The following is a 70,782-nucleotide window of genomic DNA, read 5'->3' as shown; positions in this document are numbered from 1 at the left end:
GATGGGACACCCACAACTTCTCTGGGCAACCTGTTCCAGTGTTCCAGCACTCCCACAGTAAAAAAGGCCTTCCTTTCATCTAATATGTGTAGGAAATCATAAATCTAGGCATAGAAGCTTGGAGTGCAAATTTGAAATTCTTTGGATTTGAAGCACATTTTATATGAATACTGACTTACAGATGACTAAAAGATGTTGATGGGCATTTGAGCTGACAAGTTTTGAAAAAGTGCACGGAAATTAAAATTGAAACCACTAAAATTAAAAACTCCTTGCCATTTTCTTTTTCCTCTCCTATTCAAAATTGCATATGTCAGATATCAGTGCTTCATGCAAACCTCTCAGATGCTCTCAGAGAAAAAGCTTTTCTTTCAGACTAAGTTGCGGTTGACGTAGAACACTAGCAGGAGTGAAAGATTTTCTGGGCATCGGGGCAGCCCGTTCTCCTTGGATTTGTGTGCAGAATGCATTTTATCCAAACTGGAAAATAGATCCCAGCTCTGTTCTATTCATCATCCTTACTTCATCAGGCCAGAAGATTCTGTGAAAAGTAGCCTGTGGACCTTGAAGAAAGCGCATGTGAACCAGATGAGAGGTGATAGAGAAGTTGAGGGAGAGAAGAAAGAGCATGAGGCTGAAACCAGAAAGTATTTCTCCACGTGATCATGGAAGATTGCAGGAGCCACTTGGTACTATCAAACCAGCCCAACTTGGCACTTGTGCCACCTTGGGTCTGGGAGCCATGTTGCATATCGTGCATTTTAAGGAGCCAGCTGGCCACACCCAGCCATATGCCCCCAAACACAAACCAAGGCCCTTTTCTCTGGCAAACAAAACTCAACTGCCCCTCTTCTGGATGGCAGATTGCAGGAACCACTTGGTACTATCAAACCAGCCCAACTTGGCACTGGTGCCACCATGGGTCTGGTCACCATCCTGCCTATTGTAGCTCTTCAGGAGCCAGCCGGTCACTCTCAGCCATAGGCCCCCAAACACAAACCTCGGCCCGTTTCCCTGGCAAACAAAAGTAAGCTGCCCCGCTTCTGCATGGCAGATTGCAGGAGCTACTTAGTACTATCAAATCAGCCCGACTTGGCACAGGTGCCACCTTGGATCTGGGAACCATCCTGTGTATCGTGGATTTTCAGGGGCCAGCCGGCCACTCTCAGCCATATGCCCCCAAAAACAAACCACGGACCTTTTCTCTGGCAAACAAAAATCAGCTGCCCCACTTCTGGATGGCAGATTGCAGGAGCCACTTGGGACTATCACACCAGCACAACATGGCACTGCTGCCACCTTGGATCTGGGAACAATCCTGCGTATCGTACATATTCAGGAACCAGCCGAACACTCCCAGCCACAGGCCCCCAAACACAAACAACGGCCCTTTTCTCTGGCAAACAAAACTCAACTGCCCCTCTTCTGGATGGCAAATTGCAGGACGCACTTGGTACTACAAAAAGAGCCCGACTTGGCAGTGGTGCCACCTTGGCTCTGGGAACCATCCTGCGTATCGAGCATTTTAAGGAGCCAGCCGGCAATTCCCAGCCGTATGCCCCAAAAAGAAACCATGGACCTTTTCTCTGGCAAAAAAAACTCAGCTGTCCCGCTTCTGGATGGCAGATTGCAGGAGTTACTTTGAACCATACAACCAGCCTTACTTGGCACTGGTGCCACCTTGGATCTGGGAACCATCCTGCCTATCGTTGATTTTCAGGGGCCAGCCGGCCACTCTCAGCCATAGGCCCCCAAACACAAACCACAGCCCTTTTCTCTAGCAAAAAAAATTCAACTGCCCCACTTCTGGATGGCAAATTGCAGGAGCCACTGGGTACTACAAAAACAGCCTGACTTGGCACTGGTGCCACCTTGCGTCTGGTTACCATGCGGCGTATCGTGCATTTTAAGGAGCCAGGTGGCCACTCCCAGCCATATGCCCCCAAACACAACCCACGGCCCTTTTCTCTGGCAAACAAAACTCAGCTGCCCCGCTTCTGGATGGCAGATTGCAGGAGACACTTGGTACTATCAAACCAGCCCGACTTGGCACTGGTGCCACCTTGGGTCTGGGAACCATCCTGCGTATTGTGGATTGTCAGGAGACAGCCAACCACTCTCGGCCACAGAGCCCAATCAAAAACAAAGGTCCGTTTCCCTGGCAAAAAAAACTCAGCTGCCCCGCTTCTGGATGGGAGATTGCAGGAGGCACTTGACACTGTCAAACGAGCCCCACTTGGCACTGGTGCCACCTTGGGTCTGGGAACCATGCTGCGTATCGTGGATTTTCAGGAGCCAGCCGGCCACTGCCAGCCACAGGCCCCCAAACACAAACCACAGCCTTTTTCTCTGGCAAACAAAACTCAGCTGCCCCGCTTCTGGATGGCAGATTGCAGGAGCCACTTGGTACTATCAAACCAGCCCGACTTGGCACTGGTGCCACCTTGGGTCTGGGAACCATCCTGCCTATCGTGGATTTTAAGGAGCCAGCCGGCTACTCCCAGCCACAGGCCCCCAACAAAAACCACGGCCCTTTTTTCTCGCAAACAAAACTTAGCTGCCTCACTTCTGGATGGCAGATTGCAGGAGCCACTTGGTGTAATCAAACCAGCCCGACTTGGCACTGGTGCCACCTTGGGTCTGGGAACCATCCTGCGTATCGTGGATTCTAAGGAGCCACCCGGCCACTCCCAGCCACAGGCCCCCAAACAAAATCAACGGCGCTGTTCCCTGGAAAACAAAACACGCCTGCCAACTTTTTGATGGAGTTTGCAGGAGCCACTTGGTACTATCAAACCAGCCCGACTTGGCACTGGTGCCACCTTGGGTCTGGGAACCATCCTGCGTATCGTGGATTCTAAGGAGCCAGCCGGCCACTCCTAGCCACAGGCCCCCAAACAAAAACCTAGGCCTATTTCTCTGGCAAACAAAAGTAAGCTGCCCTGCTTCTGGATGGCAGATTGCAGGAGACACTTGGTACTATCAAACCAGCCCAACTTGGCACTGGTGCCACCTTGGATCTGGGAACCATGCTCTGTATCGTGGATATTCAGGGGCCAGCCGGCCACTCTCAGCCATATGCCCCCAAAAACAAACCACGGACCTTTTCTCTGGCAAACAAAAATCAGCTGCCCCACTTCTGGATGGCAGATTGCAGGAGCCACTTGGTACTATCACACCAGCACAACATGGCACTGCTGCCACCTTGGATCTGGGAACAATCCTGCGTATCGTACATATTCAGGAACCAGCCGAACACTCCCAGCCACAGGCCCCCAAACACAAACAACGGCCCTTTTCTCTGGCAAACAAAACTCAACTGCCCCTCTTCTGGATGGCAAATTGCAGGACGCACTTGGTACTACAAAAAGAGCCCGACTTGGCAGTGGTGCCACCTTGGCTCTGGGAACCATCCTGCGTATCGAGCATTTTAAGGAGCCAGCCGGCAATTCCCAGCCGTATGCCCCAAAAAGAAACCATGGACCTTTTCTCTGGCAAAAAAAACTCAGCTGTCCCGCTTCTGGATGGCAGATTGCAGGAGTTACTTTGAACCATACAACCAGCCTTACTTGGCACTGGTGCCACCTTGGATCTGGGCACCATCCTGCCTATCGTTGATTTTCAGGGGCCAGCCGGCCACTCTCAGCCATAGGCCCCCAAACACAAACCACAGCCCTTTTCTCTAGCAAACAAAATTCAACTTCCCCGCTTCTGGATGGCAAATTGCAGGAGCCACTGGGCACTACAAAAACAGCCTGACTTGGCACTGGTGCCACCTTGCGTCTGGTTACCATGCGGCGTATCGTGCATTTTAAGGAGCCAGGTGGCCACTCCCAGCCATATGCCCCCAAACACAACCCACGGCCCTTTTCTCTGGCAAACAAAACTCAGCTGCCCCGCTTCTGGATGGCAGATTGCAGGAGACACTTGGTACTATCAAACCAGCCCGACTTGGCACTGGTGCCACCTTGGGTCTGGGAACCATCCTGCGTATTGTGGATTGTCAGGAGACAGCCAACCACTCTCGGCCACAGAGCCCAATCAAAAACAAAGGTCCGTTTCCCTGGCAAAAAAAACTCAGCTGCCCCGCTTCTGGATGGGAGATTGCAGGAGGCACTTGACACTGTCAAACGAGCCCCACTTGGCACTGGTGCCACCTTGGGTCTGGGAACCATGCTGCGTATCGTGGATTTTCAGGAGCCAGCCGGCCACTGCCAGCCACAGGCCCCCAAACACAAACCACAGCCTTTTTCTCTGGCAAACAAAACTCAGCTGCCCCGCTTCTGGATGGCAGATTGCAGGAGCCACTTGGTACTATCAAACCAGCCCGACTTGGCACTGGTGCCACCTTGGGTCTGGGAACCATCCTGCCTATCGTGGATTTTAAGGAGCCAGCCGGCTACTCCCAGCCACAGGCCCCCAACAAAAACCACGGCCCTTTTTTCTCGCAAACAAAACTTAGCTGCCTCACTTCTGGATGGCAGATTGCAGGAGCCACTTGGTGTAATCAAACCAGCCCGACTTGGCACTGGTGCCACCTTGGGTCTGGGAATCATCCTGCGTATCGTGGATTCTAAGGAGCCAGCCGGCCACTCCCAGCCACAGGCCCCCAAACAAAATCAACGGCGCTGTTCCCTGGAAAACAAAACACGCCTGCCAACTTTTTGATGGAGTTTGCAGGAGCCACTTGGTACTATCAAACCAGCCCAACTTGGCACTGGTGCCACCTTGGGTCTGGGAACCATCCTGCGTATCGTGGATTCTAAGGAGCCAGCCGGCCACTCCTAGCCACAGGCCCCCAAACAAAAACCTAGGCCTATTTCTCTGGCAAACAAAAGTAAGCTGCCCTGCTTCTGGATGGCAGATTGCAGGAGACACTTGGTACTATCAAACCAGCCCAACTTGGCACTGGTGCCACCTTGGATCTGGGAACCATGCTCTGTATCGTGGATATTCAGGGGCCAGCCGGCCACTCTCAGCCATATGTCCCCAAACAGAAACCTCGGCCCGTTTCTCTGGCAAACAAAACTCAACTGCCCCTCTTCTGGATGGCAAATTGCAGGATGAACTTGATACTAAAACCGCAGGCCGACTTGGTAGTGGTGACACCTTGGGCCTGGGAACCATCATGCGTATCGAGCATTTTAAGGAGCCAGCCGGCCACTCCCAGCAATATGCCCCCAAAAACAATCCACGGAATTTTCCTCTGGCAAACAAAAATCAGCTGCCTCGCTTCTGGATGGCAGATTGCAGGAGCCACTTTGCACCATCAAACCAGCCCGACTTGGCACTGGTGCCACATTGCATCTGGGAACCATGCTGCCTAGCGTGGATTTTCAGGAGCCAGCCGGCCACTCTCAGCTATATGCCCCCAAACAAAACCCACGGCCCGTTTCCCTGGCAAACAAAATTAAGCTGCCCCGCTTCTGGATGGCAGATTGCAGGACGCACTTGGTACTATCAAACCAGCAAAACTTGGCACTGGTGCCACCTTGGGTCTGGGAACCATCCTGCGTATCGTGGGTTCAAAGGAGCCAGCCGGTCACTCCCAGCCACAGGCCCCCAAATACAAACAATGTCGCTTTTCCCTGGAAAACAAAACTCGCCTGCCAACTTTTTGATGGCAGATTGCAGGAGCCACTTGGTACTATCAAACCAGCCCAACTTGGCACTGCTGACACCATGGGTCTGGTAACCATCCTGCCTATTGTAGCTTTCCAGGAGCCAGCCGGTCACTCCCAGCCATAGGTCCCCAGTCACAAACCTCGGCCCGTTTCCCTGGCAAACAAAAGTAAGCTACCCCGCTTCTGGATGGCAGATTGCAGGAGCCACTTGGTACTATCAAACCAGCCCAACTTGGCACTGGTGCCACCTTGGGTCTGGGAACCATGCTGCGTAACACAGATTCTAAGGCGCCAGTCGGCCACTACGAGCCACAAGCCCCCAAACACAAACAACGGCGCTATTCTCTGGCAAACAAAACTCAACTGCCCCTCTTCTGGATGGCAAATTGCAGGACGCACTTGGTACTATAAAAACAGCCCGACTTGGCACTGGTGCCCTCTTGGGTCTGGGAACCATCCTGCGTATCGATCTTTTTAATGAGACAGCCGGCCACTCCCAGCCATATGCCCCCAAACACAACCCACGGCCCTTTTCTCTGGCAAACAAAACTCAACTGCACCGCTTCTGGATGGCAGATTGCAGGAGCCACTTGGTACTATCAAACCAGCCCAACTTGGCACTGATGCCACCTTGGGTCTGGGAACCATGCTGCGTATCATGGATTTTCAGGAGCCAGCCGGCCACTGCCAGCCACAGGCCCCGAAACACAAAAAACAGCCTTTTTCTCTGGCAAACAAAATTCAGCTGCCCCGCTTCTGGATGGCAGATTGCAGGAACCACTTGGTACTAACAAACCAGCCCGACTTGGCACTGATGCCACCTTGGGTCTGGGAACCATCCTGCGTATCGTGGATTCTAAGGAGCCAGCTGGCCACTCCCAGCCACAGGCCCCAAAACACACACAACGGTGCTTTTCCCTGGAAAACAAAACTCGCCTGCCAAACTTTTGATGGCAGATTGCAGGAGACACTTGGTATTATCAAACCAGCCCAACTTGGCACTGGTGCCACCATGGGTCTGGTCACCATCCTGCCTATCGTAGCTTTTCAGGAGCCAGCCAGCCACCCCCAGCCAGAGGCCCCCAGACAAATATTTCGGCCCGTTTCCCTGGCAAACAAAAGTAAGCTGCCCCGCTTCTGGATGGCAGATTGCAGGAGCCACTTGGTACCATCAAACCAGCCCAACTTGGCACTGGTGCCAACTCAGGTCTGGGAACCATCCTGCGTATCGTGGGTTCTAAGGAGCCAGCTGGCCACTCCCAGCCACAGGCACCCAAACACAAACAACGGCGCTTTTCCCTGGAAAACAAAACTCGCCTGCCAACTTTTTGATGGCAGATTGCAGGAGCCACTCGGTACTATCAAACCAGCCCAACTTGGAGCTGGTGCCACCATGGGTCTGGTCACCATCCTGCCTATCGTAGCTTTTCAGGAGCCAGCCGGTCACTCCCAGCCATAGGCCCCCAGACACAAACCTCGGCCCGTTTCCCTGGCAAACAAAAGTAAGCTGCCCCGCTTCTGCATGGCAGATTGCAGGAGCTACTTAGTACTATCAAACCAGCCCGACTTGGCACTGGTGACACCTCTGGTCTGGGAACCATCCTGCCTATCGTGGATTTTCAGGGGCCAGCCGGCCACTCTCAGCCATATGCCCCAAAAACAAACCACGGCCCTTTTCTCTGGCAAACAAAACTCAACTGCCCCTCTTCTGGATGGCAAATTTTAGGACGCACTTTGTACTACGAAAACCGCCCGACGTGGCACTGGCGCCACCTTGTGTCAGGGAACCATCCTGCATATCGAGCTTTTTAAGGAGCCAGCCGGCCACGCCCAGCCATATACCCCCAAAAACAAACCACGGACCATTTCTCTTGGAAACAAAAATCCGCTGCCCCGCGTCTGGATGGCAGATTGCAGGAGCCACTTTGCACCATCAAACCAGCCCGACTTGGCACTGGTGCCACCTTGGGTCTGGGAACAATCCTGCATATCGTGGATTCTAAGGAGCCAGCCGGCCACTCCCTGCCACAGGCCCCCAAACACAAACAACGGCGCTTTTCCCTGGAAAACAAAACTCGCCTGCCAACTTTTTGATGGCAGATTGCAGGAGCCACTTGGTACTATCAAACCAGCCCGACTTGGCACTGGTGCCACCTCTGGTCTGGGAACCATCCTGCCTATCGTAGCTTTTCAGGAGCCAGCCGGTCACTCCCAGCCATAGACACCCAGACACAAACCTCGGCCCGTTTCCCTGGAAAACAAAAGTAAGTTACCCCGATTCTGGATGGCAGATTGCAGGAGCCACTTGGTACTATCAAATCAGCCCAACTTGGCACTGGTGCCACCATGGGTCTGGTAAACATCCTGCCTATCGTAGCTTTTCAGGAGCCAGCCGGTCACTCCCTGCCATAGGCCTCCGGACACAAACCTCGGCCCGTTTCCCTGGCAAACAAAAGTAAGCTGCCCCGCTTTTGGATGGCAGATTGCAGGATGCACTTGGTACTTACAAACCAGCCCGACTTGGCCCTGGTGCCACCTTGGCTCTGGGAACCATGCTGCGTAACGTAGATTCTACGAGGACAGGCGGCCACTCCCAGCCACAGGCCTCTAAACAAAAACAACGGCGCTTTTCCCTGGAAAACAAAACTCGCCTGCCAACTTCTTGATGGCAGATTGCAGGAGCCACTTGGTACTATCAAACCAGCCCAACTTGGCACTGGTGCCACCATGGGTCTGGTCACCATCCTGCCTATCGTAGCTTTTCAGGAGCCAGCCGCTCACTCCCAGCCATAGGCCCCCAGACAAATACCTCGGCACGTTTCCCTGGCAAACAAAAGTAGGCTGCCCCGCTTCTGGATGGCAAATTGCAGGACGCACTTGGTACTACGAAAACAGCCCGACTTGGCACTGATGCCACCTTGGGTCAGGGAACAATCCTGTGTATAGAGCTTTTTAAGGAGCCAGCCGGCCACGTCCAGTCATATACCCCCAAAAAAAAAACCACGGAACTTTTCTCCAGCAAACAAAAATCCGCTGCCCCGCGTCTGGATGGCAGATTGCAGGAGCTATTTAGTATTATCAAACCAGCCCGACTTGGCACTGGTGGCACCATGAGTCTGGTAACCATCCTGCCTAACGTAGCTTTTCAGTAGTCAGCCGGTCACTCCCAGCCATAGGCCCCCAGACAAATACCTCGGCCCGTTTCCCTGGGAAACAAAAGTAAGCTGTCCCGCTTCTGGATGGCAGATTGCAGGAGCCACTTGGTACTATCAAACCAGCCCAACTTGTTCCCAGACCCAAGGTGGCACCAGTGCCAAGTGGGGCTGGTTTGAAGGTGCAACGTGGCTCCTGCAATCTGCCATCCAAAAGCGGGGCAGCTTACTTTTGTTTGCCAGGGAAACGGGCCGAGGTTTGTGTCTGGGGGTCTATGGCTGGGAGTGACCGGCTGGCTCCTGAAAAGCTACGATAGGCAGCATGGTTCCCAGACAAGAGGTGGCACCAGTGCCAAGTTGGGCTGGTTTGATAGTACCAAGTGGCTCCTGCAATCTGCCATCAAAAAGTTGGCAGGCGAGTTTTGTTTTCCAGGGAAAAGCGCCGTAGTTTTTGTTTGGGGGCCTGTGGCTCAGAGTGGCCGGGTGGCTGCTTAGAATCCACGATACGCAGGATGGTTCCCAGACCCAAGGTGGCACCAGTGCCAAGTCGGGCTGGTTTGACACAACCAAGTGGCTCCTGCAATCTGCCATCCAGAATCGGGGCAGCTTAATTTTGTTTGCCAGGGAAACGGTCCGAGGTTTGTGTCTGGGGGCCTATGGCTGGGAGTGACCGGCTGGCTCCTGAAATGCTACAATAGGCAGGATGGTTCCCAGACCCAGAGTGGCACCAGTGCCAAGTTGGGATGATTTGATAGTACCAAGTGGCTCCTGCAATCTGCCATCAAAATTTGGCAGGCGAATTTTGTTTTCCAGGGAAAAGCGCCGTTGTTTGTGTTTGGGGGCCTGTGGCTGGGAGTGGCCGGCTGGCTCCTTAGAATCCACGATATGCAGGATTGTTCCCAGACCCAAGGTGGCACCAGTGCCAAGTCGGGCTGGTTTGATGGTGCAAAGTGGCTCGTGCAATATGCCATACAGACGCGGGGCAGCGGATTTTTGTTTCCAAGAGAAATGGTCCGTGGTTTGTTTTTGGGGGTTTATGGCTGGGCGTGGCCGGCTGGCTCCTTAAAAAGCTCGATATGCAGGATGGTTCCCTGACACAAGGTGGCACCAGTGCCACGTCGGGCGGTTTTCGTAGTACAAAGTGCGTCCTAAAATTTGCCATCCAGAAGAGGGGCAGTTGAGTTTTGTTTGCCAGAGAAAAGGGCCGTGGTTTGTTTTTGGGGGCATATGGCTGAGAGTGGCCGGCTGGCTCCTGAAAAGCTACGATAGGCAGGATGTTTACCAGACCCATGGTGGCACCAGTGCCAAGTTGGGCTGATTTGATAGTACCAAGTGGCTCCTGCAATCTGCCATCCAGAATCGGGGTAGCTTACTTTTGTTTTCCAGGGAAACGGGCCGAGGTTTGTGTCTGGGGGTCTATGGTTGGGAGTGGCCGGCTGGCTCCTTAGAAACCACGATACGCAGCATGGTTCCCAGACAAGAGGTGCCACCAGTGCCAAGTTGGGCTGGTTTGATACTACCAAGTGGTTCCTGCAATCTGCCATCCAGAAGCGGGGCAGCTTACTTTTGTTTGCCAGGGAAACGGATCGTTGTTTGTGTTTGGGGGCCTATGGCTGGGACTGACCGGCTGGCTCCATAAAATCCACGATACGCAGGATGGTTCCCAGACCAGAGGTGGCACCAGTGCCAAGTCAGGCTGGTTTGATAGTACCAAGTGGCTCCTGCAATCTGCCATCCAGAAGCGGGGCAGCTTACTTTTGTTTGCCAGGGAAACGGGCCGAGGTTTGTGTCTCGGGGCCTATGGCAGGCAGTGACCGGCTGGCTCCTGAAAGGTACGATAGGCAGGATGGTGACCAGACCCATGGTGGCACCAGTGCCAAGTTGGGCTGGTTTGATAGTACCAAGTGGCTCCTGCAATCTGCCATCAAGAAGTTGGCAGGCGAGTTTTGTTTTCCAGGGAAAAGCGCCGTTGTTTGTGTTTGGGGGCCTGTGGTTGGGAGTGGCCGGCTGGCTCCTTAGAAACCACGATACGCAGGATGGTTCCCAGACCAGAGGTGGCACCAGTGCCAAGTCGGGCTGGTTTGATAGTACCAAGTGGCTCCTGCAATCTGCCATCCAGAAGCGGGGCAGCTTACTTTTGTTTGCCACGGAAACGGGCCGTTGTTTGTGTTTGGGGGCCTGTGGCTGGGAGTGGCCGACTGGCTCCTTAGAATCCACGATACGCAGGATGGTTCCCAGACCAGAGGTGGCACCAGTGCCAAGTCGGGCTGGTTTGATAGTACCAAGTGGCTCCTGCAATCTGCCATCCAGAAGCGGGGCAGCTTAATTTTTTTTGCCAGGGAAACGGGCCGAGCTTTGTGTCTGGGGGCCTATGGCTGGGAGTGACCGGCTGGCTCCTGAAAAGTTACGATAGGCAGGAGGGTGACCAGACCCATGGTGGCACCAGTTACAAGAGTGGCTGATTTGATAGTACCAAGTGGCTCCTGCAATCTGCCATCAAAGCGTTGGTAGGCGAGTTTTGTTTTCCAGGGAAAAGCGCCGTTGTTTGTGTTTGGGGGCCTGTGGCTGTGAGTGGCCGGCTGGCTCCTTAGAATCCACGATACGCAGGATGGTTCCCAGACTTGTCGTGGCACCAGTGCCAAGTCCGGCTGGTTTGATAGTACCAAGTGGATCCTGCAATCTGCCATCCAGAAGCGGGGCAGCTTACTTTTGTTTGCCAGGGAAACGGGCCGAGGTTTTTGTCTGGGGGCCTACGGCTGGGAGTGACCGGCTGGCTCCTGAAAAGCTACGATAGGCAGGATGGTGACCAGACCCATGGTGGCAGCAGTTCCAAGTTGGGCTGGTTTGATAGTACCAAGTGGCTCCTGCAATCTGCCATCAAAAAGTTGGCAGGCGAGTTTTGTTTTCCAGGGAAAAGCGCCGTTGTTTGTGTTTGGGTGCCTGTGGTGGGAGTGGCCGGCTGGCTCTTTAGAATCCACGATACGCAGGATGGTTCCCAGACCAGTGGTGGCACCAGTGCCAAGTCGGGCGGGTTTGATAGTAACAAGTGCGTCCTACAATCTGCCATCCAGAAGCGGGGCAGCTTACTTTTGTTTTCCAGGGAAACGGGCCGAGGTTTTTGTCTGGGGGCCTATGGCTGGGAGTGACCGGCTGGCTCGTGAAAAGCTACGATAGGCAGGATGGTGACCAGACCCATGGCGGCACCAGTGCCAAGTTGGGCTGGTTTGATAGTACCAAGTGGCTCCTGCAATCTGCCATCAAAAAGTTGGCAGGCGAGTTTTGTTTTCCAGGGAAAAGCGCCGTTGTTTGTGTTTGGGGGCCTGTGGCAGGGAGTGGCCGGCTGGCTCCTTAGAATCCACGATACGCAGGATGGTTCCCAGACCAGAGGTGGCACCAGTGCCAAGTCGGGCTGGTTTGATAGTACCAAGTGGCTCCTGCAATCTGCCATCCAGAAGCGGGGCAGCTTACTTTTGTTTGCCAGGGAAACGGGCCGAGCTTTGTGTCTGGGGGCCTATGGCTGGGAGTGACCGGCTGGCTCCTGAAAAGCTACGATAGGCAGGATGGTGACCAGACCCATGGTGGCACCAGTGCCAAGTTGGGCTGGTTTGATAGTACCAAGTGGCTCCTGCAATCTGCCATCAAGAAGTTGGCAGGCGAGTTTTGTTTTCCAGGGAAAAGCGCCGTTGTTTGTGTTTGGGGGCCTGTGGTTGGGAGTGGCCGGCTGGCTCCTTAGAAACCACGATACGCAGGATGGTTCCCAGACCAGAGGTGGCACCAGTGCCAAGTCGGGCTGGTTTGATAGTACCAAGTGGCTCCTGCAATCTGCCATCCAGAAGCGGGGCAGCTTACTTTTGTTTGCCACGGAAACGGGCCGTTGTTTGTGTTTTGGGGCCTGTGGCTGGGAGTGGCCGACTGGCTCCTTAGAATCCACGATACGCAGGATGGTTCCCAGACCAGAGGTGGCACCAGTGCCAAGTTGGGCTGGTTTGATAGTACCAAGTGGCTCCTGCAATCTGCCATCCAGAAGCGGGGCAGCTTAATTTTCTTTGCCAGGGAAACGGGCCGAGATTTGTGTCTGGGGGCCTATGGCTGGGAGTGACCGGCTGGCTCCTGAAAAGTTACGATAGGCAGGATGGTGACCAGACCCATGGTGGCACGAGTGCCAAGTTGGGCTGATTTGATAGTACCAAGTGGCTCCTGCAATCTGCCATCAAAACGTTGGTAGGCGAGTTTTGTTTTCCAGGGAAAAGCGCCGTTGTTTGTGTTTGGGGGCCTGTGGCTGTGAGTGGCCGGCTGGCTCCTTAGAATCCACGATACGCAGGATGGTTCCCAGACTTGTCGTGGCACCAGTGCCAAGTCCGGCTGTTTTGATTGTACCAAGTGGATCCTGCAATCTGCCATCCAGAAGCGGGGCAGCTTACTTTTGTTTGCCAGGGAAACGGGCCGAGGTTTTTGTCTGGGGGCCTATGGCTGGGAGTGACCGGCTGGCTCCTGAAAAGCTACGATAGGCAGGATGGTGACCAGACCCATGGTGGCAGCAGTGCCAAGTTGGGCTGGTTTGATAGTACCAAGTGGCTCCTGCAATCTGCCATCAAAAAGTTGGCAGGCGAGTTTTGTTTTCCAGGGAAAAGCGCCGTTGTTTGTGTTTGGGTGCCTGTGGCTGGGAGTGGCCGGCTGGCTCTTTAGAATCCACGATACGCAGGATGGTTCCCAGACCAGTGGTGGCACCAGTGCCAAGTCGGGCGGGTTTGATAGTAACAAGTGCGTCCTACAATCTGCCATCCAGAAGCGGGGCAGCTTACTTTTGTTTTCCAGGGAAACGGGCCGAGGTTTTTGTCTGGGGGCCTATGGCTGGGAGTGACCGGCTGGCTCGTGAAAAGCTACGATAGGCAGGATGGTGACCAGACCCATGGCGGCACCAGTGCCAAGTTGGGCTGGTTTGATAGTACCAAGTGGCTCCTGCAATCTGCCATCAAAAAGTTGGCAGGCGAGTTTTGTTTTCCAGGGAAAAGCGCCGTTGTTTGTGTTTGGGGGCCTGTGGCAGGGAGTGGCCGGCTGGCTCCTTAGAATCCACGATACGCAGGATGGTTCCCAGACCAGAGGTGGCACCAGTGCCAAGTCGGGCTGGTTTGATAGTACCAAGTGGCTCCTGCAATCTGCCATCCAGAAGCGGGGCAGCTTACTTTTGTTTGCCAGGGAAACGGGCCGAGGTTTGTGTCTGGGGGCCTATGGCTGGGAGTGACCGGCTGGCTCCTGAAAAGCTACGATAGGCAGGATGGTGACCAGACCCATGGTGGCACCAGTGCCAAGTTGGGCTGGTTTGATAGTACCAAGTGGCTCCTGCAATCTGCCATCAAGAAGTTGGCAGGCGAGTTTTGTTTTCCAGGGAAAAGCGCCGTTGTTTGTGTTTGGGGGCCTGTGGTTGGGAGTGGCCGGCTGGCTCCTTAGAAACCACGATACGCAGGATGGTTCCCAGACCAGAGGTGGCACCAGTGCCAAGTCGGGCTGGTTTGATAGTACCAAGTGGCTCCTGCAATCTGCCATCCAGAAGCGGGGCAGCTTACTTTTGTTTGCCACGGAAACGGGCCGTTGTTTGTGTTTGGGGGCCTGTGGCTGGGAGTGGCCGATTGGCTCCTTAGAATCCACGATACGCAGGATGGTTCCCAGACCAGAGGTGGCACCAGTGCCAAGTTGGGCTGGTTTGATAGTACCAAGTGGCTCCTGCAATCTGCCATCCAGAAGCGGGGCAGCTTAATTTTCTTTGCCAGGGAAACGGGCCGAGATTTGTGTCTGGGGGCCTATGGCTGGGAGTGACCGGCTGGCTCCTGAAAAGTTACGATAGGCAGGATGGTGACCAGACCCATGGTGGCACGAGTGCCAAGTTGGGCTGATTTGATAGTACCAAGTGGCTCCTGCAATCTGCCATCAAAACGTTGGTAGGCGAGTTTTGTTTTCCAGGGAAAAGCGCCGTTGTTTGTGTTTGGGGGCCTGTGGCTGTGAGTGGCCGGCTGGCTCCTTAGAATCCACGATACGCAGGATGGTTCCCAGACTTGTCGTGGCACCAGTGCCAAGTCCGGCTGGTTTGATAGTACCAAGTGGCTCCTGCAATCTGCCATCCAGAAGCGGGGCAGCTTACTTTTGTTTGCCAGGGAAACGGGCCGAGCTTTGTGTCTGGGGGCCTATGGCTGGGAGTGACCGGCTGGCTCCTGAAAAGCTACGATAGGCAGGATGGTTCCCAGACCCATGGTGGCACCAGTGCCAAGTTGGGCTGGTTTGATAGTACCAAGTGGCTCCTGCAATCTGCCATCAAAAAGTTGGCAGGCAAGTTTTCTTTACCAGGGAAAAGCGCCGTTGTGTTTGTTTGGGGGCCTATGGCTGGGAGTGGCCGGCTGGCTCCTTAGAATCCACGATACGCAGGATGGTTCCTAGACTTGACGTGGCACCAGTGCCAAGTTGGGCTGGTTTGATAGTACCAAGTGCGTCCTGCAATCTGCCATCCAGAAGTGGGGTAGCTTACTTTTGTTTGCCAGGGAAACGGGCCGAGGTTTGTGTCTCGGGGCATATGGCTGGGAGTGACCGGCTGGCTCCTGAAAAGCTACGATAGGCAGGATGGTGACCAGACCCATGGTGGCACCAGTGCCAAGTTGGGCTGGTTTGATAGTACCAAGTGGCTCCTGCAATCTGCCATCAAAAAGTTGGCAGGCGAGTTTGTTATCCAGGGAAAAGCGCCGTTGTTTGTGCCTGGGGCCCTATCACCTGGAGTGGACGGATGGCTAATTAGAATCCACGATACACAGGATGGTTCCCAGACCCATGGTGGCACCAGTGCCAAGTTGGGCTGGTTTGATAGTACCAAGTGCGTCCTGCAATCTGCCATCCAGAAGCGGGGCAGCTTACTTTTGTTTGCCAGGGAAACGGTCCGAGGATTGTGTCTGGGGGCCTATGGCTGGGAGTGACCGGCTGGCTCGTGAAAAGCTACGATAGGCAGGATGGTGACCAGACCCATGACGGCACCAGTGCCAAGTTGGGCTGGTTTGATAGTACCAAGTGGCTCCTGCAATCTGCCATCAAGAAGTTGGCAGGCGAGTTTTGTTTTCCAGGGAAAAGCGCCGTTGTTTGTGTTTGGGGGCCTGTGGCTGGGAGTGGCCGGCTGGCTCCTTAGAATCCACGATACTCAGCATGGTTCCCAGACCAAAGGTGGCACCAGTGCCAAGTTGGGCTGGTTGGATAGTACCAAGTGGTTCCTGCAATCTGCCATCCAGAAGCGGGGCAGCTTACTTTTGTTGGCCAGGGAAACGGGCCGAGGTTTGTGTCTGGGGGCCTATGGCTGGGAGTGACCGGCTGGCTCCTGAAAAGCTACGATAGGCAGGATGGTGACCAGACCCATGGTGGCACCAGTGGCAAGTTGGGCTGATTTGATTGTACCAAGTGGCTCCTGCAATCTGCCATCAAAAAGTTGGCAGGCGAATTTTGATTTCCAGGGAAAAGCGCCGTTGTTTGTGTTTGGGGGCCTGTGGCAGGGAGTGGCCGGCTGGCTCCTGAAAAGCTACGATAGGCAGGATGGTGACGAGACCCATGGTGGCACCAGTGCCAAGTTGGGTTGGTTTGATAGTACCAAGTGGCTCCGGCAATCTGCCATCAAAAAGTTGGCAGACGAGTTTTGTTTTCAAGGGAAAAGCGCCGTTGTTTGTGTTTGGGGGCCTGTGGCTGGGAGTGGCCGGCTGGCTGCTTAGAATCTACCATACGCAGGATGGTTCCCAGACCAGAGGTGGCACCAGTGCCAAGTCGGGCTGGTTTGATAGTACCAAGTGCGTCCTGCAATCTGCCATCCAGAAGCGGGGTAGCTTACTATTGTTTGTCAGGGAAACGGGCCGAGCTTTGTGTCTGTGGGCCTACGGCTGGGAGTGACCGGCTGGCTCCTGAAAAGCTACGATAGGCAGGATGGTGACCAGACCCATGGTGGCACCAGTGCCAAGTTGGGCTGGTTTGATAGTACCAAGTGGCTCCTGCAATCTGCCATCAAAAATTTGGCAGGCAAGTTTTGTTTTCCAGGGAAAAGTGCCGTTGTTTTTTTTGGGGGCCTATGGCTGGGAGTGGCCGGCTGGCTCCTTAGAATCCACGATACGCAGGATGGTTCCCAGACCTGAGGTGGCACCAGTGCCAAGTTGGGCTGGTTTGATAGTACCAAGTGCGTCCTGCAATCTGCCATCCAGAAGCGGGGTAGCTTACTTTTGTTGGCCAGGGAAACGGGCCGAGGTTTGTGTCTCGGGGCCTATGGCTGGGAGTGACCGGCTGGCTCCTGAAAAGCTACGATAGGCAGGATGGTGACCAGACCCATGGTGGCACCAGTGCCAAGTTGGGCTGGTTTGATAGTACCAAGTGGCTCCTGCAATCTGCCATCAAAAACTTGGCAGGCGAGTTTGTTATCCAGGGAAAAGCGCCGTTGTTTTTGTTTGGGGGCCTGTGGCTGGGAGTGGCCGGCTGGCTCCTTAGAATCCATGATACGCAGGATGGTTCCCAGACCAGAGGTGGCACCAGTGCCAAGTCGGGCTAGTTTGATGGTGCAAAGTGGCTCCTGCAATCTGCCATCCAGAAGCGGGGCAGCTTGCTTTTGTTTGCCAGGGAAACGGTCCGAGGTTTGTGTCTGGGGGCCTATGGCTGGGAGTGACCGGCTGGCTCCTGAAAAGCTATGATAGGCAGGATGGTGACCAGACCCAAGGTGGCACCAGTGCCAAGTTGGGCTGGTTTGATAGTACCAAGTGGCTCCTGCAATCTGCCATCAAAAACTTGGCAGGCGAGTTTTGTTTTCCAGGGAAAAGCGCCGTTGTTTGTGTTTGGGGGCCTGTGGCTGGGAGTGGCCGGCTGGTTGCTTAGAATCCACGATAGGCAGGATGGTTCCCAGATGTGAGGCGGCGCCAGTGCCAAGTCGGGCTGGTTTGATACTACCAAGTGCGTCCTGCAATCTGCCATCCAGAAGCGGGACAGCTTACTTTTGCTTGCCAGGGAAACGGGCCGAGCTTTGGGTCTGGGCGCCTATGGCTGGGAGTGACCGGCTGGCTCCTGAAAAGCTACGATAGGCAGGATGGTGACCAGACCCATGGTGGCACCAGTGCCAAGTTGGGCTGGTTTGATAGTACCAAGTGGCTCCTGCAATCTGCCATCAAAAATTGGCAGGCGAGTTTTGTTTTCCAGGGAAAAGCGCCGTTGTTTGTGTTTAGGGGCCGTGGGTGGGAGTGGCCGGATGGCTAATTAGAATCCACGATACGCAGCATGGTTCCCAGACCTGAGGTGGCACCAGTGCCAAGTCGGGCTAGTTGGATGGTGCAAAGTGGCTCCTGCAATCTGCCATCCAGAAGCGGGGCAGCTTACTTTTGTTTTCCAGGGAAACGGGCCGAGGTTTGTGTCTGGGGGCCTATGGCTGGGAGTGACCGGCTGGCTCCTGAAAAGCTACGATAGGCAGGATGGTGACCAGACCCATGGTGGCACCAGAGCCAAGTTGGGCTGATTTGATAGTACCAAGTGGCTCCTGCAATCTGCCATCAAATAGTCGGCAGGCGAGTTTTGTTTTCCAGCGAAAAGCGCCGTTGTTTGTGACTGGGGGCCTGTGGGTGGGAGTGACCGGCTGGCTCCTTAGAATCCACGATACGCAGGATGGTTCCCAGACTTGAGGTGGCACCAGTGACAAGTCGGGCCAGTTTGATGGTGCAAAGTGGCTCCTGCAATCTGCCCTCCAGAAGCGGGGTAGCTTACTTTTCTTTGCCAGGGAAACGGGCTGAGGTTTTTCTCTGGGGGCCTATGGCTGGGAGTGACCGGGTGGCGCCTGAACAGCTACGATAGGCAGGATGGTGACCAGACCCATGGTGGCACCAGTGCCAAGTTGGGCTGGTTTGATAGTACCAAGTGGCTCCTGCAATCTGCCATCAAAATGTTGGCAGGCGAGTTTTGTTTTCCAGGGAAAAGCGCTGTTGTTTGTGTTTGGGGGCCTGTGGCTGGGAGTGACCGGCTGGCTCCTTAGAATCCACGATACGCAGGATGGTTCCCAGACCAGAGGTGGCACCAGTGCCAAGTCGGGCTGGTTTTATAGTACCAAGTGGTTCATGCAATCTGCCATCCTGAAGCGGGGCAGCTTACTTTTGTTTGCCAGGGAAACGGGCCGAGCTTTGTGTCTGGGCGCCTATGGCTGGGAGTGACCTGCTAGGTACTGAAAAGCTACGATAGGCAGGATGGTGACCACATCCATGGTGGCACCAGTGCCAAGTTGGGCTGGTTTGATAGTACCAAGTGGCTCCTGCAATCCGCCATCAAAAAGTTGGCAGGCGAGTATTGTTTTCCAGGGAAAAGCGCCGTTGTTTGTGTTTGGGTGCCTGTGGCAGGGAGTGGCCGGCTGGCTCCTTAGAATCCACGATACGCAGGATGGTTCCCAGACCCAAGGTGGCACCAGTGCCAAGTTGGGCTGGTTTGATAGTACCAAGTGCGTACTGCAATCTGCCATCCAGAAGCGGGGTAGCTTACTTTTGTTTGCCAGGGAAACGGGCCGAGGTTTTTGTCTCGGGGTATAAGGCTGGGGGTGACCGGCTGGCTCCTGAAAAGCTACGATAGGCAGGATGGTGACCAGACCCATGGTGGCACCAGTGCCAAGTTGGGCTGGTTTGATAGTACCAAGTGGCTCCTGCAATCTGCCATCAAAAATTTGGCAGGCGAGTTTTGTTTTCCAGGGAAAAGCGCCGATGTTTGTGTTTGGGGGCCTGTGGCTGGGAGTGGCCGGCTGGCTAATTAGAATCCACGATACGCAGGATGGTTCCCAGACCAGAGGTGACCCCAGTGACAAGTCGGGCTGGTTTGATACTACCAAGTGCGTCCTGCAATCTGCCATCCAGAAGCGGGGTAGCTTACTATTGTTTGCCAGGGAAACGGGCCGAGGTGTTTGTCTCGGCGCCTGTGGCTGGGGGTGACCGGCTGGCTCCTGAAAAGCTACGATAGGCAGGATGGTGACCAGACCCATGGTGGCACCAGTGCCAAGTTGGGCTGGTTTGATAGTATCAAGTGGCTCCTGCAATCCGCCATCAAAAAGTTGGCAGGCGAGTTTTGTTTTCCAGGGAAAAGCGCCGTTGTTTGTGTTTGAGTGCCTGTGGCAGGGAGTGGCCTGCTGGCTGCTTAGAATCCACGATACGCAGGATGGTTCCCAGACCCAAGGTGGCACCAGTGCCAAGTTGGGCTGGTTTGATACTACGAAGTGCGTCCTGCAATCTGCCATCCAGAAGCGGGGTAGCTTACTTTTTTTTGCCAGGGAAACGGGCCGAGGTTTTTGTCTCGGGGCCTGTGGCTGGGGGTGACCGGCTGGCTCCTGAAAAGCTACGATAGGCAGGATGGTGACCAGACCCATGGTGGCACCAGTGCCGAGTTGGGCTGATTTGATAGTACCAAGTGGCTCCTGCAATCTGCCATCAAAAATTTGGCAGGCGAGTTTTGTTTTCCAGGGAAAAGCGCCCTTGTTTGTGTTTGGGGGCCTGTGGCTGGGAGTGGCCGGCTGGCTAATTAGAATCAACGATACGCAGGATGGTTCCCAGACCAGAGGTGGCACCAGTGACAAGTCGGGCGGGTGTGATACTACCAAGCGCGTCCTGCAATCTGCCATCCAGAAGCGGGGCAGCTTACTTTTGTTTGCCAGGGAAACGGGCCGAGCTTTGTGTCTGGGGGCCTATGGCTGGGAGTGACCGGCTGGCTCCTGAAAAGCTACGATAGGCAGGATGGTGACCAGACCCATGGTGGCGCCAGTGCCAAGTTGGGCTGATTTGATAGTACCAAGTGGCTCCTGCAATCTGCCATCAAAATGTTGGCAGGCGAGTTTTGTTTTCCAGGGAAAAGCGCCGTTGTTTGTGTTTGGGGGCCTGTGGCTGGGAGTGACCGGCTGGCTCCTTAGAATCCACGATACGCCGGATGGTTCCCAGACCCAAGGTGGCACCAGTGCCAAGTTGGGCTGGTTTGATAGTACCAAGTTATTCCTGCAATCTGCCATCCAGAAGCAGGGCAGCTTACTTTTGTTTTCCAGGGAAAAGGGCCGAGGTTTTTCTCTGGGGGCCTATGGCTGGGAGTGACCGGCTGGCGCCTGAACAGCTACGATAGGCAGGATGGTTCCAAGACCCATGGTGGCACCAGTGCCATGTTCGGCTGATTTGATAGTACCAAGTGGCTCCTGCAATCTGCCATCAAAATGTTGGCAGGCGAGTTTTGTTTTCCAGGGAAAAGCGCCGTTGTTTGTGTTTGGGGGCCTGTGGCTGGGAGTGGCCAGCTTGCTAATTGGAATCCACGATACGCAGGATGGTTCCCAGACCAGAGGTGGCACCAGTGCCAAGTCGGGCTGGTTTGATAGTACCAAGTGCGTCCTGCAATCTGCCATCCACAAGCGGCGCCGCTTAGTTTTGTTTGCCTCGGAAACGGGCCGAGGTTTGTGTCTGGGGGCCTATGGCTGGGAGTGACCGGCTAGGTCCTGAAAATCTACGATAGGCAGGATGGTGACCAGACCCATGGTGGCACCAGTGCCAAGTTGGGCTGGTTTGATAGTACCAAGTTGCTCCGGCAATCTGCCATCAAAATTTGGCAGGTGAGTTTTGTTTTCCAGGGAAAAGCGCCGCTGTTTGTGTTTGAGGGCCTGTGGCTGGGAGTGTCCGGCTGGCTCCTTAGAATCCACGATACGCAGGATGGTTCCCAGACCTGAGGTGGCACCAGTGCCAAGTCGGGCTAGTTTGATGGTGCAAAGTGGCTCCTGCAATCTGCCATCCAGAAGCGGGGCAGCTTACTTTTTTTTGCCAGGGAAACGGGCCGAGGTTTTTGTCTGGGGTCTATGGCTGGGAGTGACCGGCTGGCTCCTGAAAAGCTACGATAGGCAGGATGGTGACCAGACCCATGGTGGCACCAGTGCCAAGTTGGGCTGGTTTGATAGTACCAAGTGGCTCCGGCAATCTGCCATCAAAAAGTTGGCAGGCGAGTTTTGTTTTCCAGGGAAAAGCGCCGATGTTTGTGTTTGGGGGCCTGTGGCTGGGAGTGGCCGGCTGGCTCCTTAGAATCCACGATACGCAGGATGGTTCCCAGACCTGAGGTAGCACCAGTGCCAAGTCGGGCTGGTTTGATAGTACCAAGTGCGTCCTGCAATCTGCCATCCAGAAGCGGGGCAGCTTACTTTTTTTTGCCAGGGAAACGGGCCGAGGTTTGTGTCTGGGGGCCTATGGCAGGGAGTGACCGGCTGGCTCCTGAAAAGCTACGATAGGCAGGATGGTGACCAGACCCATGGTGTCAGCAGTGCCAAGTTGGGCTGGTTTGATAGTACCAAGTGGCTCCTGCAATCTGCCATCAAAAGTTGGCAGGCGAGTTTTGTTTTCCAGGGAAAAGCGCCGTTGTTTGTGTTTGGGGGCCTGTGGCTGGGAGTGGCCGGCTGGCTCCTTAGAATCCACAATACGCAGGATGGTTCCCTGACCTGAGGTGGCACCAGTGATAAGTTGGGCTGGTTTGATAGTACCAAGTGCGTCCTGCAATCTGCCATCCAGAAGCGGGGTAGCTTACTTTTGTTTGCCAGGGAAACGGGCCGAGCTTTGTGTCTGGGGGCCTATGGCTGGGAGTGACCGGCTGGCTCCTGAAAAGCTACGATAGGCAGGATGGTGACCAGACCCATGGTGGCACCAGAGCCATGTTCGGCTGATTTCAAAGTACAAAGTGGCTCCTGCAATCTGCCATCAAAAGTCAGCAGGCAAGCTTTGTTTTCCAGGGAAAAGCGCCGTTGTTTGTGTCTGCGGGCCTGTGGCTGGAGTGGCCGGCTGGCTCCTTTAAACACACGATACGCCGGATGGTTCCCAGACCCAAGGTGGCACCAGTGCCAAGTTGGGCTGGTTTGATAGTACCTAGTGGTTCCTGCAATCTGCCATCAAAATGTTGGCAGGCGAGTTTTGTTTTCCAGGGAAAAGCGCCGATGTTTTTTTTGGGGGCCTGTGGCTGGGAGTGACCGGCTGGCTCCTGAAAAGTTACGATAGGCAGGATGGTGACCAGACCCATGGTGGCACGAGTGCCAAGTTGGGCTGATTTGATAGTACCAAGTGGCTCCTGCAATCTGCCATCAAAACGTTGGTAGGCGAGTTTTGTTTTCCAGGGAAAAGCGCCGTTGTTTGTGTTTGGGGGCCTGTGGCTGGGAGTGGCCGGCTGGCTCCTTAGAATCCACGATACGCAGGATGGTTCCCAGACTTGTCGTGGCACCAGTGCCAAGTCCGGCTGGTTTGATAGTACCAAGTGGCTCCTGCAATCTGCCATCCAGAAGCGGGGCAGCTTACTTTTGTTTGCCAGGGAAACGGGCCGAGCTTTGTGTCTGGGGGCCTATGGCTGGGAGTGACCGGCTGGCTCCTGAAAAGCTACGATAGGCAGGATGGTTCCCAGACCCATGGTGGCACCAGTGCCAAGTTGGGCTGGTTTGATAGTACCAAGTGGCTCCTGCAATCTGCCATCAAAAAGTTGGCAGGGAAGTTTTCTTTACCAGGGAAAAGCGCCGTTGTTTTTGTTTGGGGGCCTATGGCTGGGAGTGGCCGGCTGGCTCCTTAGAATCCACGATACGCAGGATGGTTCCTAGACTTGACGTGGCACCAGTGCCAAGTTGGGCTGGTTTGATAGTACCAAGTGCGTCCTGCAATCTGCCATCCAGAAGTGGGGTAGCTTACTTTTGTTTGCCAGGGAAACGGGCCGAGGTTTGTGTCTCGGGGCATATGGCTGGGAGTGACCGGCTGGCTCCTGAAAAGCTACGATAGGCAGGATGGTGACCAGACCCATGGTGGCACCAGTGCCAAGTTGGGCTGGTTTGATAGTACCAAGTGGCTCCTGCAATCTGCCATCAAAAAGTTGGCAGGCGAGTTTGTTATCCAGGGAAAAGCGCCGTTGTTTGTGCCTGGGGCCCTATCACCTGGAGTGGACGGATGGCTAATTAGAATCCACGATACACAGGATGGTTCCCAGACCCATGGTGGCACCAGTGCCAAGTTGGGCTGGTTTGATAGTACCAAGTGCGTCCTGCAATCTGCCATCCAGAAGCGGGGCAGCTTACTTTTGTTTGCCAGGGAAACGGTCCGAGGATTGTGTCTGGGGGCCTATGGCTGGGAGTGACCGGCTGGCTCGTGAAAAGCTACGATAGGCAGGATGGTGACCAGACCCATGACGGCACCAGTGCCAAGTTGGGCTGGTTTGATAGTACCAAGTGGCTCCTGCAATCTGCCATCAAGAAGTTGGCAGGCGAGTTTTGTTTTCCAGGGAAAAGCGCCGTTGTTTGTGTTTGGGGGCCTGTGGCTGGGAGTGGCCGGCTGGCTCCTTAGAATCCACGATACTCAGCATGGTTCCCAGACCAAAGGTGGCACCAGTGCCAAGTTGGGCTGGTTGGATAGTACCAAGTGGTTCCTGCAATCTGCCATCCAGAAGCGGGGCAGCTTACTTTTGTTGGCCAGGGAAACGGGCCGAGGTTTGTGTCTGGGGGCCTATGGCTGGGAGTGACCGGCTGGCTCCTGAAAAGCTACGATAGGCAGGATGGTTCCCAGACCCATGGTGGCACCAGTGGCAAGTTGGGCTGATTTGATTGTACCAAGTGGCTCCTGCAATCTGCCATCAAAAAGTTGGCAGGCGAATTTTGATTTCCAGGGAAAAGCGCCGTTGTTTGTGTTTGGGGGCCTGTGGCAGGGAGTGGCCGGCTGGCTCCTGAAAAGCTACGATAGGCAGGATGGTGACGAGACCCATGGTGGCACCAGTGCCAAGTTGGGTTGGTTTGATAGTACCAAGTGGCTCCGGCAATCTGCCATCAAAAAGTTGGCAGACGAGTTTTGTTTTCAAGGGAAAAGCGCCGTTGTTTGTGTTTGGGGGCCTGTGGCTGGGAGTGGCCGGCTGGCTGCTTAGAATCTACCATACGCAGGATGGTTCCCAGACCAGAGGTGGCACCAGTGCCAAGTCGGGCTGGTTTGATAGTACCAAGTGCGTCCTGCAATCTGCCATCCAGAAGCGGGGTAGCTTACTATTGTTTGTCAGGGAAACGGGCCGAGCTTTGTGTCTGTGGGCCTACGGCTGGGAGTGACCGGCTGGCTCCTGAAAAGCTACGATAGGCAGGATGGTGACCAGACCCATGGTGGAACCAGTGCCAAGTTGGGCTGGTTTGATAGTACCAAGTGGCTCCTGCAATCTGCCATCAAAAATTTGGCAGGCAAGTTTTGTTTTCCAGGGAAAAGTGCCGTTGTTTTGTTTGGGGGCCTATGGCTGGGAGTGGCCGGCTGGCTCCTTAGAATCCACGATACGCAGGATGGTTCCCAGACCTGAGGTGGCACCAGTGCCAAGTTGGGCTGGTTTGATAGTACCAAGTGCGTCCTGCAATCTGCCATCCAGAAGCGGGGTAGCTTACTTTTGTTTGCCAGGGAAACGGGCCGAGGTTTGTGTCTCGGGGCCTATGGCTGGGAGTGACCGGCTGGCTCCTGAAAAGCTACGATAGGCAGGATGGTGACCAGACCCATGGTGGCACCAGTGCCAAGTTGGGCTGGTTTGATAGTACCAAGTGGCTCCTGCAATCTGCCATCAAAAACTTGGCAGGCGAGTTTGTTATCCAGGGAAAAGCGCCGTTGTTTTTGTTTGGGGGCCTGTGGCTGGGAGTGGCCGGCTGGCTCCTTAGAATCCATGATACGCAGGATGGTTCCCAGACCAGAGGTGGCACCAGTGCCAAGTCGGGCTAGTTTGATGGTGCAAAGTGGCTCCTGCAATCTGCCATCCAGAAGCGGGGCAGCTTGCTTTTGTTTGCCAGGGAAACGGGCCGAGGTTTGTGTCTGGGGGCCTATGGCTGGGAGTGACCGGCTGGCTCCTGAAAAGCTATGATAGGCAGGATGGTGACCAGACCCAAGGTGGCACCAGTGCCAAGTTGGGCTGGTTTGATAGTACCAAGTGGCTCCTGCAATCTGCCATCAAAAACTTGGCAGGCGAGTTTTGTTTTCCAGGGAAAAGCGCCGTTGTTTGTGTTTGGGGGCCTGTGGCTGGGAGTGGCCGGCTGGTTGCTTAGAATCCACGATAGGCAGGATGGTTCCCAGATGTGAGGCGGCGCCAGTGCCAAGTCGGGCTGGTTTGATACTACCAAGTGCGTCCTGCAATCTGCCATCCAGAAGCGGGACAGCTTACTTTTGCTTGCCAGGGAAACGGGCCGAGCTTTGGGTCTGGGCGCCTATGGCTGGGAGTGACCGGCTGGCTCCTGAAAAGCTACGATAGGCAGGATGGTGACCAGACCCATGGTGGCACCAGTGCCAAGTTGGGCTGGTTTGATAGTACCAAGTGGCTCCTGCAATCTGCCATCAAAAATTGGCAGGCGAGTTTTGTTTTCCAGGGAAAAGCGCCGTTGTTTGTGTTTAGGGGCCGTGGGTGGGAGTGGCCGGATGGCTAATTAGAATCCACGATACGCAGCATGGTTCCCAGACCTGAGGTGGCACCAGTGCCAAGTCGGGCTAGTTGGATGGTGCAAAGTGGTTCCTGCAATCTGCCATCCAGAAGCGGGGCAGCTTACTTTTGTTTGCCAGGGAAACGGGCCGAGGTTTGTGTCTGGGGGCCTATGGCTGGGAGTGACCGGCTGGCTCCTGAAAAGCTACGATAGGCAGGATGGTGACCAGACCCATGGTGGCACCAGAGCCAAGTTGGGCTGATTTGATAGTACCAAGTGGCTCCTGCAATCTGCCATCAAATAGTCGGCAGGCGAGTTTTGTTTTCCAGCGAAAAGCGCCGTTGTTTGTGACTGGGGGCCTGTGGGTGGGAGTGACCGGCTGGCTCCTTAGAATCCACGATACGCAGGATGGTTCCCAGACTTGAGGTGGCACCAGTGACAAGTCGGGCCAGTTTGATGGTGCAAAGTGGCTCCTGCAATCTGCCCTCCAGAAGCGGGGTAGCTTACTTTTCTTTGCCAGGGAAACGGGCCGAGGTTTTTCTCTGGGGGCCTATGGCTGGGAGTGACCGGGTGGCGCCTGAACAGCTACGATAGGCAGGATGGTGACCAGACCCATGGTGGCACCAGTGCCAAGTTGGGCTGGTTTGATAGTACCAAGTGGCTCCTGCAATCTGCCATCAAAATGTTGGCAGGCGAGTTTTGTTTTCCAGGGAAAAGCGCTGTTGTTTGTGTTTGGGGGCCTGTGGCTGGGAGTGACCGGCTGGCTCCTTAGAATCCACGATACGCAGGATGGTTCCCAGACCAGAGGTGGCACCAGTGCCAAGTCGGGCTGGTTTTATAGTACCAAGTGGTTCATGCAATCTGCCATCCTGAAGCGGGGCAGCTTACTTTTGTTTGCCAGGGAAACGGGCCGAGCTTTGTGTCTGGGCGCCTATGGCTGGGAGTGACCTGCTAGGTACTGAAAAGCTACGATAGGCAGGATGGTGACCACATCCATGGTGGCACCAGTGCCAAGTTGGGCTGGTTTGATAGTACCAAGTGGCTCCTGCAATCCGCCATCAAAAAGTTGGCAGGCGAGTATTGTTTTCCAGGGAAAAGCGCCGTTGTTTGTGTTTGGGTGCCTGTGGCAGGGAGTGGCCGGCTGGCTCCTTAGAATCCACGATACGCAGGATGGTTCCCAGACCCAAGGTGGCACCAGTGCCAAGTTGGGCTGGTTTGATAGTACCAAGTGCGTACTGCAATCTGCCATCCAGAAGCGGGGTAGCTTACTTTTGTTTGCCAGGGAAACGGGCCGAGGTTTTTGTCTCGGGGTATAAGGCTGGGGGTGACCGGCTGGCTCCTGAAAAGCTACGATAGGCAGGATGGTGACCAGACCCATGGTGGCACCAGTGCCAAGTTGGGCTGGTTTGATAGTACCAAGTGGCTCCTGCAATCTGCCATCAAAAATTTGGCAGGCGAGTTTTGTTTTCCAGGGAACAGCGCCGTTGTTTGTGTTTGGGGGCCTGTGGCTGGGAGTGGCCGGCTGGCTAATTAGAATCCACGATACGCAGGATGGTTCCCAGACCAGAGGTGACCCCAGTGACAAGTCGGGCTGGTTTGATACTACCAAGTGCGTCCTGCAATCTGCCATCCAGAAGCGGGGTAGCTTACTATTGTTTGCCAGGGAAACGGGCCGAGGTGTTTGTCTCGGCGCCTGTGGCTGGGGGTGACCGGCTGGCTCCTGAAAAGCTACGATAGGCAGGATGGTGACCAGACCCATGGTGGCACCAGTGCCAAGTTGGGCTGGTTTGATAGTATCAAGTGGCTCCTGCAATCCGCCATCAAAAAGTTGGCAGGCGAGTTTTGTTTTCCAGGGAAAAGCGCCGTTGTTTGTGTTTGAGTGCCTATGGCATGGAGTGGCCTGCTGGCTGCTTAGAATCCACGATACGCAGGATGGTTCCCAGACCCAAGGTGGCACCAGTGCCAAGTTGGGCTGGTTTGATACTACGAAGTGCGTCCTGCAATCTGCCATCCAGAAGCGGGGTAGCTTACTTTTTTTTGCCAGGGAAACGGGCCGAGGTTTTTGTCTCGGGGCCTGTGGCTGGGGGTGACCGGCTGGCTCCTGAAAAGCTACGATAGGCAGGATGGTGACCAGACCCATGGTGGCACCAGTGCCGAGTTGGGCTGATTTGATAGTACCAAGTGGCTCCTGCAATCTGCCATCAAAAATTTGGCAGGCGAGTTTTGTTTTCCAGGGAAAAGCGCCCTTGTTTGTGTTTGGGGGCCTGTGGCTGGGAGTGGCCGGCTGGCTAATTAGAATCAACGATACGCAGGATGGTTCCCAGACCAGAGTTGGCACCAGTGACAAGTCGGGCTGGTTTGATACTACCAAGCGCGTCCTGCAATCTGCCATCCAGAATCGGGGCAGCTTACTTTTGTTTGCCAGGGAAACGGGCCGAGCTTTGTGTCTGGGGGCCTATGGCTGGGAGTGACCGGCTGGCTCCTGAAAAGCTACGATAGGCAGGATGGTGACCAGACCCATGGTGGCGCCAGTGCCAAGTTGGGCTGATTTGATAGTACCAAGTGGCTCCTGCAATCTGCCATCAAAATGTTGGCAGGCGAGTTTTGTTTTCCAGGGAAAAGCGCCGTTGTTTGTGTTTGGGGGCCTGTGGCTGGGAGTGACCGGCTGGCTCCTTAGAATCCACGATACGCCGGATGGTTCCCAGACCCAAGGTGGCACCAGTGCCAAGTTGGGCTGGTTTGATAGTACCAAGTTATTCCTGCAATCTGCCATCCAGAAGCAGGGCAGCTTACTTTTGTTTTCCAGGGAAAAGGGCCGAGGTTTTTCTCTGGGGGCCTATGGCTGGGAGTGACCGGCTGGCGCCTGAACAGCTACGATAGGCAGGATGGTTCCAAGACCCATGGTGGCACCAGTGCCATGTTCGGCTGATTTGATAGTACCAAGTGGCTCCTGCAATCTGCCATCAAAATGTTGGCAGGCGAGTTTTGTTTTCCAGGGAAAAGCGCCGTTGTTTGTGTTTGGGGGCCTGTGGCTGGGAGTGGCCAGCTTGCTAATTGGAATCCACGATACGCAGGATGGTTCCCAGACCAGAGGTGGCACCAGTGCCAAGTCGGGCTGGTTTGATAGTACCAAGTGCGTCCTGCAATCTGCCATCCACAAGCGGCGCCGCTTAGTTTTGTTTGCCTCGGAAACGGGCCGAGGTTTGTGTCTGGGGGCCTATGGCTGGGAGTGACCGGCTAGGTCCTGAAAATCTACGATAGGCAGGATGGTGACCAGACCCATGGTGGCACCAGTGCCAAGTTGGGCTGGTTTGATAGTACCAAGTTGCTCCGGCAATCTGCCATCAAAATTTGGCAGGCGAGTTTTGTTTTCCAGGGAAAAGCGCCGCTGTTTGTGTTTGAGGGCCTGTGGCTGGGAGTGTCCGGCTGGCTCCTTAGAATCCACGATACGCAGGATGGTTCCCAGACCTGAGGTGGCACCAGTGCCAAGTCGGGCTAGTTTGATGGTGCAAAGTGGCTCCTGCAATCTGCCATCCAGAAGCGGGGCAGCTTACTTTTGTTTGCCAGGGAAACGGGCCGAGGTTTTTGTCTGGGGTCTATGGCTGGGAGTGACCGGCTGGCTCCTGAAAAGCTACGATAGGCAGGATGGTGACCAGACCCATGGTGGCACCAGTGCCAAGTTGGGCTGGTTTGATAGTACCAAGTGGCTCCGGCAATCTGCCATCAAAAAGTTGGCAGGCGAGTTTTGTTTTCCAGGGAAAAGCGCCGATGTTTGTGTTTGGGGGCCTGTGGCTGGGAGTGGCCGGCTGGCTCCTTAGAATCCACGATACGCAGGATGGTTCCCAGACCTGAGGTAGCACCAGTGCCAAGTCGGGCTGGTTTGATAGTACCAAGTGCGTCCTGCAATCTGCCATCCAGAAGCGGGGCAGCTTACTTTTTTTTGCCAGGGAAACGGGCCGAGGTTTGTGTCTGGGGGCCTATGGCAGGGAGTGACCGGCTGGCTCCTGAAAAGCTACGATAGGCAGGATGGTGACCAGACCCATGGTGTCAGCAGTGCCAAGTTGGGCTGGTTTGATAGTACCAAGTGGCTCCTGCAATCTGCCATCCAGAAGCGGGGCAGCTTACTTTTGTTTGCCACGGAAACGGGCCGTTGTTTGTGTTTGGGGGCCTGTGGCTGGGAGTGGCCGACTGGCTCCTTAGAATCCACGATACGCAGGATGGTTCCCAGACCAGAGGTGGCACCAGTGCCAAGTCGGGCTGGTTTGATAGTACCAAGTGGCTCCTGCAATCTGCCATCCAGAAGCGGGGCAGCTTAATTTTTTTTGCCAGGGAAACGGGCCGAGCTTTGTGTCTGGGGGCCTATGGCTGGGAGTGACCGGCTGGCTCCTGAAAAGTTACGATAGGCAGGAGGGTGACCAGACCCATGGTGGCACCAGTTACAAGAGTGGCTGATTTGATAGTACCAAGTGGCTCCTGCAATCTGCCATCAAAGCGTTGGTAGGCGAGTTTTGTTTTCCAGGGAAAAGCGCCGTTGTTTGTGTTTGGGGGCCTGTGGCTGTGAGTGGCCGGCTGGCTCCTTAGAATCCACGATACGCAGGATGGTTCCCAGACTTGTCGTGGCACCAGTGCCAAGTCCGGCTGGTTTGATAGTACCAAGTGGATCCTGCAATCTGCCATCCAGAAGCGGGGCAGCTTACTTTTGTTTGCCAGGGAAACGGGCCGAGGTTTTTGTCTGGGGGCCTACGGCTGGGAGTGACCGGCTGGCTCCTGAAAAGCTACGATAGGCAGGATGGTGACCAGACCCATGGTGGCAGCAGTTCCAAGTTGGGCTGGTTTGATAGTACCAAGTGGCTCCTGCAATCTGCCATCAAAAAGTTGGCAGGCGAGTTTTGTTTTCCAGGGAAAAGCGCCGTTGTTTGTGTTTGGGTGCCTGTGGTGGGAGTGGCCGGCTGGCTCTTTAGAATCCACGATACGCAGGATGGTTCCCAGACCAGTGGTGGCACCAGTGCCAAGTCGGGCGGGTTTGATAGTAACAAGTGCGTCCTACAATCTGCCATCCAGAAGCGGGGCAGCTTACTTTTGTTTTCCAGGGAAACGGGCCGACGTTTTTGTCTGGGGGCCTATGGCTGGGAGTGACCGGCTGGCTCGTGAAAAGCTACGATAGGCAGGATGGTGACCAGACCCATGGCGGCACCAGTGCCAAGTTGGGCTGGTTTGATAGTACCAAGTGGCTCCTGCAATCTGCCATCAAGAAGTTGGCAGGCGAGTTTTGTTTTCCAGGGAAAAGCGCCGTTGTTTGTGTTTGGGGGCCTGTGGTTGGGAGTGGCCGGCTGGCTCCTTAGAAACCACGATACGCAGGATGGTTCCCAGACCAGAGGTGGCACCAGTGCCAAGTCGGGCTGGTTTGATAGTACCAAGTGGCTCCTGCAATCTGCCATCCAGAAGCGGGGCAGCTTACTTTTGTTTGCCACGGAAACGGGCCGTTGTTTGTGTTTGGGGGCCTGTGGCTGGGAGTGGCCGACTGGCTCCTTAGAATCCACGATACGCAGGATGGTTCCCAGACCAGAGGTGGCACCAGTGCCAAGTTGGGCTGGTTTGATAGTACCAAGTGGCTCCTGCAATCTGCCATCCAGAAGCGGGGCAGCTTAATTTTCTTTGCCAGGGAAACGGGCCGAGATTTGTGTCTGGGGGCCTATGGCTGGGAGTGACCGGCTGGCTCCTGAAAAGTTACGATAGGCAGGATGGTGACCAGACCCATGGTGGCACGAGTGCCAAGTTGGGCTGATTTGATAGTACCAAGTGGCTCCTGCAATCTGCCATCAAAACGTTGGTAGGCGAGTTTTGTTTTCCAGGGAAAAGCGCCGTTGTTTGTGTTTGGGGGCCTGTGGCTGTGAGTGGCCGGCTGGCTCCTTAGAATCCACGATACGCAGGATGGTTCCCAGACTTGTCGTGGCACCAGTGCCAAGTCCGGCTGTTTTGATTGTACCAAGTGGATCCTGCAATCTGCCATCCAGAAGCGGGGCAGCTTACTTTTGTTTGCCAGGGAAACGGGCCGAGGTTTTTGTCTGGGGGCCTATGGCTGGGAGTGACCGGCTGGCTCCTGAAAAGCTACGATAGGCAGGATGGTGACCAGACCCATGGTGGCAGCAGTGCCAAGTTGGGCTGGTTTGATAGTACCAAGTGGCTCCTGCAATCTGCCATCAAAAAGTTGGCAGGCGAGTTTTGTTTTCCAGGGAAAAGCGCCGTTGTTTGTGTTTGGGTGCCTGTGGCTGGGAGTGGCCGGCTGGCTCTTTAGAATCCACGATACGCAGGATGGTTCCCAGACCAGTGGTGGCACCAGTGCCAAGTCGGGCGGGTTTGATAGTAACAAGTGCGTCCTACAATCTGCCATCCAGAAGCGGGGCAGCTTACTTTTGTTTTCCAGGGAAACGGGCCGAGGTTTTTGTCTGGGGGCCTATGGCTGGGAGTGACCGGCTGGCTCGTGAAAAGCTACGATAGGCAGGATGGTGACCAGACCCATGGCGGCACCAGTGCCAAGTTGGGCTGGTTTGATAGTACCAAGTGGCTCCTGCAATCTGCCATCAAAAAGTTGGCAGGCGAGTTTTGTTTTCCAGGGAAAAGCGCCGTTGTTTGTGTTTGGGGGCCTGTGGCAGGGAGTGGCCGGCTGGCTCCTTAGAATCCACGATACGCAGGATGGTTCCCAGACCAGAGGTGGCACCAGTGCCAAGTCGGGCTGGTTTGATAGTACCAAGTGGCTCCTGCAATCTGCCATCCAGAAGCGGGGCAGCTTACTTTTGTTTGCCAGGGAAACGGGCCGAGGTTTGTGTCTGGGGGCCTATGGCTGGGAGTGACCGGCTGGCTCCTGAAAAGCTACGATAGGCAGGATGGTGACCAGACCCATGGTGGCACCAGTGCCAAGTTGGGCTGGTTTGATAGTACCAAGTGGCTCCTGCAATCTGCCATCAAGAAGTTGGCAGGCGAGTTTTGTTTTCCAGGGAAAAGCGCCGTTGTTTGTGTTTGGGGGCCTGTGGTTGGGAGTGGCCGGCTGGCTCCTTAGAAACCACGATACGCAGGATGGTTCCCAGACCAGAGGTGGCACCAGTGCCAAGTCGGGCTGGTTTGATAGTACCAAGTGGCTCCTGCAATCTGCCATCCAGAAGCGGGGCAGCTTACTTTTGTTTGCCACGGAAACGGGCCGTTGTTTGTGTTTGGGGGCCTGTGGCTGGGAGTGGCCGACTGGCTCCTTAGAATCCACGATACGCAGGATGGTTCCCAGACCAGAGGTGGCACCAGTGCCAAGTTGGGCTGGTTTGATAGTACCAAGTGGCTCCTGCAATCTGCCATCCAGAAGCGGGGCAGCTTAATTTTCTTTGCCAGGGAAACGGGCCGAGATTTGTGTCTGGGGGCCTATGGCTGGGAGTGACCGGCTGGCTCCTGAAAAGTTACGATAGGCAGGATGGTGACCAGACCCATGGTGGCACGAGTGCCAAGTTGGGCTGATTTGATAGTACCAAGTGGCTCCTGCAATCTGCCATCAAAACGTTGGTAGGCGAGTTTTGTTTTCCAGGGAAAAGCGCCGTTGTTTGTGTTTGGGGGCCTGTGGCTGTGAGTGGCCGGCTGGCTCCTTAGAATCCACGATACGCAGGATGGTTCCCAGACTTGTCGTGGCACCAGTGCCAAGTCCGGCTGGTTTGATAGTACCAAGTGGCTCCTGCAATCTGCCATCCAGAAGCGGGGCAGCTTACTTTTGTTTGCCAGGGAAACGGGCCGAGCTTTGTGTCTGGGGGCCTATGGCTGGGAGTGACCGGCTGGCTCCTGAAAAGCTACGATAGGCAGGATGGTTCCCAGACCCATGGTGGCACCAGTGCCAAGTTGGGCTGGTTTGATAGTACCAAGTGGCTCCTGCAATCTGCCATCAAAAAGTTGGCAGGGAAGTTTTCTTTACCAGGGAAAAGCGCCGTTGTTTTTGTTTGGGGGCCTATGGCTGGGAGTGGCCGGCTGGCTCCTTAGAATCCACGATACGCAGGATGGTTCCTAGACTTGACGTGGCACCAGTGCCAAGTTGGGCTGGTTTGATAGTACCAAGTGCGTCCTGCAATCTGCCATCCAGAAGTGGGGTAGCTTACTTTTGTTTGCCAGGGAAACGGGCCGAGGTTTGTGTCTCGGGGCATATGGCTGGGAGTGACCGGCTGGCTCCTGAAAAGCTACGATAGGCAGGATGGTGACCAGACCCATGGTGGCACCAGTGCCAAGTTGGGCTGGTTTGATAGTACCAAGTGGCTCCTGCAATCTGCCATCAAAAAGTTGGCAGGCGAGTTTGTTATCCAGGGAAAAGCGCCGTTGTTTGTGCCTGGGGCCCTATCACCTGGAGTGGACGGATGGCTAATTAGAATCCACGATACACAGGATGGTTCCCAGACCCATGGTGGCACCAGTGCCAAGTTGGGCTGGTTTGATAGTACCAAGTGCGTCCTGCAATCTGCCATCCAGAAGCGGGGCAGCTTACTTTTGTTTGCCAGGGAAACGGTCCGAGGATTGTGTCTGGGGGCCTATGGCTGGGAGTGACCGGCTGGCTCGTGAAAAGCTACGATAGGCAGGATGGTGACCAGACCCATGACGGCACCAGTGCCAAGTTGGGCTGGTTTGATAGTACCAAGTGGCTCCTGCAATCTGCCATCAAGAAGTTGGCAGGCGAGTTTTGTTTTCCAGGGAAAAGCGCCGTTGTTTGTGTTTGGGGGCCTGTGGCTGGGAGTGGCCGGCTGGCTCCTTAGAATCCACGATACTCAGCATGGTTCCCAGACCAAAGGTGGCACCAGTGCCAAGTTGGGCTGGTTGGATAGTACCAAGTGGTTCCTGCAATCTGCCATCCAGAAGCGGGGCAGCTTACTTTTGTTGGCCAGGGAAACGGGCCGAGGTTTGTGTCTGGGGGCCTATGGCTGGGAGTGACCGGCTGGCTCCTGAAAAGCTACGATAGGCAGGATGGTGACCAGACCCATGGTGGCACCAGTGGCAAGTTGGGCTGATTTGATTGTACCAAGTGGCTCCTGCAATCTGCCATCAAAAAGTTGGCAGGCGAATTTTGATTTCCAGGGAAAAGCGCCGTTGTTTGTGTTTGGGGGCCTGTGGCAGGGAGTGGCCGGCTGGCTCCTGAAAAGCTACGATAGGCAGGATGGTGACGAGACCCATGGTGGCACCAGTGCCAAGTTGGGTTGGTTTGATAGTACCAAGTGGCTCCGGCAATCTGCCATCAAAAAGTTGGCAGACGAGTTTTGTTTTCAAGGGAAAAGCGCCGTTGTTTGTGTTTGGGGGCCTGTGGCTGGGAGTGGCCGGCTGGCTGCTTAGAATCTACCATACGCAGGATGGTTCCCAGACCAGAGGTGGCACCAGTGCCAAGTCGGGCTGGTTTGATAGTACCAAGTGCGTCCTGCAATCTGCCATCCAGAAGCGGGGTAGCTTACTATTGTTTGTCAGGGAAACGGGCCGAGCTTTGTGTCTGTGGGCCTACGGCTGGGAGTGACCGGCTGGCTCCTGAAAAGCTACGATAGGCAGGATGGTGACCAGACCCATGGTGGCACCAGTGCCAAGTTGGGCTGGTTTGATAGTACCAAGTGGCTCCTGCAATCTGCCATCAAAAATTTGGCAGGCAAGTTTTGTTTTCCAGGGAAAAGTGCCGTTGTTTTTTTTGGGGGCCTATGGCTGGGAGTGGCCGGCTGGCTCCTTAGAATCCACGATACGCAGGATGGTTCCCAGACCTGAGGTGGCACCAGTGCCAAGTTGGGCTGGTTTGATAGTACCAAGTGCGTCCTGCAATCTGCCATCCAGAAGCGGGGTAGCTTACTTTTGTTTGCCAGGGAAACGGGCCGAGGTTTGTGTCTCGGGGCCTATGGCTGGGAGTGACCGGCTGGCTCCTGAAAAGCTACGATAGGCAGGATGGTGACCAGACCCATGGTGGCACCAGTGCCAAGTTGGGCTGGTTTGATAGTACCAAGTGGCTCCTGCAATCTGCCATCAAAAACTTGGCAGGCGAGTTTGTTATCCAGGGAAAAGCGCCGTTGTTTTTGTTTGGGGGCCTGTGGCTGGGAGTGGCCGGCTGGCTCCTTAGAATCCATGATACGCAGGATGGTTCCCAGACCAGAGGTGGCACCAGTGCCAAGTCGGGCTAGTTTGATGGTGCAAAGTGGCTCCTGCAATCTGCCATCCAGAAGCGGGGCAGCTTGCTTTTGTTTGCCAGGGAAACGGGCCGAGGTTTGTGTCTGGGGGCCTATGGCTGGGAGTGACCGGCTGGCTCCTGAAAAGCTATGATAGGCAGGATGGTGACCAGACCCAAGGTGGCACCAGTGCCAAGTTGGGCTGGTTTGATAGTACCAAGTGGCTCCTGCAATCTGCCATCAAAAACTTGGCAGGCGAGTTTTGTTTTCCAGGGAAAAGCGCCGTTGTTTGTGTTTGGGGGCCTGTGGCTGGGAGTGGCCGGCTGGTTGCTTAGAATCCACGATAGGCAGGATGGTTCCCAGATGTGAGGCGGCGCCAGTGCCAAGTCGGGCTGGTTTGATACTACCAAGTGCGTCCTGCAATCTGCCATCCAGAAGCGGGACAGCTTACTTTTGCTTGCCAGGGAAACGGGCCGAGCTTTGGGTCTGGGCGCCTATGGCTGGGAGTGACCGGCTGGCTCCTGAAAAGCTACGATAGGCAGGATGGTGACCAGACCCATGGTGGCACCAGTGCCAAGTTGGGCTGGTTTGATAGTACCAAGTGGCTCCTGCAATCTGCCATCAAAAATTGGCAGGCGAGTTTTGTTTTCCAGGGAAAAGCGCCGTTGTTTGTGTTTAGGGGCCGTGGGTGGGAGTGGCCGGATGGCTAATTAGAATCCACGATACGCAGCATGGTTCCCAGACCTGAGGTGGCACCAGTGCCAAGTCGGGCTAGTTGGATGGTGCAAAGTGGCTCCTGCAATCTGCCATCCAGAAGCGGGGCAGCTTACTTTTGTTTTCCAGGGAAACGGGCCGAGCTTTGTGTCTGGGGGCCTATGGCTGGGAGTGACCGGCTGGCTCCTGAAAAGCTACGATAGGCAGGATGGTGACCAGACCCATGGTGGCACCAGAGCCAAGTTGGGCTGATTTGATAGTACCAAGTGGCTCCTGCAATCTGCCATCAAATAGTCGGCAGGCGAGTTTTGTTTTCCAGCGAAAAGCGCCGTTGTTTGTGACTGGGGGCCTGTGGGTGGGAGTGACCGGCTGGCTCCTTAGAATCCACGATACGCAGGATGGTTCCCAGACTTGAGGTGGCACCAGTGACAAGTCGGGCCAGTTTGATGGTGCAAAGTGGCTCCTGCAATCTGCCCTCCAGAAGCGGGGTAGCTTACTTTTCTTTGCCAGGGAAACGGGCTGAGGTTTTTCTCTGGGGGCCTATGGCTGGGAGTGACCGGGTGGCGCCTGAACAGCTACGATAGGCAGGATGGTGACCAGACCCATGGTGGCACCAGTGCCAAGTTGGGCTGGTTTGATAGTACCAAGTGGCTCCTGCAATCTGCCATCAAAATGTTGGCAGGCGAGTTTTGTTTTCCAGGGAAAAGCGCTGTTGTTTGTGTTTGGGGGCCTGTGGCTGGGAGTGACCGGCTGGCTCCTTAGAATCCACGATACGCAGGATGGTTCCCAGACCAGAGGTGGCACCAGTGCCAAGTCGGGCTGGTTTTATAGTACCAAGTGGTTCATGCAATCTGCCATCCTGAAGCGGGGCAGCTTACTTTTGTTTGCCAGGGAAACGGGCCGAGCTTTGTGTCTGGGCGCCTATGGCTGGGAGTGACCTGCTAGGTACTGAAAAGCTACGATAGGCAGGATGGTGACCACATCCATGGTGGCACCAGTGCCAAGTTGGGCTGGTTTGATAGTACCAAGTGGCTCCTGCAATCCGCCATCAAAAAGTTGGCAGGCGAGTATTGTTTTCCAGGGAAAAGCGCCGTTGTTTGTGTTTGGGTGCCTGTGGCAGGGAGTGGCCGGCTGGCTCCTTAGAATCCACGATACGCAGGATGGTTCCCAGACCCAAGGTGGCACCAGTGCCAAGTTGGGCTGGTTTGATAGTACCAAGTGCGTACTGCAATCTGCCATCCAGAAGCGGGGTAGCTTACTTTTGTTTGCCAGGGAAACGGGCCGAGGTTTTTGTCTCGGGGTATAAGGCTGGGGGTGACCGGCTGGCTCCTGAAAAGCTACGATAGGCAGGATGGTGACCAGACCCATGGTGGCACCAGTGCCAAGTTGGGCTGGTTTGATAGTACCAAGTGGCTCCTGCAATCTGCCATCAAAAATTTGGCAGGCGAGTTTTGTTTTCCAGGGAAAAGCGCCGATGTTTGTGTTTGGGGGCCTGTGGCTGGGAGTGGCCGGCTGGCTAATTAGAATCCACGATACGCAGGATGGTTCCCAGACCAGAGGTGACACCAGTGACAAGTCGGGCTGGTTTGATACTACCAAGTGCGTCCTGCAATCTGCCATCCAGAAGCGGGGTAGCTTACTATTGTTTGCCAGGGAAACGGGCCGAGGTGTTTGTCTCGGCGCCTGTGGCTGGGGGTGACCGGCTGGCTCCTGAAAAGCTACGATAGGCAGGATGGTGACCAGACCCATGGTGGCACCAGTGCCAAGTTGGGCTGGTTTGATAGTATCAAGTGGCTCCTGCAATCCGCCATCAAAAAGTTGGCAGGCGAGTTTTGTTTTCCAGGGAAAAGCGCCGTTGTTTGTGTTTGAGTGCCTGTGGCAGGGAGTGGCCTGCTGGCTGCTTAGAATCCACGATACGCAGGATGGTTCCCAGACCCAAGGTGGCACCAGTGCCAAGTTGGGCTGGTTTGATACTACGAAGTGCGTCCTGCAATCTGCCATCCAGAAGCGGGGTAGCTTACTTTTTTTTGCCAGGGAAACGGGCCGAGGTTTTTGTCTCGGGGCCTGTGGCTGGGGGTGACCGGCTGGCTCCTGAAAAGCTACGATAGGCAGGATGGTGACCAGACCCATGGTGGCACCAGTGCCGAGTTGGGCTGATTTGATAGTACCAAGTGGCTCCTGCAATCTGCCATCAAAAATTTGGCAGGCGAGTTTTGTTTTCCAGGGAAAAGCGCCCTTGTTTGTGTTTGGGGGCCTGTGGCTGGGAGTGGCCGGCTGGCTAATTAGAATCAACGATACGCAGGATGGTTCCCAGACCAGAGTTGGCACCAGTGACAAGTCGGGCTGGTTTGATACTACCAAGCGCGTCCTGCAATCTGCCATCCAGAAGCGGGGCAGCTTACTTTTGTTTGCCAGGGAAACGGGCCGAGCTTTGTGTCTGGGGGCCTATGGCTGGGAGTGACCGGCTGGCTCCTGAAAAGCTACGATAGGCAGGATGGTGACCAGACCCATGGTGGCGCCAGTGCCAAGTTGGGCTGATTTGATAGTACCAAGTGGCTCCTGCAATCTGCCATCAAAATGTTGGCAGGCGAGTTTTGTTTTCCAGGGAAAAGCGCCGTTGTTTGTGTTTGGGGGCCTGTGGCTGGGAGTGACCGGCTGGCTCCTTAGAATCCACGATACGCCGGATGGTTCCCAGACCCAAGGTGGCACCAGTGCCAAGTTGGGCTGGTTTGATAGTACCAAGTTATTCCTGCAATCTGCCATCCAGAAGCAGGGCAGCTTACTTTTGTTTTCCAGGGAAAAGGGCCGAGGTTTTTCTCTGGGGGCCTATGGCTGGGAGTGACCGGCTGGCGCCTGAACAGCTACGATAGGCAGGATGGTTCCAAGACCCATGGTGGCACCAGTGCCATGTTCGGCTGATTTGATAGTACCAAGTGGCTCCTGCAATCTGCCATCAAAATGTTGGCAGGCGAGTTTTGTTTTCCAGGGAAAAGCGCCGTTGTTTGTGTTTGGGGGCCTGTGGCTGGGAGTGGCCAGCTTGCTAATTGGAATCCACGATACGCAGGATGGTTCCCAGACCAGAGGTGGCACCAGTGCCAAGTCGGGCTGGTTTGATAGTACCAAGTGCGTCCTGCAATCTGCCATCCACAAGCGGCGCCGCTTAGTTTTGTTTGCCTCGGAAACGGGCCGAGGTTTGTGTCTGGGGGCCTATGGCTGGGAGTGACCGGCTAGGTCCTGAAAATCTACGATAGGCAGGATGGTGACCAGACCCATGGTGGCACCAGTGCCAAGTTGGGCTGGTTTGATAGTACCAAGTTGCTCCGGCAATCTGCCATCAAAATTTGGCAGGCGAGTTTTGTTTTCCAGGGAAAAGCGCCGCTGTTTGTGTTTGAGGGCCTGTGGCTGGGAGTGTCCGGCTGGCTCCTTAGAATCCACGATACGCAGGATGGTTCCCAGACCTGAGGTGGCACCAGTGCCAAGTCGGGCTAGTTTGATGGTGCAAAGTGGCTCCTGCAATCTGCCATCCAGAAGCGGGGCAGCTTACTTTTTTTTGCCAGGGAAACGGGCCGAGGTTTTTGTCTGGGGTCTATGGCTGGGAGTGACCGGCTGGCTCCTGAAAAGCTACGATAGGCAGGATGGTGACCAGACCCATGGTGGCACCAGTGCCAAGTTGGGCTGGTTTGATAGTACCAAGTGGCTCCGGCAATCTGCCATCAAAAAGTTGGCAGGCGAGTTTTGTTTTCCAGGGAAAAGCGCCGATGTTTGTGTTTGGGGGCCTGTGGCTGGGAGTGGCCGGCTGGCTCCTTAGAATCCACGATACGCAGGATGGTTCCCAGACCTGAGGTAGCACCAGTGCCAAGTCGGGCTGGTTTGATAGTACCAAGTGCGTCCTGCAATCTGCCATCCAGAAGCGGGGCAGCTTACTTTTTTTTGCCAGGGAAACGGGCCGAGGTTTGTGTCTGGGGGCCTATGGCAGGGAGTGACCGGCTGGCTCCTGAAAAGCTACGATAGGCAGGATGGTGACCAGACCCATGGTGTCAGCAGTGCCAAGTTGGGCTGGTTTGATAGTACCAAGTGGCTCCTGCAATCTGCCATCAAAAGTTGGCAGGCGAGTTTTGTTTTCCAGGGAAAAGCGCCGTTGTTTGTGTTTGGGGGCCTGTGGCTGGGAGTGGCCGGCTGGCTCCTTAGAATCCACAATACGCAGGATGGTTCCCTGACCTGAGGTGGCACCAGTGATAAGTTGGGCTGGTTTGATAGTACCAAGTGCGTCCTGCAATCTGCCATCCAGAAGCGGGGTAGCTTACTTTTGTTTGCCAGGGAAACGGGCCGAGCTTTGTGTCTGGGGGCCTATGGCTGGGAGTGACCGGCTGGCTCCTGAAAAGCTACGATAGGCAGGATGGTGACCAGACCCATGGTGGCACCAGAGCCATGTTCGGCTGATTTCAAAGTACAAAGTGGCTCCTGCAATCTGCCATCAAAAGTCAGCAGGCAAGCTTTGTTTTCCAGGGAAAAGCGCCGTTGTTTGTGTTTGGGGGCCTGTGGCTGGGAGTGGCCGGCTGGCTCCTTAGAATCCACGATACGCAGGATGGTTCCCAGACTTGTCGTGGCACCAGTGCCAAGTCCGGCTGGTTTGATAGTACCAAGTGGCTCCTGCAATCTGCCATCCAGAAGCGGGGCAGCTTACTTTTGTTTGCCAGGGAAACGGGCCGAGCTTTGTGTCTGGGGGCCTATGGCTGGGAGTGACCGGCTGGCTCCTGAAAAGCTACGATAGGCAGGATGGTTCCCAGACCCATGGTGGCACCAGTGCCAAGTTGGGCTGGTTTGATAGTACCAAGTGGCTCCTGCAATCTGCCATCAAAAAGTTGGCAGGGAAGTTTTCTTTACCAGGGAAAAGCGCCGTTGTTTTTGTTTGGGGGCCTATGGCTGGGAGTGGCCGGCTGGCTCCTTAGAATCCACGATACGCAGGATGGTTCCTAGACTTGACGTGGCACCAGTGCCAAGTTGGGCTGGTTTGATAGTACCAAGTGCGTCCTGCAATCTGCCATCCAGAAGTGGGGTAGCTTACTTTTGTTTGCCAGGTAAACGGGCCGAGGTTTGTGTCTCGGGGCATATGGCTGGGAGTGACCGGCTGGCTCCTGAAAAGCTACGATAGGCAGGATGGTGACCAGACCCATGGTGGCACCAGTGCCAAGTTGGGCTGGTTTGATAGTACCAAGTGGCTCCTGCAATCTGCCATCAAAAAGTTGGCAGGCGAGTTTGTTATCCAGGGAAAAGCGCCGTTGTTTGTGCCTGGGGCCCTATCACCTGGAGTGGACGGATGGCTAATTAGAATCCACGATACACAGGATGGTTCCCAGACCCATGGTGGCACCAGTGCCAAGTTGGGCTGGTTTGATAGTACCAAGTGCGTCCTGCAATCTGCCATCCAGAAGCGGGGCAGCTTACTTTTGTTTGCCAGGGAAACGGTCCGAGGATTGTGTCTGGGGGCCTATGGCTGGGAGTGACCGGCTGGCTCGTGAAAAGCTACGATAGGCAGGATGGTGACCAGACCCATGACGGCACCAGTGCCAAGTTGGGCTGGTTTGATAGTACCAAGTGGCTCCTGCAATCTGCCATCAAGAAGTTGGCAGGCGAGTTTTGTTTTCCAGGGAAAAGCGCCGTTGTTTGTGTTTGGGGGCCTGTGGCTGGGAGTGGCCGGCTGGCTCCTTAGAATCCACGATACTCAGCATGGTTCCCAGACCAAAGGTGGCACCAGTGCCAAGTTGGGCTGGTTGGATAGTACCAAGTGGTTCCTGCAATCTGCCATCCAGAAGCGGGGCAGCTTACTTTTGTTGGCCAGGGAAACGGGCCGAGGTTTGTGTCTGGGGGCCTATGGCTGGGAGTGACCGGCTGGCTCCTGAAAAGCTACGATAGGCAGGATGGTTCCCAGACCCATGGTGGCACCAGTGGCAAGTTGGGCTGATTTGATTGTACCAAGTGGCTCCTGCAATCTGCCATCAAAAAGTTGGCAGGCGAATTTTGATTTCCAGGGAAAAGCGCCGTTGTTTGTGTTTGGGGGCCTGTGGCAGGGAGTGGCCGGCTGGCTCCTGAAAAGCTACGATAGGCAGGATGGTGACGAGACCCATGGTGGCACCAGTGCCAAGTTGGGTTGGTTTGATAGTACCAAGTGGCTCCGGCAATCTGCCATCAAAAAGTTGGCAGACGAGTTTTGTTTTCAAGGGAAAAGCGCCGTTGTTTGTGTTTGGGGGCCTGTGGCTGGGAGTGGCCGGCTGGCTGCTTAGAATCTACCATACGCAGGATGGTTCCCAGACCAGAGGTGGCACCAGTGCCAAGTCGGGCTGGTTTGATAGTACCAAGTGCGTCCTGCAATCTGCCATCCAGAAGCGGGGTAGCTTACTATTGTTTGTCAGGGAAACGGGCCGAGCTTTGTGTCTGTGGGCCTACGGCTGGGAGTGACCGGCTGGCTCCTGAAAAGCTACGATAGGCAGGATGGTGACCAGACCCATGGTGGAACCAGTGCCAAGTTGGGCTGGTTTGATAGTACCAAGTGGCTCCTGCAATCTGCCATCAAAAATTTGGCAGGCAAGTTTTGTTTTCCAGGGAAAAGTGCCGTTGTTTTGTTTGGGGGCCTATGGCTGGGAGTGGCCGGCTGGCTCCTTAGAATCCACGATACGCAGGATGGTTCCCAGACCTGAGGTGGCACCAGTGCCAAGTTGGGCTGGTTTGATAGTACCAAGTGCGTCCTGCAATCTGCCATCCAGAAGCGGGGTAGCTTACTTTTGTTTGCCAGGGAAACGGGCCGAGGTTTGTGTCTCGGGGCCTATGGCTGGGAGTGACCGGCTGGCTCCTGAAAAGCTACGATAGGCAGGATGGTGACCAGACCCATGGTGGCACCAGTGCCAAGTTGGGCTGGTTTGATAGTACCAAGTGGCTCCTGCAATCTGCCATCAAAAACTTGGCAGGCGAGTTTGTTATCCAGGGAAAAGCGCCGTTGTTTTTGTTTGGGGGCCTGTGGCTGGGAGTGGCCGGCTGGCTCCTTAGAATCCATGATACGCAGGATGGTTCCCAGACCAGAGGTGGCACCAGTGCCAAGTCGGGCTAGTTTGATGGTGCAAAGTGGCTCCTGCAATCTGCCATCCAGAAGCGGGGCAGCTTGCTTTTGTTTGCCAGGGAAACGGGCCGAGGTTTGTGTCTGGGGGCCTATGGCTGGGAGTGACCGGCTGGCTCCTGAAAAGCTATGATAGGCAGGATGGTGACCAGACCCAAGGTGGCACCAGTGCCAAGTTGGGCTGGTTTGATAGTACCAAGTGGCTCCTGCAATCTGCCATCAAAAACTTGGCAGGCGAGTTTTGTTTTCCAGGGAAAAGCGCCGTTGTTTGTGTTTGGGGGCCTGTGGCTGGGAGTGGCCGGCTGGTTGCTTAGAATCCACGATAGGCAGGATGGTTCCCAGATGTGAGGCGGCGCCAGTGCCAAGTCGGGCTGGTTTGATACTACAAAGTGCGTCCTGCAATCTGCCATCCAGAAGCGGGACAGCTTACTTTTGCTTGCCAGGGAAACGGGCCGAGCTTTGGGTCTGGGCGCCTATGGCTGGGAGTGACCGGCTGGCTCCTGAAAAGCTACGATAGGCAGGATGGTGACCAGACCCATGGTGGCACCAGTGCCAAGTTGGGCTGGTTTGATAGTACCAAGTGGCTCCTGCAATCTGCCATCAAAAATTGGCAGGCGAGTTTTGTTTTCCAGGGAAAAGCGCCGTTGTTTGTGTTTAGGGGCCGTGGGTGGGAGTGGCCGGATGGCTAATTAGAATCCACGATACGCAGCATGGTTCCCAGACCTGAGGTGGCACCAGTGCCAAGTCGGGCTAGTTGGATGGTGCAAAGTGGCTCCTGCAATCTGCCATCCAGAAGCGGGGCAGCTTACTTTTGTTTGCCAGGGAAACGGGCCGAGGTTTGTGTCTGGGGGCCTATGGCTGGGAGTGACCGGCTGGCTCCTGAAAAGCTACGATAGGCAGGATGGTGACCAGACCCATGGTGGCACCAGAGCCAAGTTGGGCTGATTTGATAGTACCAAGTGGCTCCTGCAATCTGCCATCAAATAGTCGGCAGGCGAGTTTTGTTTTCCAGCGAAAAGCGCCGTTGTTTGTGACTGGGGGCCTGTGGGTGGGAGTGACCGGCTGGCTCCTTAGAATCCACGATACGCAGGATGGTTCCCAGACTTGAGGTGGCACCAGTGACAAGTCGGGCCAGTTTGATGGTGCAAAGTGGCTCCTGCAATCTGCCCTCCAGAAGCGGGGTAGCTTACTTTTCTTTGCCAGGGAAACGGGCCGAGGTTTTTCTCTGGGGGCCTATGGCTGGGAGTGACCGGGTGGCGCCTGAACAGCTACGATAGGCAGGATGGTGACCAGACCCATGGTGGCACCAGTGCCAAGTTGGGCTGGTTTGATAGTACCAAGTGGCTCCTGCAATCTGCCATCAAAATGTTGGCAGGCGAGTTTTGTTTTCCAGGGAAAAGCGCTGTTGTTTGTGTTTGGGGGCCTGTGGCTGGGAGTGACCGGCTGGCTCCTTAGAATCCACGATACGCAGGATGGTTCCCAGACCAGAGGTGGCACCAGTGCCAAGTCGGGCTGGTTTTATAGTACCAAGTGGTTCATGCAATCTGCCATCCTGAAGCGGGGCAGCTTACTTTTGTTTGCCAGGGAAACGGGCCGAGCTTTGTGTCTGGGCGCCTATGGCTGGGAGTGACCTGCTAGGTACTGAAAAGCTACGATAGGCAGGATGGTGACCACATCCATGGTGGCACCAGTGCCAAGTTGGGCTGGTTTGATAGTACCAAGTGGCTCCTGCAATCCGCCATCAAAAAGTTGGCAGGCGAGTATTGTTTTCCAGGGAAAAGCGCCGTTGTTTGTGTTTGGGTGCCTGTGGCAGGGAGTGGCCGGCTGGCTCCTTAGAATCCACGATACGCAGGATGGTTCCCAGACCCAAGGTGGCACCAGTGCCAAGTTGGGCTGGTTTGATAGTACCAAGTGCGTACTGCAATCTGCCATCCAGAAGCGGGGTAGCTTACTTTTGTTTGCCAGGGAAACGGGCCGAGGTTTTTGTCTCGGGGTATAAGGCTGGGGGTGACCGGCTGGCTCCTGAAAAGCTACGATAGGCAGGATGGTGACCAGACCCATGGTGGCACCAGTGCCAAGTTGGGCTGGTTTGATAGTACCAAGTGGCTCCTGCAATCTGCCATCAAAAATTTGGCAGGCGAGTTTTGTTTTCCAGGGAACAGCGCCGTTGTTTGTGTTTGGGGGCCTGTGGCTGGGAGTGGCCGGCTGGCTAATTAGAATCCACGATACGCAGGATGGTTCCCAGACCAGAGGTGACCCCAGTGACAAGTCGGGCTGGTTTGATACTACCAAGTGCGTCCTGCAATCTGCCATCCAGAAGCGGGGTAGCTTACTATTGTTTGCCAGGGAAACGGGCCGAGGTGTTTGTCTCGGCGCCTGTGGCTGGGGGTGACCGGCTGGCTCCTGAAAAGCTACGATAGGCAGGATGGTGACCAGACCCATGGTGGCACCAGTGCCAAGTTGGGCTGGTTTGATAGTATCAAGTGGCTCCTGCAATCCGCCATCAAAAAGTTGGCAGGCGAGTTTTGTTTTCCAGGGAAAAGCGCCGTTGTTTGTGTTTGAGTGCCTATGGCATGGAGTGGCCTGCTGGCTGCTTAGAATCCACGATACGCAGGATGGTTCCCAGACCCAAGGTGGCACCAGTGCCAAGTTGGGCTGGTTTGATACTACGAAGTGCGTCCTGCAATCTGCCATCCAGAAGCGGGGTAGCTTACTTTTTTTTGCCAGGGAAACGGGCCGAGGTTTTTGTCTCGGGGCCTGTGGCTGGGGGTGACCGGCTGGCTCCTGAAAAGCTACGATAGGCAGGATGGTGACCAGACCCATGGTGGCACCAGTGCCGAGTTGGGCTGATTTGATAGTACCAAGTGGCTCCTGCAATCTGCCATCAAAAATTTGGCAGGCGAGTTTTGTTTTCCAGGGAAAAGCGCCCTTGTTTGTGTTTGGGGGCCTGTGGCTGGGAGTGGCCGGCTGGCTAATTAGAATCAACGATACGCAGGATGGTTCCCAGACCAGAGTTGGCACCAGTGACAAGTCGGGCTGGTTTGATACTACCAAGCGCGTCCTGCAATCTGCCATCCAGAAGCGGGGCAGCTTACTTTTGTTTGCCAGGGAAACGGGCCGAGCTTTGTGTCTGGGGGCCTATGGCTGGGAGTGACCGGCTGGCTCCTGAAAAGCTACGATAGGCAGGATGGTGACCAGACCCATGGTGGCGCCAGTGCCAAGTTGGGCTGATTTGATAGTACCAAGTGGCTCCTGCAATCTGCCATCAAAATGTTGGCAGGCGAGTTTTGTTTTCCAGGGAAAAGCGCCGTTGTTTGTGTTTGGGGGCCTGTGGCTGGGAGTGACCGGCTGGCTCCTTAGAATCCACGATACGCCGGATGGTTCCCAGACCCAAGGTGGCACCAGTGCCAAGTTGGGCTGGTTTGATAGTACCAAGTTATTCCTGCAATCTGCCATCCAGAAGCAGGGCAGCTTACTTTTGTTTTCCAGGGAAAAGGGCCGAGGTTTTTCTCTGGGGGCCTATGGCTGGGAGTGACCGGCTGGCGCCTGAACAGCTACGATAGGCAGGATGGTTCCAAGACCCATGGTGGCACCAGTGCCATGTTCGGCTGATTTGATAGTACCAAGTGGCTCCTGCAATCTGCCATCAAAATGTTGGCAGGCGAGTTTTGTTTTCCAGGGAAAAGCGCCGTTGTTTGTGTTTGGGGGCCTGTGGCTGGGAGTGGCCAGCTTGCTAATTGGAATCCACGATACGCAGGATGGTTCCCAGACCAGAGGTGGCACCAGTGCCAAGTCGGGCTGGTTTGATAGTACCAAGTGCGTCCTGCAATCTGCCATCCACAAGCGGCGCCGCTTAGTTTTGTTTGCCTCGGAAACGGGCCGAGGTTTGTGTCTGGGGGCCTATGGCTGGGAGTGACCGGCTAGGTCCTGAAAATCTACGATAGGCAGGATGGTGACCAGACCCATGGTGGCACCAGTGCCAAGTTGGGCTGGTTTGATAGTACCAAGTTGCTCCGGCAATCTGCCATCAAAATTTGGCAGGCGAGTTTTGTTTTCCAGGGAAAAGCGCCGCTGTTTGTGTTTGAGGGCCTGTGGCTGGGAGTGTCCGGCTGGCTCCTTAGAATCCACGATACGCAGGATGGTTCCCAGACCTGAGGTGGCACCAGTGCCAAGTCGGGCTAGTTTGATGGTGCAAAGTGGCTCCTGCAATCTGCCATCCAGAAGCGGGGCAGCTTACTTTTTTTTGCCAGGGAAACGGGCCGAGGTTTTTGTCTGGGGTCTATGGCTGGGAGTGACCGGCTGGCTCCTGAAAAGCTACGATAGGCAGGATGGTGACCAGACCCATGGTGGCACCAGTGCCAAGTTGGGCTGGTTTGATAGTACCAAGTGGCTCCGGCAATCTGCCATCAAAAAGTTGGCAGGCGAGTTTTGTTTTCCAGGGAAAAGCGCCGATGTTTGTGTTTGGGGGCCTGTGGCTGGGAGTGGCCGGCTGGCTCCTTAGAATCCACGATACGCAGGATGGTTCCCAGACCTGAGGTAGCACCAGTGCCAAGTCGGGCTGGTTTGATAGTACCAAGTGCGTCCTGCAATCTGCCATCCAGAAGCGGGGCAGCTTACTTTTTTTTGCCAGGGAAACGGGCCGAGGTTTGTGTCTGGGGGCCTATGGCTGGGAGTGACCGGCTGGCTCCTGAAAAGCTACGATAGGCAGGATGGTGACCAGACCCATGGTGGCACCAGAGCCATGTTCGGCTGATTTCAAAGTACAAAGTGGCTCCTGCAATCTGCCATCAAAAGTCAGCAGGCAAGCTTTGTTTTCCAGGGAAAAGCGCCGTTGTTTGTGTCTGCGGGCCTGTGGCTGGAGTGGCCGGCTGGCTCCTTTAAACACACGATACGCCGGATGGTTCCCAGACCCAAGGTGGCACCAGTGCCAAGTTGGGCTGGTTTGATAGTACCTAGTGGTTCCTGCAATCTGCCATCAAAATGTTGGCAGGCGAGTTTTGTTTTCCAGGGAAAAGCGCCGATGTTTTTTTTGGGGGCCTGTGGCTGGGAGTGGCCGGCTGGCTCCTTAGAATCCAAGATACGCAGGATGGTTCCCAGACCAGAGGTGGCATCAGTACCAAGTCGGGCTGGTTTGATAATAACAAGTGGATCCTGAAATCTGCCATCCAGAAGCGGGGCAGCTTACTTTTGTTTGCCAGGGAAACGGGCAGAGCTTTGTGTCTGGGGGCCTATGGCTGGGAGTGACCGGCTGGCTCCTGAAAAGCTACGATAGGCAGGAAGGTGACCAGACCCATGGTGTCAGCAGTGCCAAGTTGGGCTGGTTTGATAGTACCAAGTGGCTCCTGCAATCTGCCATCAAAAAGTTGGCAGGCGAGTTTTGTTTTCCAGGGAAAAGCGCCGTTGTTTGTGTTTGGGGGCCTGTGGCTGGGAGTGGCCGTCTTGCTAATTGGAATCCACGATACGCAGGAGGGTTCCCAGACCTGAGGTGGCACCAGTGACAAGTCGGGCCAGTTTGATGGTGCAAAGTGGCTCCTGCAATCTGCCATCCAGAAGCGGGGCAGCTTACTTTTGTTTGCCAGGGAAACGGGCCGAGGTTTGTGTCTGGGTTCCTATGGCTGGGAGTGACCGGCTGGCACCTGAAAAGCTACGATAGGCAGGATGGTGACCAGATCCATGGTGGCACCAGTGCCAAGTTGGGCTGATTTGATAGTACCAAGTGGCTCCTGCAATCTGCCATCAAAAAGTTGGCAGGCGAGTTTTGTTTTCCAGGGAAAAGCGCCGTTGTTTGTATTTGGGGGCCTGTGGCTGGGAGTGGCCCGCTGGCTCCTTAGAATCCACGATACGCAGGATGGTTCCCAGACCCAAGGTGGCACCATTTCCAAGTTGGGCTGGTTTGATAGTACCAAGTGCGTACTGCAATCTGCCATCCAGAAGCGGGGCAGCTTACTTTTGTTTGCCAGGGAAACGGGCCGAGGTTTTTGTCTGGGGGCCTATGGCTGGGAGTGACCGGCTGGCTCCTGAAAAGCTACGATAGGCAGGATGGTGACCAGACCCATGGTGGCACCAGTGCCAAGTTGGGCTGATTTGATAGTACCAAGTGGCTCCTGCAATCTGCCATCAAAAAGTTGGCAGGCGAGTTTTGTTTTCCAGGGAAAAGCGCCGCTGTTTGTGTTTGGGGGCCTGTGGCTGGGAGTGGCCAGCTGGCTCCTTAGAATCCACGATACGCAGGATGGTTCCCAGACCCAAGGTGGCACCAGTGCCAAGTTGGGCTGGTTTGATAGTACCAAGTGTCTCCTGCAATCTGCCATCCAGAAGCAGGGCAGCTTACTTTTGTTTGCCAGAGAAATAGGCCTAGGTTTTTGTTTGGGGGCCTGTGGCTAGGAGTGGCCGGCTGGCTCCTAAGAATCCACGATACGCAGGATGTTTCCCAGACCCAAGGTGGCACCAGTGCCAAGTCGGGCTGGTTTGATAGTACCAAGTGGCTCCTGCAAACTCCATCAAAAAGTTGGCAGGCGTGTTTTGTTTTCCAGGGAACAGCGCCGTTGATTTTGTTTGGGGGCCTGTGGCTGGGAGTGGCCGGCTGGCTCCTTAGAATCCACGATACGCAGGATGGTTCCCAGACCCAAGGTGGCACCAGTGCCAAGTCGGGCTGGTTTGATTACACCAAGTGGCTCCTGCAATCTGCCATCCAGAAGTGAGGCAGCTAAGTTTTGTTTGCGAGAAAAAAGGGCCGTGGTTTTTGTTGGGGGCCTGTGGCTGGGAGTAGCCGGCTGGCTCCTTAAAATCCACGATAGGCAGGATGGTTCCCAGACCCAAGGTGGCACCAGTGCCAAGTCGGGCTGGTTTGATAGTACCAAGTGGCTCCTGCAATCTGCCATCCAGAAGCGGGGCAGCTGAGTTTTGTTTGCCAGAGAAAAAGGCTGTGGTTTGTGTTTGGGGGCCTGTGGCTGGCAGTGGCCGGCTGGCTCCTGAAAATCCACGATACGCAGCATGGTTCCCAGACCCAAGGTGGCACCAGTGCCAAGTGGGGCTCGTTTGACAGTGTCAAGTGCCTCCTGCAATCTCCCATCCAGAAGCGGGGCAGCTGAGTTTTTTTTGCCAGGGAAACGGACCTTTGTTTTTGATTGGGCTCTGTGGCCGAGAGTGGTTGGCTGTCTCCTGACAATCCACAATACGCAGGATGGTTCCCAGACCCAAGGTGGCACCAGTGCCAAGTCGGGCTGGTTTGATAGTACCAAGTGTCTCCTGCAATCTGCCATCCAGAAGCGGGGCAGCTGAGTTTTGTTTGCCAGAGAAAAGGGCCGTGGGTTGTGTTTGGGGGCATATGGCTGGGAGTGGCCACCTGGCTCCTTAAAATGCACGATACGCCGCATGGTAACCAGGCGCAAGGTGGCACCAGTGCCAAGTCAGGCTGTTTTTGTAGTACCCAGTGGCTCCTGCAATTTGCCATCCAGAAGCGGGGCAGTTGAATTTTGTTTGCTAGAGAAAAGGGCTGTGGTTTGTGTTTGGGGGCCTATGGCTGAGAGTGGCCGGCTGGCCCCTGAAAATCAACGATAGGCAGGATGGTTCCCAGATCCAAGGTGGCACCAGTGCCAAGTAAGGCTGGTTGTATGGTTCAAAGTAACTCCTGCAATCTGCCATCCAGAAGCGGGACAGCTGAGTTTTTTTTGCCAGAGAAAAGGTCCATGGTTTCTTTTTGGGGCATACGGCTGGGAATTGCCGGCTGGCTCCTTAAAATGCTCGATACGCAGGATGGTTCCCAGAGCCAAGGTGGCACCACTGCCAAGTCGGGCTCTTTTTGTAGTACCAAGTGCGTCCTGCAATTTGCCATCCAGAAGAGGGGCAGTTGAGTTTTGTTTGCCAGAGAAAAGGGCCGTTGTTTGTGTTTGGGGGCCTGTGGCTGGGAGTGTTCGGCTGGTTCCTGAATATGTACGATACGCAGGATTGTTCCCAGATCCAAGGTGGCAGCAGTGCCATGTTGTGCTGGTGTGATAGTCCCAAGTGGCTCCTGCAATCTGCCATCCAGAAGTGGGGCAGCTGATTTTTGTTTGCCAGAGAAAAGGTCCGTGGTTTGTTTTTGGGGGCATATGGCTGAGAGTGGCCGGCTGGCCCCTGAAAATCCACGATACACAGGATGGTTCCCAGATCCAAGGTGGCACCTGTGCCAAGTCGGGCTGATTTGATAGTACTAAGTAGCTCCTGCAATCTGCCATCCAGAAGCGGGGCAGCTTACTTTTGTTTGCCAGGGAAACGGGCCGAGGTTTGTGTTTGGGGGCCTATGGCTGAGAGTGACCGGCTGGCTCCTGAAAAGCTACGATAGGCAGGATGGTGACCAGACCCATGGTGGCACCAGTGCCAAGTTGGGCTGGTTTGATAGTACCAAGTGGTTCCTGCAATCTGCCATCCAGAAGCAGGGCAGCTGAGTTTTGTTTGCCAGAGAAAAGGGCCTTGGTTTGTGTTTGGGGGCATATGGCTGGGTGTGGCCAGCTGGCTCCTTAAAATGCACGATATGCAACATGGCTCCCAGACCCAAGGTGGCACAAGTGCCAAGTTGGGCTGGTTTGATAGTACCAAGTGGCTCCTGCAATCTTCCATGATCACGTGGAGAAATACTTTCTGGTTTCAGCCTCATGCTCTTTCTTCTCTCCCTCAACTTCTCTATCACCTCTCATCTGGTTCACATGCGCTGTCTTCAAGGTCCACAGGCTACTTTTCACAGAATCTTCTGGCCTGATGAAGTAAGGATGATGAATAGAACAGAGCTGGGATCTATTTTCCAGTTTGGATAAAATGCATTCTGCACACAAATCCAAGGAGAACGGGCTGCCCCGATGCCCAGAAAATCTTTCACTCCTGCTAGTGTTCTATGTCAACCGCAACTTAGTCTGAAAGAAAAGCTTTTTCTCTGAGAGCATCTGAGAGGTTTGCATGAAGCACTGATATCTGACATATGCAATTTTGAATAGGAGAGGAAAAAGAAAATGGCAAGGAGTTTTTAATTTTAGTGGTTTCAATTTTAATTTCCGTGCACTTTTTCAAAACTTGTCAGCTCAAATGCCCATCAACATCTTTTAGTCATCTGTAAGTCAGTATTCATATAAAATGTGCTTCAAATCCAAAGAATTTCAAATTTGCACTCCAAGCTTCTATGCCTAGATTTATGATTTCCTACACATATTAGATGAAAGGAAGGCCTTTTTTACTGTGGGAGTGCTGGAACACTGGAACAGGTTGCCCAGAGAAGTTGTGGGTGTCCCATCCCTGAAAGTATTCAAGGTCACCCTGGACGGGGCTTGGAGCAGCAACAAAGGAGAAGCTTGATGGTAGAGAAACAAAGTTGGACTATAGAAGAAACTCGGATTGAAGTATAGGATCAAGTTTTCTCTCAGCTCTTGGGGTAAATTCAAAGTTGTACAAAATGACATTTATCTGTGCTATTCACTACTGTAACAGAAAGTTTCATGAAAACTGTACAGAAGATAGTAAATTTTAAAAGAGATAAGAATTACAGCATAAAATCCATGGGATAGGTTACAACATGAGACACTCTCTAAGAGAAAATCTCTGTGTTTCAGCACTTCATCGGGGTAAGATTTCATGAAGTGCCAAAGAAGGCGGCAAAATATCATTCGGGACATTATTTACTGGAATTCAGCCTGGCCATTAGTAGGAACTGCCTTTGAACATATCATGTAGATATACCACACACACTTTCCCTTCACTGAAAAATTACTGTTTACAACAAATAAGCAATTGACAATCAAAATTGATTGAAAGCATCTTAAACATGTCAAGTATTTCATTGTAGATGATCTGTGATCCAAATGCTTCTTCCACCTTCGAGAGGGACAGAAGAATTCTTCCATATCATGATGGTTTAAAATTGTATCAACCAATGTTTTCTGCTGAAAAGATATCATCTATTTTTTTCTATTTTTGGAAGAAAATATTCCTAGACATACAACAGGTGAGAACTAAGTAATTTTAAAGAAACAAATGAAATGAAAATATTCTGTAAATAGAATGAAATGAAAAGCTGTGTTTTAAATAGGAGCTAAATATTAAACAGAATTTTTGTACCAGGCATTTGAATTACTGCACCAGCTCTTTTGCCCATCAAGAGAGGCATTTAGCATTTCAGTCTTTTCCAAGGTGTTCATGATCTGCTATGCTGATCTCTGTGTGTGCCTAGGTGTGTGTGGAGGGGGGGGCATATGAAGGGGAGTGTGTATGTTTGCTTTACAATTGTTGTGGCAGATTCATGCCTCAGCTCCACATTTTGTTTTAAAAAGGTCACACCGAGTGGATATGAAGTTTACTATCAACAAGAGATCGATTCCCAAATCATCCATTTGACTCTCCCTTATAAATCATGTGCTTTGTTGCATATTTTATCAAATATACTTTCAAGCCAGATGGAGGAAGGAGGATGTGGGAATCCCTCCACCATCTTGCAACTTTTATGTAAGTAGGTTTTCAAGAAAATCATCATTTCTCTTTTAAATATGTCTGGAACAGGCATGATGGTAGTGTCAACCTGTTGGAGTTTTTGTTGCTGGAAGAAGTTGTACAAAAGGATTGGTTTTTACATTGACCAGTTACTGAATCAAGCGCAGGAATACATTGGAAATTTAGCTGGGGGTTCCTTTTCCCAGCAGACTACTTCTAGAACGAGCTTGTACACTGAAGCTGACTCTTTTGCTCTCTTTTTGTTTCTTTCCTATTTTCTTGGCTTCTTTGCCACTATCTAGACAATTTTGGAACTTTGTTCCCAACTAAAATGGTTTCAATAGTCTGATTGTGATCATACATTTTTACAAGGAATTTTTAAAATCTTTCCTCGAGTCCAGAAAGTCAAGGACTTAGATCTTTTTCTTCCCTTATCAATATTGCCATGAAATTGATAAATAAAGACCAACTCTTTATTTTTGTTTTTAACCCACGTAGATAATTCCCATCCATTAATCCATTTTGTGGACCAATAGCTGCCATTCTGATGGAAGCTGTCACTTCTTAACAATAGGCATTCTGTGACTATGTTGACAGCACTTTGGGTGAAGATCCTAACTGGTCTTAGATATACATAGGGAGAAATTTGCTCAGCCAGTGTCAGTCTTAAGCATGCGTATCAGAAGATCTTTCTAGAGCTGGGAATTTTCCCATGAAAGGGATTCAGTTAGGGAAGAGACACTTGTGCCAGAGTTTTACATTCTTCTTGAACACTGCTTAAGGAACTTAGATGCCATGTCCATTTAGATCTCTGTCTGCACAGAACTTTGTCATGCCAGTGCTTTGAAATGCATCTTGAAGAGAATTCACTAGCACAGAATGAAAGAGAGTGGAAGGGGTTGGTGGGGCTAACCAGGCCCAACCCCCCTGCCTAAACCAGGATACCTAGAGCCTCTTGCCCAGGATTCTATCTGGGTGTACTTTTAATGTCTTCAAAGATCCAGGCTCCACAATCTTTCTGGGCAGTCTGTGCCGTGGTTCAGTCACCCTGACAGTAAAGAAACATTTACTGATGTTCAAAGGCAATCTCCTGTATTTCAGTGTGTGCCCACTGCCTCTTGTCTTTTCCCTCAGCATCACTGAAAAGACACTGATTCCCTCCCCTTTGCACTATTGCTTCCATATGTATGTGTGATGCCATGTAGAGGTATGTCAAAAACCTCCCTGAAGCCCAGGCAGATAATATTCCCTTCATCTACCAGTCAAGTTGATTCATCAGAGGAGTTTAAAGTGATGTTCAGCATGAAATTCCCCTGAAAAATCATGCTAACTACATTATTTGGTCATCTGTCATGTGCCTGGCAAGGATTTCCAGGAAGAGCTGCTTCATCAACTTCCTGGGGATAAAAAAGAGGCTGGCTGGTTTGTACTATGGCGAGTCCTCTTAATTGCCTTTTTTGAAGATGGGTGTCATTTGCTAACATCCACTCTTTAGCCTCTCTTGTCGTCTACATCTTAGCAAAACGCTTTTCCACTATGTCTGGCTAGGAAAAACTGTGCCAGCACAGAAAACATCTCCCATCGTGTTCTAGAAGTTGCACGGATGTCTGCCAAGTGTTTGGCAGGAAGAAAAGAAAAGTTGTCCAAAACAGCTTCCAATCGAATGTTCCTGTGATTGGAAAAGTCAGGAGAGTGCAAAGGTACTGTTTTCTATCAGTTGGCAAGGTGCGCACACAATCCCAGTGTTGTACAGCTTGCTTCTTCACCTTCCCGAAGCTGCCGCTCTCGCCGGCTGCCGGAGCCCAAGAAGCGGCTTCTTCGCGCAAAGACGATTGTGCCGCTCACAGGGCTCTCCTTAGCGCGGCTTCTGCCGAAAGACGCCCGGCAGCGGCTCTTACCTCCGGAGAGCATCCTACCTTCGTCTTTAGCTCCTCTTCTCATCTACACCTCGGCAAAAAGCTTTTCCACTATGTCTGGCTAGGAAAAACTGTGCCAGCACAGAAAACATCTCCCATCGTGTTCTAGAAGTTGCACGGATGTCTGCCAAGTGTTTGGCAGGAAGAAAAGAAAAGTTGTCCAAAACAGCTTCCAATCGAATGTTCCTGTGATTGGAAAAGTCAGGAGAGTGCAAAGGTACTGTTTTCTATCAGTTGGCAAGGTGCGCACACAATCCCAGTGTTGTACAGCTTGCTTCTTCACCTTCCCGAAGCTGCCGCTCTCGCCGGCTGCCGGAGCCCAAGAAGCGGCTTCTTCGCGCAAAGACGATTGTGCCGCTCACAGGGCTCTCCTTAGCGCGGCTTCTGCCGAAAGACGCCCGGCAGCGGCTCTTACCTCCGGAGAGCATCCTACCTTCGTCTTTCTCGTCTTTTGTAGTCTACATCTTAGCAAAACGCTTTTCCACTATGTCTGGCTAGGAAAAACTGTGCCAGCACAGAAAACATCTCCCATCGTGTTCTAGAAGTTGCACGGATGTCTGCCAAGTGTTTGGCAGGAAGAAAAGAAAAGTTGTCCAAAACAGCTTCCAATCGAATGTTCCTGTGATTGGAAAAGTCAGGAGAGTGCAAAGGTACTGTTTTCTATCAGTTGGCAAGGTGCGCACACAATCCCAGTGTTGTACAGCTTGCTTCTTCACCTTCCCGAAGCTGCCGCTCTCGCCGGCTGCCGGAGCCCAAGAAGCGGCTTCTTCGCGCAAAGACGATTGTGCCGCTCACAGGGCTCTCCTTAGCGCGGCTTCTGCCGAAAGACGCCCGGCAGCGGCTCTTACCTCCGGAGAGCATCCTACCTTCGTCTTTCTCATCTTTTGTAGTCTACACCTTAGCAAAACGCTTTTCCACTATGTCTGGCTAGGAAAAACTGTGCCAGCACAGAAAACATCTCCCATCGTGTTCTAGAAGTTGCACGGATGTCTGCCAAGTGTTTGGCAGGAAGAAAAGAAAAGTTGTCCAAAACAACTTCCAATCGAATGTTCCTGTGATTGGAAAAGTCAGGAGAGTGCAAAGGTACTGTTTTCTATCAGTTGGCAAGGTGCGCACACAATCCCAGTGTTGTACAGCTTGCTTCTTCACCTTCCCGAAGCTGCCGCTCTCGCCGGCTGCCGGAGCCCAAGAAGCGGCTTCTTCGCGCAAAGACGATTGTGCCGCTCACAGTGCTCTCCTTAGCGCGGCTTCTGCCGAAAGACGCCCGGCAGCGGCTCTTACCTCCGGAGAGCATCCTACCTTCGTCTTTCGCGTCTTTTGTAGTCTACATCTTAGCAAAACGCTTTTCCACTATGTCTGGCTAGGAAAAACTGTGCCAGCACAGAAAACATCTCCCATCGTGTTCTAGAAGTTGCACGGATGTCTGCCAAGTGTTTGGCAGGAAGAAAAGAAAAGTTGTCCAAAACAGCTTCCAATCGAATGTTCCTGTGATTGGAAAAGTCAGGAGAGTGCAAAGGTACTGTTTTCTATCAGTTGGCAAGGTGCGCACACAATCCCAGTGTTGTACAGCTTGCTTCTTCACCTTCCCGAAGCTGCCGCTCTCGCCGGCTGCCGGAGCCCAAGAAGCGGCTTCTTCGCGCAAAGACGATTGTGCCGCTCACAGTGCTCTCCTTAGCGCGGCTTCTGCCGAAAGACGCCCGGCAGCGGCTCTTACCTCCGGAGAGCATCCTACCTTCGTCTTTCGCGTCTTTTGTAGTCTACATCTTAGCAAAACGCTTTTCCACTATGTCTGGCTAGGAAAAACTGTGCCAGCACAGAAAACATCTCCCATCGTGTTCTAGAAGTTGCACGGATGTCTGCCAAGTGTTTGGCAGGAAGAAAAGAAAAGTTGTCCAAAACAGCTTCCAATCGAATGTTCCTGTGATTGGAAAAGTCAGGAGAGTGCAAAGGTACTGTTTTCTATCAGTTGGCAAGGTGCGCACACAATCCCAGTGTTGTACAGCTTGCTTCTTCACCTTCCCGAAGCTGCCGCTCTCGCCGGCTGCCGGAGCCCAAGAAGCGGCTTCTTCGCGCAAAGACGATTGTGCCGCTCACAGTGCTCTCCTTAGCGCGGCTTCTGCCGAAAGACGCCCGGCAGCGGCTCTTACCTCCGGAGAGCATCCTACCTTCGTCTTTCGCGTCTTTTGTAGTCTACATCTTAGCAAAACGCTTTTCCACTATGTCTGGCTAGGAAAAACTGTGCCAGCACAGAAAACATCTCCCATCGTGTTCTAGAAGTTGCACGGATGTCTGCCAAGTGTTTGGCAGGAAGAAAAGAAAAGTTGTCCAAAACAGCTTCCAATCGAATGTTCCTGTGATTGGAAAAGTCAGGAGAGTGCAAAGGTACTGTTTTCTATCAGTTGGCAAGGTGCGCACACAATCCCAGTGTTGTACAGCTTGCTTCTTCACCTTCCCGAAGCTGCCGCTCTCGCCGGCTGCCGGAGCCCAAGAAGCGGCTTCTTCGCGCAAAGACGATTGTGCCGCTCACAGTGCTCTCCTTAGCGCGGCTTCTGCCGAAAGACGCCCGGCAGCGGCTCTTACCTCCGGAGAGCATCCTACCTTCGTCTTTAGCTCCTCTTCTCATCTACACCTCGGCAAAAAGCTTTTCCACTATGTCTGGCTAGGAAAAACTGTGCCAGCACAGAAAACATCTCCCATCGTGTTCTAGAAGTTGCACGGATGTCTGCCAAGTGTTTGGCAGGAAGAAAAGAAAAGTTGTCCAAAACAGCTTCCAATCGAATGTTCCTGTGATTGGAAAAGTCAGGAGAGTGCAAAGGTACTGTTTTCTATCAGTTGGCAAGGTGCGCACACAATCCCAGTGTTGTACAGCTTGCTTCTTCACCTTCCCGAAGCTGCCGCTCTCGCCGGCTGCCGGAGCCCAAGAAGCGGCTTCTTCGCGCAAAGACGATTGTGCCGCTCACAGTGCTCACCTTAGCGCGGCTTCTGCCGAAAGACGCCCGGCAGCGGCTCTTACCTCCGGAGAGCATCCTACCTTCGTCTTTCGCGTCTTTTGTAGTCTACACCTCGGCAAAAAGCTTTTCCACTATGTCTGGCTAGGAAAAACTGTGCCAGCACAGAAAACATCTCCCATCGTGTTCTAGAAGTTGCACGGATGTCTGCCAAGTGTTTGGCAGGAAGAAAAGAAAAGTTGTCCAAAACAGCTTCCAATCGAATGTTCCTGTGATTGGAAAAGTCAGGAGAGTGCAAAGGTACTGTTTTCTATCAGTTGGCAAGGTGCGCACACAATCCCAGTGTTGTACAGCTTGCTTCTTCACCTTCCCGAAGCTGCCGCTCTCGCCGGCTGCCGGAGCCCAAGAAGCGGCTTCTTCGCGCAAAGACGATTGTGCCGCTCACAGTGCTCACCTTAGCGCGGCTTCTGCCGAAAGACGCCCGGCAGCGGCTCTTACCTCCGGAGAGCATCCTACCTTCGTCTTTCGCGTCTTTTGTAGTCTACATCTTAGCAAAACGCTTTTCCACTATGTCTGGCTAGGAAAAACTGTGCCAGCACAGAAAACATCTCCCATCGTGTTCTAGAAGTTGCACGGATGTCTGCCAAGTGTTTGGCAGGAAGAAAAGAAAAGTTGTCCAAAACAGCTTCCAATCGAATGTTCCTGTGATTGGAAAAGTCAGGAGAGTGCAAAGGTACTGTTTTCTATCAGTTGGCAAGGTGCGCACACAATCCCAGTGTTGTACAGCTTGCTTCTTCACCTTCCCGAAGCTGCCGCTCTCGCCGGCTGCCGGAGCCCAAGAAGCGGCTTCTTCGCGCAAAGACGATTGTGCCGCTCACAGGGCTCTCCTTAGCGCGGCTTCTGCCGAAAGACGCCCGGCAGCGGCTCTTACCTCCGGAGAGCATCCTACCTTCGTCTTTCGCGTCTTTTGTAGTCTACATCTTAGCAAAACGCTTTTCCACTATGTCTGGCTAGGAAAAACTGTGCCAGCACAGAAAACATCTCCCATCGTGTTCTAGAAGTTGCACGGATGTCTGCCAAGTGTTTGGCAGGAAGAAAAGAAAAGTTGTCCAAAACAGCTTCCAATCGAATGTTCCTGTGATTGGAAAAGTCAGGAGAGTGCAAAGGTACTGTTTTCTATCAGTTGGCAAGGTGCGCACACAATCCCAGTGTTGTACAGCTTGCTTCTTCACCTTCCCGAAGCTGCCGCTCTCGCCGGCTGCCGGAGCCCAAGAAGCGGCTTCTTCGCGCAAAGACGATTGTGCCGCTCACAGTGCTCTCCTTAGCGCAGCTTCTGCCGAAAGACGCCCGGCAGCGGCTCTTACCTCCTGAGAGTGGCAGCTTCGGGAAGGTGAAGAAGCAAGCTGTACAACACTGGGATTGTGTGCGCACCTTGCCAACTGATAGAAAACAGTACCTTTGCACTCTCCTGACTTTTCCAATCACAGGAACATTCGATTGGAAGCTGTTTTGGACAACTTTTCTTTTCTTCCTGCCAAACACTTGGCAGACATCCGTGCAACTTCTAGAAAACGATGGGAGATGTTTTCTGTGCTGGCACGGGTTTTCCTAGCCAGACATAGTGGAAAAGCGTTTTGCTAAGATGTAGACTACAAAAGACGCGAAAGACGAAGGTAGGATGCTCTCCGGAGGTAAGAGCCGCTGCCGGGCGTCTTTCGGCAGAAGCCGCGCTAAGGAGAGCACTGTGAGCGGCACAATCGTCTTTGCGCGAAGAAGCCGCTTCTTGGGCTCCGGCAGCCGGCGAGAGCGGCAGCTTCGGGAAGGTGAAGAAGCAAGCTGTACAACACTGGGATTGTGTGCGCACCTTGCCAACTGATAGAAAACAGTACCTTTGCACTCTCCTGACTTTTCCAATCACAGGAACATTCGATTGGAAGCTGTTTTGGACAACTTTTCTTTTCTTCCTGCCAAACACTTGGCAGACATCCGTGCAACTTCTAGAACACGATGGGAGATGTTTTCTGTGCTGGCACAGTTTTTCCTAGCCAGACATAGTGGAAAAGCGTTTTGCTAAGATGTAGACTACAAAAGACGCGAAAGACGAAGGTAGGATGCTCTCCGGAGGTAAGAGCCGCTGCCGGGCGTCTTTCGGCAGAAGCCGCGCTAAGGAGAGCCCTGTGAGCGGCACAATCGTCTTTGCGCGAAGAAGCCGCTTCTTGGGCTCCGGCAGCCGGCGAGAGCGGCAGCTTCGGGAAGGTGAAGAAGCAAGCTGTACAACACTGGGATTGTGTGCGCACCTTGCCAACTGATAGAAAACAGTATCTTTGCACTCTCCTGACTTTTCCAATCACAGGAACATTCGATTGGAAGCTGTTTTGGACAACTTTTCTTTTCTTCCTGCCAAACACTTGGCAGACATCCGTGCAACTTCTAGAACACGATGGGAGATGTTTTCTGTGCTGGCACAGTTTTTCCTAGCCAGACATAGTGGAAAAGCGTTTTGCTAAGATGTAGACTACAAAAGACGCGAAAGACGAAGGTAGGATGCTCTCCGGAGGTAAGAGCCGCTGCCGGGCGTCTTTCGGCAGAAGCCGCGCTAAGGTGAGCACTGTGAGCGGCACAATCGTCTTTGCGCGAAGAAGCCGCTTCTTGGGCTCCGGCAGCCGGCGAGAGCGGCAGCTTCGGGAAGGTGAAGAAGCAAGCTGTACAACACTGGGATTGTGTGCGCACCTTGCCAACTGATAGAAAACAGTACCTTTGCACTCTCCTGACTTTTCCAATCACAGGAACATTCGATTGGAAGCTGTTTTGGACAACTTTTCTTTTCTTCCTGCCAAACACTTGGCAGACATCCGTGCAACTTCTAGAACACGATGGGAGATGTTTTCTGTGCTGGCACAGTTTTTCCTAGCCAGACATAGTGGAAAAGCTTTTTGCCGAGGTGTAGATGAGAAGAGGAGCTAAAGACGAAGGTAGGATGCTCTCCGGAGGTAAGAGCCGCTGCCGGGCGTCTTTCGGCAGAAGCCGCGCTAAGGAGAGCCCTGTGAGCGGCACAATCGTCTTTGCGCGAAGAAGCCGCTTCTTGGGCTCCGGCAGCCGGCGAGAGCGGCAGCTTCGGGAAGGTGAAGAAGCAAGCTGTACAACACTGGGATTGTGTGCGCACCTTGCCAACTGATAGAAAACAGTACCTTTGCACTCTCCTGACTTTTCCAATCACAGGAACATTCGATTGGAAGCTGTTTTGGACAACTTTTCTTTTCTTCCTGCCAAACACTTGGCAGACATCCGTGCAACTTCTAGAACACGATGGGAGATGTTTTCTGTGCTGGCACAGTTTTTCCTAGCCAGACATAGTGGAAAAGCGTTTTGCTAAGATGTAGACGACAAGAGAGGCTAAAGAGTGGATGTTAGCAAATGACACCCATCTTCAAAAAAGGCAATTAAGAGGACTCGCCATAGTACAAACCAGCCAGCCTCTTTTTTATCCCCAGGAAGTTGATGAAGCAGCTCTTCCTGGAAATCCTTGCCAGGCACATGACAGATGACCAAATAATGTAGTTAGCATGATTTTTCAGGGGAATTTCATGCTGAACATCACTTTAAACTCCTCTGATGAATCAACTTGACTGGTAGATGAAGGGAATATTATCTGCCTGGGCTTCAGGGAGGTTTTTGACATACCTCTACATGGCATCACACATACATATGGAAGCAATAGTGCAAAGGGGAGGGAATCAGTGTCTTTTCAGTGATGCTGAGGGAAAAGACAAGAGGCAGTGGGCACACACTGAAATACAGGAGATTGCCTTTGAACATCAGTAAATGTTTCTTTACTGTCAGGGTGACTGAACCACGGCACAGACTGCCCAGAAAGATTGTGGAGCCTGGATCTTTGAAGACATTAAAAGTACACCCAGATAGAATCCTGGGCAAGAGGCTCTAGGTATCCTGGTTTAGGCAGGGGGGTTGGGCCTGGTTAGCCCCACCAACCCCTTCCACTCTCTTTCATTCTGTGCTAGTGAATTCTCTTCAAGATGCATTTCAAAGCACTGGCATGACAAAGTTCTGTGCAGACAGAGATCCAAATGGACATGGCATCTAAGTTCCTTAAGCAGTGTTCAAGAAGAATGTAAAACTCTGGCACAAGTGTCTCTTCCCTAACTGAATCCCTTTCATGGGAAAATTCCAGCTCTAGAAAGATCTTCTGATACGCATGCTTAAGACTGACACTGGCTGAGCAAATTTCTCCCTATGTATATCTAAGACCAGTTAGGATCTTCACCCAAAGTGCTGTCAACATAGTCACAGAATGCCTATTGTTAAGAAGTGACAGCTTCCATCAGAATGGCAGCTATTGGTCCACAAAATGGATTAATGGATGGGAATTATCTACGTGGGTTAAAAACAAAAATAAAGAGTTGGTCTTTATTTATCAATTTCATGGCAATATTGATAAGGGAAGAAAAAGATCTAAGTCCTTGACTTTCTGGACTCGAGGAAAGATTTTAAAAATTCCTTGTAAAAATGTATGATCACAATCAGACTATTGAAACCATTTTAGTTGGGAACAAAGTTCCAAAATTGTCTAGATAGTGGCAAAGAAGCCAAGAAAATAGGAAAGAAACAAAAAGAGAGCAAAAGAGTCAGCTTCAGTGTACAAGCTCGTTCTAGAAGTAGTCTGCTGGGAAAAGGAACCCCCAGCTAAATTTCCAATGTATTCCTGCGCTTGATTCAGTAACTGGTCAATGTAAAAACCAATCCTTTTGTACAACTTCTTCCAGCAACAAAAACTCCAACAGGTTGACACTACCATCATGCCTGTTCCAGACATATTTAAAAGAGAAATGATGATTTTCTTGAAAACCTACTTACATAAAAGTTGCAAGATGGTGGAGGGATTCCCACATCCTCCTTCCTCCATCTGGCTTGAAAGTATATTTGATAAAATATGCAACAAAGCACATGATTTATAAGGGAGAGTCAAATGGATGATTTGGGAATCGATCTCTTGTTGATAGTAAACTTCATATCCACTCGGTGTGACCTTTTTAAAACAAAATGTGGAGCTGAGGCATGAATCTGCCACAACAATTGTAAAGCAAACATACACACTCCCCTTCATATGCCCCCCCCTCCACACACACCTAGGCACACACAGAGATCAGCATAGCAGATCATGAACACCTTGGAAAAGACTGAAATGCTAAATGCCTCTCTTGATGGGCAAAAGAGCTGGTGCAGTAATTCAAATGCCTGGTACAAAAATTCTGTTTAATATTTAGCTCCTATTTAAAACACAGCTTTTCATTTCATTCTATTTACAGAATATTTTCATTTCATTTGTTTCTTTAAAATTACTTAGTTCTCACCTGTTGTATGTCTAGGAATATTTTCTTCCAAAAATAGAAAAAAATAGATGATATCTTTTCAGCAGAAAACATTGGTTGATACAATTTTAAACCATCATGATATGGAAGAATTCTTCTGTCCCTCTCGAAGGTGGAAGAAGCATTTGGATCACAGATCATCTACAATGAAATACTTGACATGTTTAAGATGCTTTCAATCAATTTTGATTGTCAATTGCTTATTTGTTGTAAACAGTAATTTTTCAGTGAAGGGAAAGTGTGTGTGGTATATCTACATGATATGTTCAAAGGCAGTTCCTACTAATGGCCAGGCTGAATTCCAGTAAATAATGTCCCGAATGATATTTTGCCGCCTTCTTTGGCACTTCATGAAATCTTACCCCGATGAAGTGCTGAAACACAGAGATTTTCTCTTAGAGAGTGTCTCATGTTGTAACCTATCCCATGGATTTTATGCTGTAATTCTTATCTCTTTTAAAATTTACTATCTTCTGTACAGTTTTCATGAAACTTTCTGTTACAGTAGTGAATAGCACAGATAAATGTCATTTTGTACAACTTTGAATTTACCCCAAGAGCTGAGAGAAAACTTGATCCTATACTTCAATCCGAGTTTCTTCTATAGTCCAACTTTGTTTCTCTACCATCAAGCTTCTCCTTTGTTGCTGCTCCAAGCCCCGTCCAGGGTGACCTTGAATACTTTCAGGGATGGGACACCCACAACTTCTCTGGGCAACCTGTTCCAGTGTTCCAGCACTCCCACAGTAAAAAAGGCCTTCCTTTCATCTAATATGTGTAGGAAATCATAAATCTAGGCATAGAAGCTTGGAGTGCAAATTTGAAATTCTTTGGATTTGAAGCACATTTTATATGAATACTGACTTACAGATGACTAAAAGATGTTGATGGGCATTTGAGCTGACAAGTTTTGAAAAAGTGCACGGAAATTAAAATTGAAACCACTAAAATTAAAAACTCCTTGCCATTTTCTTTTTCCTCTCCTATTCAAAATTGCATATGTCAGATATCAGTGCTTCATGCAAACCTCTCAGATGCTCTCAGAGAAAAAGCTTTTCTTTCAGACTAAGTTGCGGTTGACGTAGAACACTAGCAGGAGTGAAAGATTTTCTGGGCATCGGGGCAGCCCGTTCTCCTTGGATTTGTGTGCAGAATGCATTTTATCCAAACTGGAAAATAGATCCCAGCTCTGTTCTATTCATCATCCTTACTTCATCAGGCCAGAAGATTCTGTGAAAAGTAGCCTGTGGACCTTGAAGACAGCGCATGTGAACCAGATGAGAGGTGATAGAGAAGTTGAGGGAGAGAAGAAAGAGCATGAGGCTGAAACCAGAAAGTATTTCTCCACGTGATCATGGAAGATTGCAGGAGCCACTTGGTACTATCAAACCAGCCCAACTTGGCACTTGTGCCACCTTGGGTCTGGGAGCCATGTTGCATATCGTGCATTTTAAGGAGCCAGCTGGCCACACCCAGCCATATGCCCCCAAACACAAACCAAGGCCCTTTTCTCTGGCAAACAAAACTCAGCTGCCCTGCTTCTGGATGGCAGATTGCAGGAACCACTTGGTACTATCAAACCAGCCCAACTTGGCACTGGTGCCACCATGGGTCTGGTCACCATCCTGCCTATTGTAGCTTTTCAGGAGCCAGCCGGTCACTCCCAGCCATAGGCCCCCAAACACAAACCTCGGCCCGTTTCCCTGGCAAACAAAAGTAAGCTGCCCCGCTTCTGCATGGCAGATTGCAGGAGCTACTTAGTACTATCAAATCAGCCCGACTTGGCACAGGTGCCACCTTGGATCTGGGAACCATCCTGTGTATTGTGGATTTTCAGGGGCCAGCCGGCCACTCTCAGCCATATGCCCCCAAAAACAAACCACGGACCTTTTCTCTGGCAAACAAAAATCAGCTGCCCCACTTCTGGATGGCAGATTGCAGGAGCCACTTGGGACTATCACACCAGCACAACATGGCACTGCTGCCACCTTGGATCTGGGAACAATCCTGCGTATCGTACATATTCAGGAACCAGCCGAACACTCCCAGCCACAGGCCCCCAAACACAAACAACGGCCCTTTTCTCTGGCAAACAAAACTCAACTGCCCCTCTTCTGGATGGCAAATTGCAGGACGCACTTGGTACTACAAAAAGAGCCCGACTTGGCAGTGGTGCCACCTTGGCTCTGGGAACCATCCTGCGTATCGAGCATTTTAAGGAGCCAGCCGGCAATTCCCAGCCGTATGCCCCAAAAAGAAACCATGGACCTTTTCTCTGGCAAAAAAAACTCAGCTGTCCCGCTTCTGGATGGCAGATTGCAGGAGTTACTTTGAACCATACAACCAGCCTTACTTGGCACTGGTGCCACCTTGGATCTGGGAACCATCCTGCCTATCGTTGATTTTCAGGGGCCAGCCGGCCACTCTCAGCCATAGGCCCCCAAACACAAACCACAGCCCTTTTCTCTAGCAAACAAAATTCAACTGCCCCGCTTCTGGATGGCAAATTGCAGGAGCCACTGGGTACTACAAAAACAGCCTGACTTGGCACTGGTGCCACCTTGCGTCTGGTTACCATGCGGCGTATCGTGCATTTTAAGGAGCCAGGTGGCCACTCCCAGCCATATGCCCCCAAACACAACCCACGGCCCTTTTCTCTGGCAAACAAAACTCAGCTGCCCCGCTTCTGGATGGCAGATTGCAGGAGACACTTGGTACTATCAAACCAGCCCGACTTGGCACTGGTGCCACCTTGGGTCTGGGAACCATCCTGCGTATTGTGGATTGTCAGGAGACAGCCAACCACTCTCGGCCACAGAGCCCAATCAAAAACAAAGGTCCGTTTCCCTGGCAAAAAAAACTCAGCTGCCCCGCTTCTGGATGGGAGATTGCAGGAGGCACTTGACACTGTCAAACGAGCCCCACTTGGCACTGGTGCCACCTTGGGTCTGGGAACCATGCTGCGTATCGTGGATTTTCAGGAGCCAGCCGGCCACTGCCAGCCATAGGCCCCCAAACACAAACCACAGCCTTTTTCTCTGGCAAACAAAACTCAGCTGCCCCGCTTCTGGATGGCAGATTGCAGGAGCCACTTGGTACTATCAAACCAGCCCGACTTGGCACTGGTGCCACCTTGGGTCTGGGAACCATCCTGCCTATCGTGGATTTTAAGGAGCCAGCCGGCTACTCCCAGCCACAGGCCCCCAACAAAAACCACGGCCCTTTTTTCTCGCAAACAAAACTTAGCTGCCTCACTTCTGGATGGCAGATTGCAGGAGCCACTTGGTGTAATCAAACCAGCCCGACTTGGCACTGGTGCCACCTTGGGTCTGGGAACCATCCTGCGTATCGTGGATTCTAAGGAGCCAGCCGGCCACTCCTAGCCACAGGCCCCCAAACAAAATCAACGGCGCTGTTCCCTGGAAAACAAAACACGCCTGCCAACTTTTTGATGGAGTTTGCAGGAGCCACTTGGTACTATCAAACCAGCCCGACTTGGCACTGGTGCCACCTTGGGTCTGGGAACCATCCTGCGTATCGTGGATTCTAAGGAGCCAGCCGGCCACTCCTAGCCACAGGCCCCCAAACAAAAACCTAGGCCTATTTCTCTGGCAAACAAAAGTAAGCTGCCCTGCTTCTGGATGGCAGATTGCAGGAGACACTTGGTACTATCAAACCAGCCCAACTTGGCACTGGTGCCACCTTGGATCTGGGAACCATGCTCTGTATCGTGGATATTCAGGGGCCAGCCGGCCACTCTCAGCCATATGTCCCCAAACAGAAACCTCGGCCCGTTTCTCTGGCAAACAAAACTCAACTGCCCCTCTTCTGGATGGCAAATTGCAGGATGAACTTGATACTAAAACCGCAGGCCGACTTGGTAGTGGTGACACCTTGGGCCTGGGAACCATCATGCGTATCGAGCATTTTAAGGAGCCAGCCGGCCACTCCCAGCAATATGCCCCCAAAAACAATCCACGGAATTTTCCTCTGGCAAACAAAAATCAGCTGCCTCGCTTCTGGATGGCAGATTGCAGGAGCCACTTTGCACCATCAAACCAGCCCGACTTGGCACTGGTGCCACATTGCATCTGGGAACCATGCTGCCTAGCGTGGATTTTCAGGAGCCAGCCGGCCACTCTCAGCTATATGCCCCCAAACAAAACCCACGGCCCGTTTCCCTGGCAAACAAAATTAAGCTGCCCCGCTTCTGGATGGCAGATTGCAGGACGCACTTGGTACTATCAAACCAGCAAAACTTGGCACTGGTGCCACCTTGGGTCTGGGAACCATCCTGCGTATCGTGGGTTCAAAGGAGCCAGCCGGTCACTCCCAGCCACAGGCCCCCAAATACAAACAATGTCGCTTTTCCCTGGAAAACAAAACTCGCCTGCCAACTTTTTGATGGCAGATTGCAGGAGCCACTTGGTACTATCAAACCAGCCCAACTTGGCACTGGTGCCACCATGGGTCTGGTAACCATCCTGCCTATCGTAGCTTTCCAGGAGCCAGCCGGTCACTCCCAGCCATAGGTCCCCAGTCACAAACCTCGGCCCGTTTCCCTGGCAAACAAAAGTAAGCTACCCCGCTTCTGGATGGCAGATTGCAGGAGCCACTTGGTACTATCAAACCAGCCCAACTTGGCACTGGTGCCACCTTGGGTCTGGGAACCATGCTGCGTAACACAGATTCTAAGGCGCCAGTCGGCCACTACGAGCCACAAGCCCCCAAACACAAACAACGGCGCTATTCTCTGGCAAAAAAAACTCAACTGCCCCTCTTCTGGATGGCAAATTGCAGGACGCACTTGGTACTATAAAAACAGCCCGACTTGGCACTGGTGCCCCCTTGGGTCTGGGAACCATCCTGCGTATCGATCTTTTTAATGAGACAGCCGGCCACTCCCAGCCATATGCCCCCAAACACAACCCACGGCCCTTTCCTCTGGCAAACAAAACTCAACTGCACCGCTTCTGGATGGCAGATTGCAGGAGCCACTTGGTACTATCAAACCAGCCCGACTTGGCACTGGTGCCACCTTGGGTCTGGGAACCATCCTGCGTATTGTAGGTTGTCAGGAGCCAGCCGAACACTCTCGGCCACAGACCCCAATTAAAAACAACGGCCCGTTTCACAGGCAAACAAAACTCAGCTGCCCCGCTTCTGGATGGGAGATTGCAGGAGCCACTGGGTACTATAAAACCAGCCCTACTTGGCACTGATGCCACCTTGGGTCTGGGAACCAAGCTGCGTATCATGGATTTTCAGGAGCCAGCCGGCCACTGCCAGCCACAGGCCCCGAAACACAAACAACAGCCTTTTTGTCTGGCAAACAAAATTCAGCTGCCCCGCTTCTGGATGGCAGATTGCAGGAACCACTTGGTACTAACAAACCAGCCCGACTTGGCACTGGTGCCACCTTGGGTCTGGGAACCATCCTGCGTATCGTGGATTCTAAGGAGCCAGCTGGCCACTCCCAGCCACAGGCCCCAAAACACACACAACGGCGCTTTTCCCTGGAAAACAAAACTCGCCTGCCAACATTTTGATGGCAGATTGCAGGAGCCACTTGGTACTATCAAACCAGCCCAACTTGGCACTGGTGCCACCATGGGTCTGGTCACCATCCTGCCTATCGTAGCTTTTCAGGAGCCAGCCGGTCACTCCCAGCCATAGGCCCCCAGACACAAACCTCGGCCTGTTTCCCTGGCACACAAAAGTAAGCTACCGCACTTCTGGATGGCAGATTGCAGGAGCCACTTTGCACCATCAAACCAGCCCGACTTGGCACTGGTGCCACCTCTGGTCTGGGAACCATGCTGCGTATCGTGGATTCTAAGGAGCCAGCCGGTCACTCCCAGCCATAGGCCCCCAGAAAAAAACCTCGGTCCGTTTCCCTGGCAAACAAAAGTAA

The sequence above is a fragment of the Melospiza melodia genome, chromosome 1 (assembly GCF_035770615.1).
Source record: "Melospiza melodia melodia isolate bMelMel2 chromosome 1, bMelMel2.pri, whole genome shotgun sequence".
In the NCBI taxonomy this organism is placed as follows: Eukaryota; Metazoa; Chordata; class Aves; order Passeriformes; family Passerellidae; genus Melospiza; species Melospiza melodia.
The sequence above is the reverse complement of the archived record's forward strand: the minus strand, read 5'-3'. Positions refer to the sequence as shown.